Source organism: Mirounga angustirostris, unplaced genomic scaffold (genome assembly GCF_029215605.1).
Source record: "Mirounga angustirostris isolate CCGP_5_RB_7025 unplaced genomic scaffold, mMirAng1.0.hap1 SCAF_8, whole genome shotgun sequence".
Taxonomy (NCBI): domain Eukaryota; kingdom Metazoa; phylum Chordata; class Mammalia; order Carnivora; family Phocidae; genus Mirounga; species Mirounga angustirostris.
Genome location: NW_026991716.1, coordinates 43311708 through 43383796, shown reverse-complemented (window position 1 = coordinate 43383796; position 72089 = coordinate 43311708). Strand labels below are relative to the sequence as shown.

Genomic DNA, 72089 nt, shown 5'->3' with positions numbered 1-72089 from the left:
TTCTTCCCATCCCCTCATGCATATGCACACACATGCACTCTCTCTCTCTCTAAAAAAAAAGAAAGAAAGAAAAGACCAGAGACAATGAAAGATCACACTTCAGATTAAGCAAGTCATGTTTATCATACTGGTTTATTAATTATTCCTCCCCCACAGCCCTCTGGTGGGGGGGGGGGGAGGAATAAGTTAGATGTACAAGACACAATCCCAGGCTTTTGATTTTGTAGTGTTTCAAAATATTAGCTTGAATCATTTGGTAAAATGATTTATCAAACTTCTACTGCATCCAATGATAGATTGTTCTGCATAGATGGGAGCTGCTCATTAATCCCCAACTCTGTAGCTCTCACACAGACACTGACCCATCTACCACAAATTGGTAGGAAAGCAGTAGGACTGGAAAGCAAAAACACCAAGTTTGAGACCTTTAATCTAATTATTTTGACTACCCCTACTCCAGAAAATGGTAGTTTCCCCTGCAGATCAGAAAAAGTCTCTGATCCAAGAATTACATTATTAAAATTATTATAGTTTTGTATTTCAAAGCAAGCATGGAGGGTGGAATCCCTAAAGCTAGTTTTAATGTCAGCTCTGCTACCACCTACTTATTCATTCATTTGCTCTGTAAATATTTGATAAGTACCTACTATGTGTCAGGAACTGTGCTAGACACTTGGGATACAGTGAAAAGAAAGATGAAATTCCCCCCTCTTCAAGCTCAGACTCAAAGAGAGAGAGACAATAAGTGAGGAAATGTATTTAAAAAAAATTAATCATCATAATCATCATAATGGAAATTGAGTGGTGTGAGAGAGGAACTTACAAAAGAACTGGGAAATTCCCTTTTGTGAAGATGATAATTGGTCTGGCCCCTGAGGGAGCCAGTCCCACAGAATATCAGGGAAGAGGGTTGCAGCCAAAGAGTATGGCAGAGGCAAAGGCTGTGGGGGAGGAAAATGCCAGAGAAGATACAAGCATTGCTGGAACACAGTGAGGAGAAGAAAAGTGGTATCAGGAATGTTGGGGAAGAAAATACCTTAAAGAATATGGATATTATTCTAAATATGGTGGAGAGCCACCAAAGAGTTCTCTGTTGATGGTTAACATACTCTTTTTTTTTTAATATTAAATAACTGGGCCAGAAAAGGAAAAATGAAAAGGGATAGCCAGTGAGATGTGTGGAAAGCGAGAAAAGCAAGGTGCCCAAGGACAAAGCCAAGAGAAGAAAGAGGATTTCTGTTTGGGTGTAATGCAGTTTAAAAATCTTGAACGGAATGGAGACAGAACCATGTTTATTGCAGGATTTGGCAACAGGAAGTCACGGGAAAATATGAAAATAGCCCCTTGAGTGGAGTGGAGGGAAGCAGCCAGATGGCAGTGGGCTTGACCAATGACTGGGAAATAAGGAAGTGGCAACAATCAAGGGAGACAAGCCTTTCAAAATCTTCCACTGTGACAAAAAGCAGAGAAATGAGGTGGTAGCTCCAGATGGAATGGAATCTGGGAAGGAGGACATATAAACACCAAATGTTATGCTGATGGGGAATTTCCAGTAGAGAGGGAGAAGGTGATGATGCTCAAAAAGAGTGAGTACAACTCCAATGACGTATCATTAAGAAGAATATAGACACAGAGGCATTTCACACATTGTAAAATCGAGGGAACAATTAAGAATATGTGCACAGATATATGTAAGTGTAGACCTGGCTTGAAATATAAGGAAGTTTCTCTTTTGTTTTATATTTCCTCAGTGAAGATTGTGCAGAAAGAGATGGAAGGAGACATGGAAAGTTTGAGGAGAAGAAAGTATGAAGCAGTCATTTTAAAAAGTGGAAAAGTAAATAAAGCGGGTACAAATCTCATCTCACAGCATTGTTGTATAGGAAATGCAACTTCCTATAATCTTCTACAATGGAATTTAATCTCTACCCTAGGCCCCCACTCCACTAGGTGAAGGGACCTTATTATTAGTTCCAGTTCTTACTCTTTTCCTGATGCTTACATTTGATTTCTCAGATGGGCTGGGATTTAAATAGTGAGGGGACATGAGGGGTGTGACCCAGTAGTTATGGAAATCATCCTGGCATCCACCAAGATGTCTCTATTCCAATTAACATAACATAATAATAAATAAATAAATAAATAAATAAATAAATAAATAAGATGTCTCTATTCCTATTTGTTTTTAAGTGTTGAGTTCACACAAATCACTGTAACATTGTCCCAGACCTCTAGGTACAAAGCTCTTTCATGGCCAGATCATCGTTAGCTAACTTTCTCCCACTGTGAAGCATTGCATTATTCTGCTGCTGGAAGTGAGGATTTTAAGAGTGTTGATGCCAAGGATTGGGAGGTGGGATGGAGGAAATGATCATTCAGTGTGTGGACACTGCAGAACCAATAGCTCAGGATGGGACTGGCTCATTTATATAGATCTCCTGTAATCATAATTGTTGGACAAGATAAAAATGAAGAATTGAAGGTTCCATGGGAAGAGAAGTCAGCAGCAAGGATAAGAAAGGAGATAGAATATTGAATGCACTCAATTTCAAAGGAACTGGGTTTTTGGTTTGGGGTGGGGGTGTTGTTTGTTTCTTCTGAGGAAAGAAAGAAGAGAGATGGCTTGGAAGCAGCAGTCAGGGATACATCTACACCATTTTCTGGTCTTGAGGTATGATGTGAGAGAGAACTGGAGTATTTGAGAGTGCCACAGGACTTTGTCATCACAGAGAAGCCAGGTTAGAGAAAAGGCAGGGATGTAGAGGGAGCATTCAGAGAACCATTCAAAGATAAGAGAAATCAGCAAGTCACAGACCAGTGAAGAGAGGAGGCTGAAGAGAATAGCAGGAGATGAGCATCCGGTAAATAACTGATGACCAAGAAGGCATGAGGGCATGACCTCCCCAGACCACTTAAACTCCCTGAGCCTGAATTACTTCTGGAAAGTGGAAGGTATATACACACTCCATTACACATGGAGATATGAAAATTAAATGAAAGCACCATGAGGGGTAGTATGGGAGCAAATATGGGCACCCCAGTCACCCAAAGCAAAACAATATGAGACCAATGTTAAGATAGAAAGAATCAAGTTTCAAATTCAATGACAATGTCCAAGGGCTATGGACCTTCAGAGGGAAGAGCAGGCAAGAAGAGCTTTGTTGTCTCCTATGTGAAAATTCCCACATGAGGTAGAAACTGACCCGGGGCCAGAAAACAGGGAGGGATTAGTACAGAGAGAGAGAGAAGAAAGAACACTCCGTGTAAACTAATCTGCAAATTTCTTTATTCTCTTTGCAACTCACTTTTTGAAGACTAATGCTAAACTTTTGAGCCCTCTGACATGTGGTTCTTTCCTCTGAGTGCCTTGGAATGATGCTCTCTTTTAGGATTTCCACTTTTTCTCTGCATCTGATCTGCAGATCTAATTAGTTCAGCACTTCAAAGCCAAAAAGGCTTTTCTCTGTGCTCTCTTTGAACATCCGAACATCTACCAGGAAAGTTCTTTCTCATACATCTTTTTTTTTAATCCATAACCCCTTTTTTCATTTATTTCTTTTTAGATACACATTTTCTATTAATGCATTAATAGGGTTTTGTGCTGTCCTTATTACAGACAAACACTTGGTTTCAAATTCTAAAACAATCAGAGGCTATAGATGCAGAAGAAAATCTTCAAATATTTCTTTCAAAACTTGAGCATCTCTTTTTATCTCACTCTCTCTGGAGCTCATGATTAAATTAAAATAACTGGCTCCCTGTTTCTATCTCACTGCATGCCAGCCACTGGGTGAAATGCTTTCCACATCTCATCTCATTTAATCTTCACAAACATGCCACCAAGTAAATACCACTCTTACCCTCATTTTCCTGGTTGAGAAATTGAGGTTCATAGAGGTTAGGTAACTTTCCCAAGATCACACAGCTGGGAAAGGTTGGAGCTGAGTCTTGAATCCAGAGCTGATGCGCAAGCCTATTCTCTTAACCACGCTGTACTATTTGAGAATCAGTACCAGTTGTGAAAATCTGAGTCCTTGCCTGACACCTGTGAGTTAAAGTGAATATATGAACATGGTCTGGAAACTACAGGCAGCCCAGATCAATTTTCCAGATCTTCCAGGCTTTGATTAACAGGTCACAACTGGTGACTAGGATGACTGAAGGGTTGGTTGAGGAAAGTTGATGGAGGAGCCACTTGGTCTTTTGAATATATGCTGCAAGGTGTCACTCAAACAACTGCCATCAAGCTGAAGAGCACTGGCCTCTCTCAATTTTTCTAATATAATCTAAAGCCATTTGGAAAGTAACGCCTAAAAAAAATTACAAAATCCTAGGAAGAACATTTTTGCTCTGCATCTGAGATCATACTTTCCAAGGCATTACTATTCGTGCATCAGGCTCATTCTTATTAGTGGGAAAGAAAAAGAAATCTAGCTATGACGGTCCCTGAAACTTTTGGATCTCCTACCTGGCAGGCAATTTTGCTTTCTTAAGTATTTTGATAAGTTAACTTTGCTCTCCTGCCAAAATGCTTCTGCTGAGAACACCCAGTTATTAGTACAAATCTAAGGAGCTATCACCCTGTCCTATTTTTCAATTGAACTTGACCTTGAAGAAATATTAAGTATGACTTGTTTAGAGGGGAGGAGAAGAGAATCACTTCATTCTCCTGCCTCTGTCAGCTCTTCTTAATCAGAATAATTTCACACCAAGAGGAACCTGTGACATAATGAATTACTGAAGTGTAAAATCCTCCAGAGGTGCACTGCTGCTTTACTGTTATGGGGCTGAAGATGTACTACTGTAAATAGATTTTCATAAGACATCCCCTGTCACTTCACCTAGTGAGATGAAGTAATTTCCCCATCACTGAATCTTTAGATTGGACATAGGAGGAAAAAGAGAAAAGGCTCAGATCTTTTTATAAGGGAAGCTTGCTATTATATTTCACCTTCAACTGATTCTTCAAATTATATAAATCCATATTACCTACACTTTATAATAAAAAAAAAACAAGAAGGTGGCAATTTTATTGATCACAGACAGTTGTAAATTTTTTTAACTAGTATTTCCACTTGAGATTTGCGAAACTCTATCAAAACTCCCTCTGTGGAGAGCCAAATGTTTCTGATCATCTTTTAGAATCTAAGGCCCATGAGGAGAGGAAACAGGGTTGTTTTTGTTTGGTTGGTTGGTTGGTTGGTTGATTGGTTGGTTTTCCAGACTTTTATCCTTGGAGGCTGGCTCAATCCCAAATACACAGCAGGTACACAATATATATTTCCTAAATAAATAAACATGTGAATGAACTAAATAACTTCATTATCTAATACTTAACCTAAAATTCAATCCCATGCTGGTTTCTCTCCCCATCTCTTGGTATCTGTGACAGGCAGAATAATGGCCCCCAAAGATATCTGTGTCTTTATCTCTGCAACCTATGCATATGTTGTGTTATACAGCTAGGGGGAATTAACATTACAGATGGAATTAAGCTTGTGAATCAGCTGACCTTAAGGAAATTATCCTGAATTATTCATATGACCCCAATATAATAACAGAGGGATTAAATGGGGAAGAGGGAGACAAGAAGGTCAGAACTAGAGAGATGGCATCATGAGAAATACTCAACCATCCATTGCTGGCTTTGAAGATGGAGGGCAAGGTCCAAGAGCCAAGGACTGTGGTCAGCATTTGAAGCAGGAAAAGGCAAGAAAATAAGTTTTCCCCTACAGCCTATAGAAAGGAGTGCAGCCTATGTGACATCCTGGTTGTAGCCTGATGAGACCCATTTCAGACTGTCGACCTCTGGAATTATAAGATAATAACTTTGTGTTGTTTTAAGGCACTAAGTTTGTGGTAATTCGTTACAGAAGCAACAGGAACCTAATATAGACTTCTAACAAATTTTCATCTTGGCTTGAGTTTCCATCATATAGAAACGTTTAGCAACCTCCTTAGTCTGGGCCAATGCTTCAAACTGTTTTATATATAGTGTCTCTGTGTGTGTGTGTGTGTGTGTGTGTGTGTGTGTGTTGGATTGACACCTTGGAATTGAAGAATAGACATCAGATGCACCCTGGAAGCTCTTTCAAAATCTACCATGTTTAAACCAGGCAGTGTTAGAACAGCGTGTCAGAAACTGTGTTGGTGACATTGTTCAAAATACACAAATCCTCCCACAAAATTCCCCCCCTCCACCCGCCACACACACATATATACACACAATGGAGGACCTTTGCTCTAGGATCTGTGACTAATGACCATCAGTCCTGGAACTGAGACAACTTCCTCCTTTCAGAGAAGGGAGTGCACTATAGTTCCCTATCTGATAAGGATTTTTAGGAATGAAGCCCAAAATCAGGTTGGGAGAGGAAACTGCCTTGTCTCCTGGATTGGGTGCGGGGGTAGTGAAGAGTAGGGGTAGGCTTAAATGACACAAACTACTTTGGAACACAGTATGAATGCAAGAGATGATGTGCTTTTCTATTTTAACAAACAAGAGGTTTTTTAAAAAGACATAAACACTGATGAGAATTCAAACATTCCTAGAAATGGCAACTGCTAACTCACTTCAAACTGGCTGTCCGTACTGAACTGGTTGGAGCCCTCTGAAACCACTGAGTCCATTTTGGTCAATGGAAAGTGGGCAGAAATGATGCATAACATTTCCTGGCATGACCCATAACATCTCACCCCCTGAGTTTCCACTCTCACTTCCTCCTTTTGCAGTGACCTTGGAGACTGCCATTGAAGATGGAGATGTCACCAAATGGAAGGAGTCTAACTCTGAAAGACTGCATGGAGCAGGATCCCTCTGCCCATTGGCCCTGAGTTGTGCCATGAAATAAATACATATTATGTTAAATTACTGAGATAGGGGGGTGTATGAGGGTTTTTTGCTTTGTTTGGGTTTGTTTGTTCATGTGTGTCATTACTATGGCATAGCATAGCCTTTGTTGTAATAAAACTTAGCAGCAATACTTCCAAGGGTTTTTAAATGGGGCTCTCATGACATAAGATCTGATTAATGTCTGTCTGTGTTAATCCCTCTTATTTGTGCACATGTCTCTTTCTGTCCCCCAAACACTTACACACTCTTTCTTTATCTCTCTCATCCATCTGCTCTTTTATTCCTTTTCTTCAATATTCTTTCCCATGTTTTTTTGTTTCCTTCTTAAATAGCCATAACAAAGGATTGAGATGTTTGCTATAGTGTTGGGTTTACTGGATAGTATGTCTTTCTAAACTTCAGGGACCCCTGTTGCAATATGCAATCATTTCTCTACTTCTAGTCAGTAGGAGAACCAGCTTTTCTAAACTAGACAATGCTGCCTCCCAAGATGAAGGCAGAAAAGTTACAATAGTGTATTTATTCATCGTTCCAATTTTAAGAGGGTGATCTTGGGGGATTTGCTTTTGTTTAGGTGAGGAAATCACTGACATAATTCCCACAGATATTCTAAGTTGCTTAGACAACTACCAGTGCTATCAAATGTTTAGAAAAATTCTTAACCAGTGAGCATTTTTACTTAAATTTTGTAGTTTTAGAAAAGCCCACACAAGCAACCACTCTGGAAAATAGTATGGAGGTTCCTCAAAAAGATGAAAATAGAGCTACCCTACGACCCAGCAATTGCACTACTGGGTATTTACCCCAAAGATACAAATGTAGTGATCCGAAGGGGCACATGCACCCCAATGTTTATAGCAGCAATGTCCACAATAGCCAAACTATGGAAAGAGCCTAGATGTCCATCAACAGATGAATGGATAAAGAAATTGTGGTGTATATATACAGTGGAATATTATGCAGCCATCAAAAAATGAAATCTTGCCATTTGCAATAATGTGGATGGAACTAGAGGGTATTATGCTAAGTGAAATAAGTCAATCAGAGAAAGACAAGTATCATATGATCTCACTGATATGAGGAATTTGAGGAACAAGACAGAGGATCATAGGGGAAGGGAGGGGAAAATGAAACAAGATGAAACCAGAGAGGGAGACAAACAATGAGAGACTCTTAATCTCAGGAAACAAACTGAAGGTTGCTGGAGTGGAGGGGGGTGGGAGGGATGGGGTGGCTGGGTGATGGACACTTGGGAGGGTATGTGCTATGGTGAGTGCTGTGAATTATGTAAGACTGATGAATCACAGACCTGTACCCCTGAAACAAATAATACATTATAATTTAACAAAAAATTTTTTTAAAAAAAGAAAAATCCACACAAATCACAGTAATGGGCACGTAGAAATTTACTAAGTAGTGCAATTCGGCTGGTCCCTTTAATGTAAGGTACCTTTATTTCAGTTCTGTCAAAGCCTTTCATTGATTACCCACTGTGCTGCTGAATCTTTAGATTTAAAATAAACAATACCAACAAAACCAAAATAATTCAGAGTGTCAGTGCAGTATATTTTCTTTATTGAAAAACATACACTTGACTAACACAGCTGTGGCTTAAAAAGAAAAGAGAGAGACATTATATTAAGTGTGTGGATAAAGAGAAAGTGACAGAGATGAGAAGAACTAATCCATTTTTTTCCCAGTGCAGGAGCCAGATGTGCCCTTCAGTTCAACATACAACTGGGTTAGAGATAATGAATGAGAAACTAAAACATCTTCTGAATATTCTCACAGAGAGTACTTACAAATGCTTTGTACAAGTTGACTTGACAGATTATGCTTCTAGAAGTTTTCCAGATAATTTCAGAATTCTAACCATCTAAAGGGAGAAATAATTGGTGGTTTCGAGGACATTTTTACAATAATAGATGCATCAAGAAGCTCAACTGCTGTCACAAGGAATGAAAAGCTTAGGTTACCCATTGCCTTCCCATTGCTTAGAATGTCCTTTCCCTCTTGGGCATTATTTTCTTAGTCATCTCTGGATACTGAAGAATGAGCACTTAACAATATATGGTACATACTGATGATTCAACCTCAGTAACAACACTTCAAATGGCATCGGCCATGTATTATCTCAAGCTTAAAAAATAAACACAAATAACACACTAAATATTTTTTTAGAATTTCAAAAAAATATATTAGAACTTGATATTTTTTCTGAAACCCTGGTGAACAGGTGTAGAGCTACTTGGCTTCAGAACATAGCTTCCTATTTCTTGTCACAGTCACCATTATTACCACAACTCCCTCCCTCAAGATCACGAGTACCAGTAAATTTGTACCTGCTCCATAAAGAATGACAACATTTTTGAGGTGCAATGAACCCATTGATTTTATCATCTATTCAACAGATTTTCATATCTATTTACAGAGGACAGAACAATATGGATGCCATAGTCCCCAAGCCATACTTTCTGAAGCCAGATTCTCACTTATCTATTTATTTACACACATCTCAACAATGAACATTGGGGTAAAAATGGACAGTTGTTTGATATTTTACAAAGCCTCACATTTAATGCTTACCTTAGGTAACTTTAGGTAGATCCTGAGGATGAAACCCCAATAGGAGAGAGGAATCTCCAAGGGTAATTTCTAAACCCAGTTGAATTTATAGCCAGAATAGCCTATTGTATTGTGTCCCACTAAGAAATGTGTAAAAGTTCTAAGCTAAGAAATGACTGTTAAACTTTCTGTAAATAAAACCAATTGTCACAAGAGTAAGAAATATGCGATTTTCCCATTTCAAAGAAATCCAGAAATAATGCAATTATTACTCACCACAATCTCTTTACAAAAATTTTTGGATGAGAGATAGGCTTATTGGATGCAGGTGTACATATATGTATATAAAGATGTATATACATACATAGGATTATATAAATAGATGAATAGATGGATGAATAGATAGATGATGGAAAGAAGGAAGGAAGGAAGGAAGGAAGGAAGGAAGGAAGGAAGGAAGGAAGGAAGGAAGGAATAAGAAAAGAAAGAAAGAAGAAAAAGAAAGAAAGAAAGAAAGAAAGAAAGAAAGAAAGAAAGAAAGAAAGAAAGAAAGAAAGGAAGGAAGGAAGGAAGGAAGGAAGGAAGGAAGGAAGGAAGGAAGGAAGGAAGGAAAGAAGGAAGGAAGGAAGGAAGGAAAGAAAAAGAAAGAAAGAAAGAAAGAAAGAAAGAAAGAAAGAAAGAAAGAAAGAAAGAAAGAAAGAAAGAAAGAAAGAAAGAAAGGAAAGAAAGAAAGAAAAAAGGTTGTTTCCTCAAATTCTCCCATGGAGTAGACAGATACATTTTGTAGCTTTAATGGTATTTGTAATCTCACAATTTGGATAGCACACTGCAAGTCAAAAGCCCCAAATAACTCAGGCAAAATGGAATTATACTCCATTGGATTCAGATTGAAATTTATCTCTGCATGAGAAATTAGTTTTCATTCCAGCACTTCCCTATGTCAAATCACTAGGCAGAGGTAGCTGCATGTCTGGAATTGAGGCAGCCATTCCTCTCCAGGCCCATCTTGTCCAAATATGCACCTGCGTCAGATCCTCCTCCCTCACCATTCCACACACACCACTATTACTCCTTGCTTTGTTCTGCTAATTTTTTATTTGTTCATCTGCTCCTTGGTCCCTGATTTCTCTTTCGGAGCTCTGAAAGTGATGATCATGTTTCTTTAGCTTGATTTCCGAATGTTCCCACCATATAACCATGCCCACAAAAAAGGCATATTAAATACACTGTGGTAATAAGAGCCATCCTAAGAGTATATGACCATCACTGATTGCCATGTCACCATATGCCTCTTTCTGTGAAGCTTGGTTCAGAAAACTATGATTGGTTAAGAAAAAAGGATTGAGAAAAGTCTGATTGTTTAGCATCAAAAATTCTGCTCAAGGCTAATTTTCTAGAAATAAATTCCTCTAGGTCTGCTTCTCTTGGTGCCCTTTTGTGACCTCTGCCTGGTTCTAACCCCAAAGCCTTCAATCCAGATCCTTTTATATTAAGATTCAATCCAAAAAAAGGTAATTCTGGTTGTCTTTAATCTTGCTCAAAAGTCTCAACCACTTTAGGATTCCCTGGTTTTGTCTAAGATTTTGCCCATTTTTTTTCTTATATGGGTGAATAATGATGCATATCACAGTTATCACTGAGATAGCATTGGAGGACAGGTGATCAATTCTCTTTGCTTTTATACATCTTTGTGCAATAATGTTTGGATTGTTTCAATGAGATTGTATTACTATTTTAATTTCAAAATATCAAATAAAAAACTTTAAAAAATGATTCTTTGTATTTTTTATAGTCTCTTTGGGATGAACTGAAATCTGTCTACATTTTCTCTCATTTTAACATTAATAAGAGACAAACTTAATTACACAGGAAATAATCATCCTTCATGTCGCCACTCAGAATATTTGTAACTTACACACGCTTGCTCTGAAAAATAACTGGAAATCTTCCCTTTGGGGCTTCAGCATGGAGAACCTCAAATGGCAAATTTACCTGAACAGTGTAATCACAACAAATGGACAGTTACTGGCAATAGAAAGGCCTCCTACACACTGTCTTCCCTCTACCCTAACCTGAGATGAAATTCCCCCATCGTGCCAGCTGACTCACTCTTTTCTCCTCCCTACCAGATGATAAGATGTACTCTTCCAATGCTAACCCCACGTGCCCCACAAATCCCTCTGAAAGTTACCCTCAACATATCCCAGACACTTATCCACATGCTTGTGAAGTTTTAAGGTCTCTTTTCCTTAACAATATTATTTTTTGAAGTAACTGCCATGCTCAGGATATTTTACAAAACACACATTTAACTTCCAATGGGTAAAGCAGGTGGAAGAGCCCCAATTCATGAAGGCTTTTCTAGCTCTATCATGAGCTTTCTGTGCCTTTGAGGAAATTTCTGGGGCTCTCTGAGTCTCAACAGCTCCAGGAGTGAAACATGGATGGCTGGCTGACTTCGAGGGCAACTGAGTGCTTTAAACATTCATTGATTTGAAAGTTTGGTGTTAGCAGGGAACTCCCTAGGAGCACAGAATGGAGAGTTTTCATTCTGGATTATTGCAACCTAATTAAACCAACCAGAAAATAAATAAGATTTACACTCTCACATCACAATAACCACTGACTACTATTATGTATACTTGGAACCAGGAACCAGGTAGACAGGCCAGAAAAAAAAGTAGCTTTCTTCCTTCCTAGTATCACAGATCCCAAAGTCAGTACTTACTACATCTCGTAGGTTGATACTATGTGATTGGCTCTTCCGTTATTCTCTGGCTTATTGCTTTTGGACTAGCTGACCTTCCTCTCATTGATGAAATTGGAGGCATCCCAATGGACACCTGTTTCAGAAGACTGGGTCTCCGGCTTACATACCTCCAGATAATACACCTTTTACAGGGGGCTCTGTTGTCATTTTCTGCTGCCTTTCTCTTCTGGCTTTATTGCTCCATTTTTTTAACCATTATTATTATTAATAATTTGTTTTGGAATTTGTAGGTCTGGGTATCATCCCCAGAAAAACATGTTAAGAGTTTATTATTATCTCCATTTTCAAATAAGCAACCAAGGCTCAAACAAATGAAATGATTTTCCCAAAGCCATATTGTCAAAGTATAAGAACTGATTCCTTAACGCTGGTTGTCTAATCCAGTGACCAATGCTCTTTTTCTTATACCATGGTGTCTCCATACTTTAATAAGTTTTAAATTTACCCTTCCTTAGTTATGAGAGGGAATATAATAGATAATGAGATCATGGTGCTTTACTCTGTATCTCTCCCCTTTTAATCTGTCCAGAGACATGTATTTTAATCACCTGCAATGAATGATTATTTGTTATATAATTTTGTGGTCTAGGTATAAACAGGACAAAATGTACTGAATTGCCCTTGGTAATTACAGCATGGGAGAAAAACCTATCACATTTGCTCGACCTACTTTAATGAAGTGATACTATTCAATATTAGCAGCCACCCATCCAAATGTTCCCTATCTCCATGTAGGTATGTCTTAGCCAGTATCAGAGGTGTTTTAGTTTATCTCAGTAAAGCTCAAATAATGTTTGTACTTAATTCTGTGTAGCTATTACACAACCGTCTTCTCCCCATGATACATTTGAAAACAATCACATAATTTTTAAATTTCTCTGCATAATTTTGTACTCAGGGAAGAATATACCAAACATGTACTCCAGAAGGCAATACTTTGACCTTGATGAGGAACGTGAGATCAATGATAAATAGCTGCTCTTCCCAGCTATATCATGGACAGCTCTGTGAAGGAACCACTATGGTTCTAAAGAGCCTCTCCCATCACTGACAAGACATGGGCCAGAGCTTCCAAAACAGGCTGGGGTCAGGGGAGTGAGGAGCACTGACAGAGTTCTCCCTGTTCTAAAGGAGCAAAGGGATATGATAGTCATAGGTTGTCCTATGAAAATTAAATCTTTAGATTCCTCCTTTCCTACCCTAAAACATGAAAACTATGATCTAGATACTAAGGGAAGCACCAGACCTTGCCTGTAGAATATTTTGAGAAGAGCATTAACACTAGTTATCTCATCTCCTTCACATAATTCTGGATTAAGGAAGTCTCCCCAAACACCCCATTCCTTTGCCCCCACAGTTCACATCAACTAGAACAACCCAGGAGTCAGGGTCATACATATCCCCAGTGTCAATGCAATATTCATGGTGCAGTCAAAATAAAATGTCCTGGACATAATATCTAAGTTCTAATTCCAATTCTGTAATGAATCTGCAACAGACATGAACCTTCTCTGTGCTTTATTGGCTGAATAGGAATAACACTAATACTACCCTTTTTGCAAGGCATTGGGAAGTTTATATAGGACAAGAAATGTACACATAATCTAAAAGCACAAAGCACAACATCCTTAGCCTAGTGATTCTGACCAAATGTGTTTTGCTATACTTTTGTTTCCCTTGTCACTACAAGAAAACAGGGGTATATCAATACCACTAGAGGATGCTCCCATCATCAGTTGTAACTAGCACCTCCTCTCCAAATGTATATATAGCACAGGGGTTGAGAGCTCAGGTTCCAGGGGTCACACAGAACTAGGAGTAAATCCTACCCCTGTCTCTTCCCTACTGTGTAACCACTGTCAAGTTATTTCATATTTCTGAGCTTTAGTTTCTTTATCTGAAAAATGGGGTAATATATTCAGCTTAAATCTTATCTCAAAGGATTATTATAAAGATTAAATAAGGGAATGCATATAAAAAGTATTTTACAGAAAACTTGACACATAGCAAGTGCCTAGGAAATGTTATAAATATTATCTCTTAACATTCCTTCCATATGATGTAAATAGGACCTGCTGGAAATAAAGAGCTCCAGACTCAATCAAGTTTGGAAGATACTGGTTTAAATGAGTTCTAACATGCAAACTTCTTAGAACCATTAATGTGTTAATGTATAGGGTAGACTTTCAAAAAGGAGAAATGTTGTCTAGCATTTCCCCAAAGTATTTGAAGATTAGAACCCTTAATTTCTGCAGTAGCTTTGCAGGACAGAGTTTTGTGGATCATACCTTGGGAAAGTTTGTTCTCACAAATCAGATACTCATAAAATTGTGGTGAAATCCCAGGATGTTATTTGCTCCAAGCAGAGAGGAGAGGGAAGGAAGTGGATATGGGTATACATGATACAAGATGAGCTATGTACTGATCATTATCGAAACTGGGGGAGATGGATATATAGTTCATCAATACTATTCTTTCTCTTTCACCTATGTATGAAAAAGTCCATAAAATTTTTGAAAAACTCTTAATCAAACCAGAAAAAAATATGTATATACATATACAAAGTCTAAGAGGAATGGCTAATCTCCTAAGGTTCACAGATTCACTCAAGCAAATGTAAGTTATTTGCTTCTCTCACTTACTTGGAGATGAAGCTCTTCATGTACCTGATACAACCTGAAGAGGTAACCTGTGGTGACAGTAGTCAAGGAGAATCCAGCTAGCTTAATTTTTACTCTCATAGGGCTACCAGATGTGGCTATTATAGTCAAACCAAAGGTTTGGCAGGAGGAAAAACAGAATCAGCCCCCAGTTGACAGAGAATTGAATATGTCATTCAATTGAACTGGTGCAATAATTCATAGGCTTGACTTACAGACCCATAAGCATCTCTCATTTTAACAAAAGCTGTCTTTTGGGAATACCAAGGTTTCTAGCTGCCAGGGAATTCTGAGGGACTTACAGTTGGCCTAGCACCTGTTTCACTTGCCAAGGTGCTCAGTTTATTATATTAAGAGAATTATCTCTGCTGGGGTGCCTGGGTGGCTCAGTTGATTAAGCGGCTGCCTTCGGCTCAGGTCATGATCCCGGGGTCCTGGGATCGAGCCCTGCATCGGGCTCCCTGCTCTGCAGAGAGCCTGCTTCTCCCTCTCCCTCTGCCTGCCGCTCTGCGTACTTGTGTTCTCTATCTCTGTTAAGAAAATAAATCAAAATCTTGAAAAAAAAAAAAGAATTATTTCTACTGATAACAATGAAACCACCAAGCAACTATCACTTTTTTGGCTTTTTAGACAAATTTTCCCTAATTGCTCTCTTGTTTTAAATGTCATTATTTTAAACCTACCTCATTATTTTTAGTCATGCCCAATTAAAGGTACTTCATATTTGCATCATGCAGTTAATGTTTAAACTCACTTTGGGGCATTAACAAAATCCTATTATTGTTTATTTAACCTTTAGAAAGTCCACAGATAGCTGCCCCCCCTGTCACCAAGATTTGTGTTCATGCATTAGTCATTTTCGAACTAGACCATTTCACAGTCTCCCGGCAGGCCTTTTTATTCATCTCTTCTGTGTTTACAATCCACTCAAAATTTATAAGTCACCTAAATTTGTTTCCATCCTCTAAATTTTGTCTTTCCTCTGGTCAGGCTTAATGACTTTCCTCCTTACCTAAAAGTTACTTTTAACTTAAGGTTAACTGTTCTTATTTTGTTTCTATTGCATAGACCAGAGAGAGAGAGAGAGGAAGAAAAGAAAGGAAAAACAAAAGCTATCCTATTGACTTATAGGAGTAATGGGTCCTCATTGCTCTTTACAAAAAAATTGATTCAGGTTACCCTGGTTTCATTTCTTATCCTCCAAAGAGTTCTAATAAGACGCATTCCCAAGATCCTTCAGCAGGAAGAAAAAGAGGAGGAAGTAATTCAGTTGTAAGATTCAGACCATTTTTGCCTACATGGGATCCACATCTAGAAAACTGCCGCTGGGACAGGGCACTAACCTACACGGAAACTATAATGAGTGGGCACATTATGAGCATAGGAGGCCCACGCTATTCTCCTGAAAATGGAGTTGGTCCAAAACCCCAGAGAGGTGATTGGATACTGTGGTAAAGCATCAGGACCACACCCTGCCTCCCTAATCTGGTGACCCTTCCTACCAGCAGAAGACCCTCTGCATTGCTTTTTCAGTTATAAAGATGTTGTTTCATCAGTCCACACTTGCCTCTGCCTGGCACCTCATCTGCAAGAGAACACGTCAAATTACAGATGTGGAGTGAAGCTGTCCCAGATAGGGATTCAGACAGACCTCCTCTAACATGCACCATATCCAGACCAGCTTTCCCAAGCTCCAGTTCAGTAGGAAATGAGTCCCTTACAGCCTAGACTGACGTGTGCATCAGAGGATGTTGGAAGCAAAAGTTTCCAGCACTCTGTAGTTGGTAACTCTGCCGTAGAATGGGATCATTCAGCTAACATATTTGACTTTAATATTTGTAGGGTGCATCATTATTTGGGTATTCCTTGTTAATTCCTTTCTCCTGACAAGGTAAAAAGGGTGGGATTGGGAGGCCAGAGAAGTAACATTTGTAGGCTAACTTCTCTGTGTGTGCCAGACCTTTTGGGAGCACTTCAGATGCATTCTTCATATCTAAAAGAGGGTCATTCTCTTGTAGAGAAGAAAAAAATTGAGTTTCAGAGAGAAGCATACCACTGGTAAGTGGACAGATTCCAAAACTAAATTCAGACCCTAATGATACCCATCCCCCCTCTCACATACACACACCAGGACAGGGATTGGGGATTGTCATCAAGGACAGCTACTCAGTGAACTCCATTCTCCTTCTTCCCAGATGCAATTAGTACTGGAGATTTGAGCTTTCTGGGTGGATATCATCCTGTTCCCTTCCTGGGCATTCTATTTTAGTTCAGGCCCTTTTTCTTATCCATCCACCTCCATAGTCTCCCAACTCATTTCTTTGCATTCTACTCCTACACATCACCTAGAATGAAATGCAACCTCCCAAGACTAACCCAGAAGGCCCTCTAGGATGTGCTCCCTAATCATCTGCACAAACTTATTTTCTCCTACACACTCTTTGATCCAACTAATACAAACTGTTCTCTATCTTCCAGGCATGCCTCTGCAGGGACCAGCCCCTCCATCTCCTCTTGGGTCTGAACAAGTAATTTAACCTCTAAGTTTATGCTCAAACTCTACTTCCTACTTGAAGCCAAACTGTCTATCCATCCCCTGATTCTGCTTTTCCTGTTAGAAAATAAGCTCCTTGAGGGTTGAATTCATATGTTATTCAACATCACTACCCAGGCTTGTGCTGGGACAAGGTCACACAATTAACCAGAAGCAGACCCCAGTTCTGGAAACTCCCTTAGCAATGTTCTTTCTAATAAGCATGTTGCTTGGGGCCTTTGCTGGAAACATGACAGGGTTTTGTGCTATTCAGAACAACCAAAGCAAACTACATCCTGGAAAGTGTCCCCTTCACATACATAGAAGAGATTTCTCATACCACTTCTGGATTACCTATGGCAGATCAGCTTGTGGATTTGTGAAGTTTGAGAATTTCCTTTGGAGTATCTGATCAAGTGTGGGATGATAAAAACCATCAATCAAATAACATTTTCTCAGAAAAAAAAAAAAAACTAGTATGATGTTGGTTCATAAACAAGTCTTCACTAGTTCTCTCATGGCCAATCTGCCCACAGATCAGACTCCTTAACTAAACTGCTCTTCTTGCCAGCCTCCACATCCTTCACATTAGCATGACAACTTCAAAAAATAGAACATATTATGTATCGGGATCTCCATTCCGATAAATACACATTCCAACTAACTACTCTGGACAGTTTTATGTTTAGGGAAACTAAATTAGTGCTCATTTCCAGACATTCTGGCTCATTTTCAGAGAGAAAAATAGTGAAGCTACTGAGCAAGTATCTGAATTGTCTTGGGAGAGAAGGCAGAGGAGGTGCAATTTTAGGTGGGAGAAAAATATTCTCTGTCTCATTTTAATTACTTAAGCCAGAGTATTTTTAATCAGGAAAGACATTTCCTTTTCCTTTGCCACCATTATCCACATCCAATTAATTAGCAACTCTTGTCATTTTTCAATTCCAAAATACTTTTAAAATCCATCCCTTCCTCTGCAACCCAGGTCCAACTATTCAGACCCTCTTCAGCCCTCAGCTAGATTCATTTTCCTCCTACTCCTTCTTAAAACCATCCTTCAATGGTTCTCAAACTGTGGAGTATATAAAACTCACCTGGGGTGTTTAATAAACACCATTAGATTTAATATCACACAGTTTTAAATAGGTACCACTCCACAGAAAGTCTGATGTGGGAGGTATGGATTAGGGCAAGGTGATTTACATTTTAGTTTTTTGGTTTTGTTTTTTTTTTAATTTACCATTTAATTAACCATACAATACATCATTAGTTTTTGATGTAGTGATCCACGATCCATTGTTTTCGTATAACACCCAGTTCTCCACGCAGTACGTGCCCTCCTTAATACCCATCACCGGGCTAACCAACCCCCCCTTCCCTCTAAAACCCTGTTTGTTTCTCAGAGTCCATAGTCTCTCATGGTTCATCTCTCCCTCCAAATCCCACCCCCTCATTTTTCCCTTCCTTCTCCTAGTGTCCTCCATGCTATTCCTTATGTTCCACAAATAAGTGAAATCACATGATAATTTACTTTCTCTGCTTGACTTATTTCACTTAGCATAATCTCTTCCAGTCCCATCCATGTTGATGTAAAAGTTGGGTATTAATCCTTTCTGATGGCTGATAATATTCCATTGTACATATGGACCACATCTTCTTTATCCATTCATCTGTTGAAGGGCATCTCGGCTCTTTCCACAGTTTGGCTATTGTGGACATTGCTGCTATGAACATTGGGGTGCATATGGCCCTTCTTTTCACTACATCTGTGTCTTTGGGGTAAATACCCAGGAGTGCAATTGCTGGGTCATAGGGTAGCTCTATTTTTAAATTTTTGAGGAACCTCCACACTGTTTTCCAAAGTGGCTGTACCAACTTGCATTCCCACCAACAGTGTAAGAGGGTTCCCCTTTCTCCACAACCTCTCCAACATTTGTTGTTTCTTTCCCTGTCCATTTTGGCCATTCTAACTGGTGTAAGGTGGTATCTCAGCGTGGTTTTGATTTGGATTTCCCTGATGGCTAATGATGATGAACATTTTTTCATGTGTCAGTTAGCCATTTGTATGTCTTCTTCAGAGAAGTGTCTTTTCATATCTTCTGCCCACTTTTTGACTTGACTATTTGTTTTTTGGGTGTTGAGTTTGAGAAGTTCTTTATAGATCTTGGATACCAGCCCTTTATCTGTCGTGTCATTTGCAAATATCTTCTCCCATTCTGTGGGTTGCCTCTTTGTTTTGTTGACTGTTTCCTTTGCTGGGCAGAAGCTTTTTATCTTGATGAAGTCCCAAAAGTTCATTTTTGCTTTTGTTTCACTAGCTTTTGGAGATGTATCTTGAAAGAAGTTGCTGTGGGTGATGTCAAAGAGGTTACTGCCTATGTTCTCCTCTAGGATTTTGATGGATTCCTGTCTCACACTGAGGTCTTTCATCTGCTTTGAGTTTATCTTTGTGAATGGTGTTAGAGAATGGTTGAGTTTCATTCTTCTGCACGTGGCTGTCCAATTTTCCCAGCACCATTTATTGAAGAGACTGTCTTTTTTCCATTGCATGTTCTTTCCTGCTTTGTCAAAGATTATTTGACCATAGAGTTGAGGGTCCATATCTGGGTTCTCTATTCTGTTCCATTGGTCTGTATGTCTGTTTTTGTGCCAGTACCATGCTGTCTTGGTGATCACAGCTTTGTAATATAGCTTGAAATCGGGCAACGTGATGCCCCCAGCTTTGTTTTTCTTTTTCAACATTTCCTTGGTGATTCGGGGTCTTTTCTGATTCCATACAAATTTTAGGCTTGTTTGTTCCAGCACTTTGAAAAAGTTCTGATGTTCCTCCCTCTGTATGTAAGGAATCTCTTCCCCCTAACTGCCCTTAAGATGGTTTCCTTGGTTCTAAGATTTGCAAGTTTTACTATTACATGCCGGGGTGTTGGCCTGTTTTCCTTGATCTTGGGAGGGGTCCTCTCTGCCTCTAGGACTCAAATGTTTGTTTCATTCCCCAGATTAGGGAAGTTCTCAGCTACGATTTGCTCAAATACATCTTCTAGTCCCCTCTCTTTCTCCACTCCCTCCGGGATTCCAATTATTCTGACATTGGAACACTTCATGGTGTCACTTATTTCTCTGATTCTATTTTCATGGATTCTGAGTTGTTTTTCCCTGGCTTCCTCTTTTCCCTTTTTATCTACTATATTGTCTTCCAGGTCGCTTATTCACTCTTCTGCCTCAGTTACCCTAGCTGTTAGATTATCTAGATTGGATTGGATCTCACTGATAGCGTTTTTAAGTTCTGCCAATTCACCTTTTATTTCTGCCCTTAGAGACTCTATGTTGCCATTAATTGATTTCTCCATTCTAGCCATTGTCTTCACAATTGCTGGCCTGAATTCCATCTCTGACATCTTGGTTATATCTGCATCCATTTGTAAATCTGCAGCATAAGTCATAATCTCTGAGTCTTTTCTGTTTTGGGGGCTCCTCCTCCTAGTCATTCTGTTGATGGGTGTTTGAGGGAATGTATAGAGTCCAAATTATTGACCAGAACCCAAGCAAGATGCACCTGTTTTCTTGGGACCTTAGGGTTGCTGGCCTCTTGTTTTCCCAGCCTGTCTTCTGTGGGAGGGGCCTGCCACGCTGTTACTCAGGCAACCTTGTTTGGGCGGAGTTGCCCTGCCCCCCTGTGGCGGGGGATGGGCTCAGCGGGAATCAGTTTTGGGGGCTTTTGTTGTCTGGCGGCTTTCCCCGTCTCTTCCTTGAGTCAAAGCAGAAGAGACCGTTTCCAGCCCTCTGCCTCAGAGCAGAGAGACCGCAGTCTGTTCTTCAGTGAGCTCTCCAGGCCACACTATCTCCATTTCTGTCCGTGCTGCTATAAACTGCAGCGTCCTGGGTTGTGCGCCCCTCTGCAGCACTCCCAGTCCTGCCTCCAGGTTGGGGCACATCTCTGCCCTTTGTGCTTCTAAAACCGCCAGCCGCTCCCAGTTCACACGCGCTACCCTGCCGCTCAGGGTTTCCACCCCGGGGGCTGCAGTTCACAGGTGCAACCCCACCGCTCTGGGTTTCCGCCCTGGGAGCTGCCCTAGAGTCCTTTCCGCCGCTGCCGGTCTGCAAGTCTGTGCCCGTCCCCAGCGCGCGAGCCTGTCGCTCACCGGCGGTGTAGGATCCCCATGGCCAGGCTCCCTCCCGCTGCCGTTTATCCTCCGATATCTGCCTGCAGAATCACGGCTCCCCGCTTAGTACCTCGAAACCAACCGCCTGCGATATTCTGTTTGTAGAGATCCAGATCTTCTTACATCTCAGGCTGGTTTCGTGGGTGCTCAGAGTGGTCTGGTAGATATCCAGCTCAATTCCGGGGACCAGTTGAAATAGGGTCCCCTACTCCTCTGCCATCTTTCCCCCGATTTACATTTTAAACAAGCGTCCAAGGCAACTCTGAGACAGGTGCTCCAACTGCTGGGTTTTGATGAGAACGAAGACCACATTGACCTCAAAGCATATGGTCCAAAATAGAACTCTGAAAACAACCTTCATGTACTAAAAACTCAAGTTTCCCACAGTCGGCTGGAAACAAAAGAAGCTATTGACTTTGATGTCATGACTTTACAACCCCTTCCCTATCTCTAGCCAATTTCTTGGAGCCTCTGCAATATATCATGCCTTTTCATAGAGTGTACTTTTTCTCACAAAGCTCTGTCAAGTTTTGAAGATGCTTCCAGCAATTTCTTCTGACCAACTCCTGTCAAAAATCTCTTCTTCCAGGACAGGTCCCATCCTTTCCCACACTAATCTGAATTAGAAGAGCCCTCCTATGCTCATACAGCTCACTATGCTGCCACTCTCACGCACTCCCCACAGGGCAATCATCCTTCACTCATCTGTTTTTCCACCAGACCATGACCTTTTTTCATAAAAGAGCATGCATTCTTTTTTGTAGTAAGTACTCATTAAATAATGTTTACTTGAGTTTATCCTCACATGTTATCACCTTAACACACCCCCATACAACTGATTCCCTTATTACATAAACATAGTTATGACTTGCACCTGGTCTGGGACTGCCTGACTATAAAAGGAATGGAAATTGGTTCTTAATTCCCCATTACTTTTGTAAATTGAGCAAGGAAGTAAAATTATTATAAAAAACCTAGAGTGGGATTTTAAAGCAAGCAAAAGGGAAAGAGAAATTTTAAATAGAGAACAAATCTGTCAGCCTCTACAGCAGTAAGAGGCATGGGTTCTGGAGGCAGCCTGAGAGAGCTGGAAGCACAGCTCTTCCACTGAGTGCGTGATTTAGAGCAGGTTGCTGAAATTCTCTGAACCTCGGTTTCCTCATAGGGAACAAAGAATATCCCCTGGAGTTTTTAAGACATGTAGAACAGTAGAGCAGACTTGGATAGATTTTTTCTGTGAAGTATCAGAAAAAACAAATTTTGGGTTCTTCGAGACAATCTCTCTCTCAACACCTCAAAAGGGGAAGCAACTATAGACAATATGTAAACAAATGAGTGGTTGTGTTCCAATAAAACTTTATTTACAAAAATAGGCGGTGGGCCAGATTTGACCTGAGGGCTGTAGTTTGCTGACCTTTGCACCTAGAGCAATGCTTGTGACATGTTAAACTTAATAATATTGTGGCTGTTATTATGTCCTTTGGAGAAATTTACTTCCTGGTAAGTAACTTGAGTTTTAACCTTTTATACGACCTTGTGTCGTATAGTGTAGTTCCCACTATAATGAGAACACATTTCATCTATTTGTATTAATTGGAATCAATACAGAATGGTTGCCATCTGAGATTCACAAGCCTAGATGATTTCCCACCACTACTCATTCATGTTGATCAACAGGAAAAAAAACAGAAGAGTATTTTCTGGGAGAATATAGCTGCTCCTGTAATTTCAACCATTCTGAAACACAGAACTTAATTTGAAAAAACTCATAAGACACTATAATAGGAAACGTGCAGCTATAGTAGTGGGCTGACTGATGTGAATGATTTTGCTTGTCTGAAAATCATTTATATTGAGTGATATACTATTTTAATTAATAATTGTGCCAAATTAAATCAAGATGACACTGAATGAAACCAAGACACTAAACTGCTGAATATGGAACAAATAACTCCCTTTCTTCACTCCAGTATCACATTTATACTTATAGTGCCAAAAATATACACATTCCTGACCTTCAAAATTATTCAGTTGTTTCCACACAGCAAGTCATGGCATTGATACCACTACCTAGAAAATGTAGAGTACCCAAGGGGTGAGGCCAACAGCTAGATGTTCTAGTTGGGGGGCTTGTGCAACTATATTTGAGTACAATGATTTAACCACTTCTGGTATTTTCTTTAGGAGCTAAAAATAAGTAATTTTTTTTAAATGAGTTTAAAGAAGCCACACCTGCTTCTTTTCTTTATCAACTTTTGCAAGCAAATTTTTTGTAGAGTTTGCCTAGAATTTGTCGCTCTGTGCTCACATAGTCACCAGCTAATTAGATCTTCTCAGGGCCTGTGTCCACTTATAGGTCCTGAGATAGGAAATTCCCTCCTGATCCACTCTCAGTGTACCTCCAATTTCTCTCTCATTTCTGCCTTTCCAACTCAACACATCATACTCCAGGGGCATTGACTCTTGCCACAAACACCTTTGAGCCAGTTGCTTCTTACAGAGGTGCCTACCTGGTCTTCTGGCTCCCAGGCTAACTTGACTGCTGACTTCTAGAACAGTCATGCTTCCAATCCACACACTTCCATTGCAGGCCCTTCATTGGTGCCTGCCCAGCTACCTCAGCTAACAATAGCAGGAAAAGCCTCAAGAGAGGTGGCTGGGGTCTTTTCTCTTACCCTGAACCATCTTCTCCTTCTTCTGAGAGCTATCATCTTTGGAGATTGCCTGGTTTCATACCCCTCCTGAGCTAAGGGCTTCATCTATGCCCCCACGTTCAGGCTCAACTGCAGAATTGGATTATCTTTTGGTTGGATGCCCTGCCAGTTCCCCTCTGGCAGCGAGTTCCTGCAAAACACTAGTTTGGAAATGCTTGTATAATCTCCAGGCTGGTCCTATATTTAGAGAAGAGTGCCAGTTTCTCCACTCACTGTGAGTATTTAGAGTGACTTGCTGCTTTAATATATTATTCCTCATTTCCAATGCTTTAAAGCTTTTTATCCGTCTGGGCTCATACATGGCTTTGCTTCTACATGGATGGAGTGTCAAAATTTGTAGATTCAGATATAATTCTAGGCAGTTTAGATAAATCCCACATGCTTGCTGCCAAACTTGGCTCATTTTTCAAGTGGATCAGATGCTTTTCTTTTCCTCTAACAAAATTAGATTTTGTTCATTTGGGTGTGTGTGTATGCGGGAAGGATGGTTGTTACAAGTCGATGACTCCTTCAAAATAGAAAATACAAAAGTGTAACTTTTGGTATTAAGAAAAAATATCCTTCTCTGTGAACAAGTTAGCTCTGGGTAACTAATCCCTGCTAATACTGCTGTATGTGAGGAATATGCTGACTCACCCAACAGCCTCATATTCCCCTCCCCTGGTTTCCTGGGGAGGAGAATGGGAGCCTTGTACCCAGCATTCCACAGAGGGCTATTGTCTTAGATTTCTCCCTCCAACATACCTGGTGCCATACTATACCCTTGTTCTGAGGATAGAACACAGCTTAGAGTGTGTACTTCTCACAGAAGACTCCTATCCCCAGTGTCCAGGGAAGCTTTCAAGCCCCCAGTTCCCTGCTCTCACACCAGCTGCCCACTGGCTGGGTGTTATTACTCAGGCAAGTTCTGATTGTTACCATGTACAGTGGGGAAAGACTCATAACCACATTAGTCTTAACCTTAACACTGACTTAAACTTTAATGGACATACAAATCACCTTGTTAAATTGCAAATCCTGACTCCATAGATCAGGGTTTGGGCCCAAGTTCTATATATCTAACCACCTCCAAAAAAATACCCAGGCTCTGGGTCTGAAAACTACACTCCGGGCAACAAGGATTTAGACCACATTATATACAAATCATACATAAATATTGGTAGGCTAAAAATCCTAGATAAGCTTTCAAAATGGAATATTCTCTGCTTTAAATACATTCTCCAGCTAGGAACCAGGAGTCAGGTAACTATTTGACAATTTCTATAACTAGCTCAAAACCCAGAATTTCTGACTCTCCTCTTTCCCACAAAGAAACATAGTGGGAAATTATAGTGTTCTCACCTCAGTGAATTGTCCACAGAAGGCTGATCATCTTGACCCTTCCATTAGAGGTACTCTGGCTCCTTTATTCCAAGATGACTCCCACTGGAATAGAGCAAACCTCTATTCTTTTGGTCTAAACCACTACCTGCTGCCCCCAACCATGGCTCAGATGGGCCAACATCTTTTCAAGATGGCAATTGTTAATTGTCTTAATTGCCAATCTATCCCTGTAGCAGAGATACCAGTGGCCACTCCCACAGAATCTTGGTGTCATGTTTCTCACTTTCTCAAATAGCTTGAACATCTTCCAGATCTATAGTGACCAGACATCTTGAAGAACATACTTGTATTACCTTTAGAAAAGAGTTTACACAAACTGAGGGTTGCTGGAATGGTGGGGGTGGGAGGGATGGGGTGGCTGGGTGATGGACGTTGGGGAGGGTATGTACTATGGTGAGCGCTGTGAATTGTGTAAAACTGATGAATCACAGACCTGTACCCCTGAACAAATAATATATTAAATGTTAATTAAAATAATTTTTAAAATGACAGTTTAAAAATTTTTTAAAAGAAAAGAGTTTACAGCTATCACTACAGAACCCACTCCGAATACTTATATGATTCTTCTAATAGTGGTGATAATAATAGCTTCCATTTATGGAATGCTTTCAATGGGCCAAAACTATCCTAAGAATCTTACGAACTTTATTCAAATTACTCACAACAAATCCTAATTAGGGTAAGACTGTCCCTATTTCACAGCTAGGATGATTGAAGACACTGAGAGATCAAGGTATTTGCCCATGTCCATGCAGCAGGTAAATGACAGATCCTGAGTTTGAGATCAGGCCTAGCTAACTCTGTGACTGTACTGTACTTCTATATGATGCTCTCTCTCTCTGATGCTCTAGTCTTTGAGAGAAAATGTGCAATTCTCAGTGTACCAAATCAGCTGGCCAGCCCAATTGTGTGGTATCCTGGAAAGAAAACAGATTTGTGAACTTTCCCTTTGCTCAAACCAATCATTCAAAGTCCTAGAGATTATAGGAGATCATTGCCCCAGCAAAGAATGAATTTGTCTCTAGAGGATTTGGCGGAAGCCCCATATTTCTCTTCTCAACTGGGGCACAGAGGCACATGTATAAATCAGTTCCCAGGATCTGTGCTGGCATTTTGCAGTTTCTCAAATGATCCCATCAAAATAAAACCTGTTGGTGTCTCTGGATCCCCATCTATATTGGTTCCTCTTCAAATATAGTATTGGTCAAAAATATGTTGCAAGACACAACTCAAACTAGCTTAAGTAAAAACTGAAATCTAGTTGCTTTAATAAGTGAGATTTTTCATGGTAAAGCTGGACCTGGGGTTAAAATGATATAGTGAAAAAATAAAAATAAAAATTATGACTATTAAAATCATTTGCAATGTAAATAGAAGTCAGGACTTTGCCAAATCCCCAAATTCTTAAAGAACACATCCTCCTCTTCTTTGGTATCTCTCAAAATATTCAGAACTGTGTGTACTGCAGACACTTAATAAAAGCTTCCAGAATTCAAAGCTGAAGAAGTAAATTCAGTATTTAGAGCAAAAGCAATAATAATGCAAATACACAATTTAGAATAATTTCTGCCCTCAAATATGTTTCATGTAATGTATATAATGCGTGTCTGTCTTTTCTAGAGCCTGTGGTACATGTGAGAGTACTCTTCTCACACGTGTGCACATATGTGCACATGCATACATACATATACATAGTCTATGATCAAATTGGGAAGGTTTCTATATACAATTACTATAGCATCTCATCTCTCTAGCCTGCTTAAGAAAACCAGGTTCAAAGTACCCAAGAAAAGTACTTTAAAAGCCAGTGCTTATTCTGATTTAAATCTCTTGGATAAAATTATTTTAAATATATTTTCCTGAGAGTTCCACAACCTAATGAATGTTGAAAGTTATAAAATCTTGGGGCGCCTGGGTGGCTCAGTCGTTAAGCGTCTGCCTTCGGCTCAGGTCATGATCCCAGGGTCCTGGGATCGAGCCCCGCGTCGGGCTCCCTGCTCTGTGGGAGGCCTGTTTCTCCCTTTCCCACTCTCCCCGCTTGTGTTCCCGCTCTCGCTAACTCTCTGTCAAATAAATAAATAAAATCTTTAAAAAAAAAAAAAAGAAAGTTATAAAATCTTTGAAAAATCATTCAAGGTCACAGTGGTGACCGGTGGCTTTGCTATGTGGGCTCACGGCTTGACATTGGACATCCCGCCAATGTGTTTTCTTACCGAATCCCTGATAGCTCTTATATTTCTTGCCATTTGCTTATTTTCACAAAAGGAGGGCAGAAAAGTCAACTCTTTAGCTTTCTGGGCAATAGGCCTGCTTCACTTTCTACAAAATTAGTTATTGAATCAAAAGCTCATGCTACCTTCACTAGCCTTTTTTCGATAATGGTATATCCTCACTCTAGATAAATCATCCACTGATATTTCAGCAGAATTTAAGATATTTTATTCTGCAGGCATCAGCGATCCCTTCAATATCCCCCTCACTCTCCACCTCTTCCTCTCTCCCTCCCCCTTCTTGTTCCTCCCTCATTTGCACTAACTTAATGGAGAAGCACTCCCATTGGCAGATTTGGGGTTCATATTTCTAAAAACCATTAATGGTGGTACTGTGTTTTTCCAGGGCAACATAAATGAGGCAAAAATTCTAGTTACCATGTCAGTTCTAAGTAAGTATAAGGCTTGACTCTTGAAACAATTGCATTTCTGAGAGTTAAATAATTGGGTTTAACTGTATAATATATTCCTATTCCCTCACTCTACTTGGAAAAAAAATCAAAATATTTTTGGATTTTATTATGATTTTTGAAATCCAACCTTTGAAGGTAATAGGGCATTTCTATTCTTAATCCCCATTTCACGAATTCATTTATTCATTAATTTATTAATGGGACAGTCATATTTAAACAGGTACATAGAAGCAAGTGAATTTAAAATAAAACATAAATTAGGGATCTAGGATTTTACATCTAGATTCGGTACTGTATTCCATGCTTCCACATCTCTCCCGATTCAAACCTGAGAGATGTTCTTTTGATTTTGACCATTCAATTTCCCAGCGCCCTTCCCATGGCAGGCACTGGGCCAGTTACCAGAACCCAAAGGAGATGAGGCACTGTGTCTGCTCAAGGTTTCAGAGTTTATTATACACAGCCTCACCAGCACAAAATGTAATATGTCTTGTTTCTAAGCTAAAGTAAGCTTAAAGTGAATTTGTAGAAGTGTTTGGGGACTACATAGAGCTTTCTCAAATCATTGGAAGCCCCAGGGGAAGGGGCAATTATCCACCAACAGCCTGGTATATACAAGCCAACCCTCAAGGGCTCATTCTTTTTCTTCTCCGTTCTGCCCTAAGGACCAACTTTCTCCTTCCCTATAACAATTCTTCCCAGTAACAATTCTGGTGTCTCCCAGCTCCCACAGTATCACTCAAAAAAATGTGGAACCAGAGCATGTAGAATCAGCTTTTAAATCATATTTTTCAACTGGAAGCAGAAGTTAATTATCAGATCTTCCCCCAAAGCTCCTAGCATTTACACTCTCCTGCCCCCCATAACTATGCTAATCCTTTCTTATACATGCTTTCCCCAGCTGTGTAAAAGACTACACCCTAGAAATAGTCAATGAATGACCGGGTACGGTGTCTACCTTCAGGGACTTCTGTACAATGTCAGTGTCAAATTCTACCTTCTGGACACTAGTCTGAATGTTCTTTTCTACTTCCCTCCATCATTCACTTCCATAATTATTCCTTCAAAAACAAAACAAAAAATTCTTCACTTCATTTTCTTGAGGTCTTTTGAAACCAGCAATTTCTCCCTTAACGTTCGTTCTTTTCCTACCTGCTTAACTTGCAAATTCTAATACCCATACATCAGGTATGATTTGGGATTATTTTTACCTATTATTTCAAATATCTTCATCTGTCTTGTGGACAAATAGCACCAATACGATTTGGTGTCTGCCCCCGTCCTTCTCCCCTCCTGCACGGTGTCCCTTGGTAGACACCACTAGCCTCACTGTTTCCTAAGCAGATGCCTCCCTGGCATCCTTGGTTCCTCCACCTTCCACCCAATCAAGTGTCAAGATCTCCCACTTAAAATATTTTAAGCCTATATTCTCATCTCCATGTCTGTTACCAGTCCTTACTTAATTCAGGTCCACATAACTGTCATTTCTTTATAAAGCTGCCCAAATGGTCTCCCAACCTCTACTCTTAAAACCCATCCCCACGCAGAACAATCCGCCCTCCACACTGCCCTCAGACTGGTCTTTCTAAAAGTTATAAACCTCATCACTTCTTTCCCCTGCCTAAAACCCCACAGGGTTCCTCTCCCCTTTGAGGTAAGATTCACATAAGAGCATCAACAACAAGGCCCTGGCCTGATCACAATTTCGTGCCTCACTTCTGACCACCACCATGCATGTTCATAACAATTACAGCAATTGCTAATATGTAAGAGCTGCTTCCTCCATTGCAGTCATGGTGCTAAGTGATTTACGTGCATATTTTCTCACCTAAGCCTCACAAGGACCCTGTGAGCAAGATGTTGTTACTATCCCTGTTTTACAAGTTTGCTGAAGGGCCGTGAGCTGCAAACACAGGCAGTCTGATTGTGCTCTGAACCTGTGTCCCTTTCCACCTGAGATGCCACACTCTTCCTCTGTAGTTTACTCATCTGCCTATAGGTCCCTTGCTCCTCTATTCTAATGATAATCCTGCCTCTTTTGTCCCCACTTGGGTGAGCAGTCCCAAGCCCCAGGCAGAGTGGTCACTTCTTTTGCTTAAATCAGAGAGTGTTTTATACACACATCTACTGAGCCCTTATCATAAACCGCTGATACACATCAACTCCATCTTCACTCCAACTCTGGAGAAAACTAATAGAGAAAAAACCCAAGCTACCAGGTACTGAGGGGCTAAGTCTTGGAGGAAGGTCTGATCTCTATAAATCTTCAGACAGAAGGAGTGGAGAAATTATCAAGGGTATTGGAGGGGCCTCTCCCTTCCTTCTCCCTCTTCTCTCACCAACTGTTATCAGAACTGTAGGATCAGAATTGTTGAGCAGGATTTAGGGTCATAACAGAAGGAGGCGGTGAATGGAGCATGGAGCATGGGGGACACCTGCCTAGAACTGGAATGAAAAGAACTGCAAGGAAGATGGCCCTACTCCTTGGATTAGGAAAGAAGGTCAATTTGGAGCTAGTATTTACATGCCTGCCCCTTTCATTAGTTCTTAAGGGGCAAGCATCTACCTTTTGAAATCATTCCATCCCATTCTTATCTGCATTTCTTCACCTCATGCAGTATTTGTTGAAAACAACCCATGAACAAAAGAAAGAACAAAGATAACACATAACAAATTTAAAAAAAATACTTATATATAGCTATTTTCACTAAATTTGTTTCTTCAGTAATTATAGCTAGTAATGCCCTGTTATATCCACTATGTTAATATGTGCAGCTTAATGAGGAAAATCCATGTGGGTAAAATTATCATCAGTGGGAATTGTTTTTGCTCTCAAATTCTGAGATACAAGAGATTTTTCCATTTAGGGATTTAAGGCAAAATTGATTTCCCTAGAGGACTGCTTTGTGGAATCACTACCATTAGAGTGTGACCTTCTGTCAGCATGAGAGGAGAATGGCTGCAAGAATCAGAAGCAACCACCAGTCAAAGAACCACAGTCCCAACATTCACCCACCCACTTGAATGGACCCCGAAACTGCCATCCTGGCCCTACATTAAGAAATAATAATGACAGGGGCGCCTGGGTGGCTCAGTTGGTTAAGCGACTGCCTTCGGCTCAGGTCATGATCCTGGAGTCCCTGGATCGAGTCCCGCCTCGGGCTCCCTGCTCGGCAGGGAGTCTGCTTTGCCCTCTGACCCTACCCCCTCTCATGTGTTCTCTCTCATTCTCTCTCTCTCAAATAAATTTTTAAAAATAATAAAAATAATAATGACGATGTAATGAAATTAAGTAACATCCTAATAAATAAAATGATGAAACATTTTTCTTAGTATCACAGACTTAATACTTTGGGGCATGACAATTAGGTTTTAAAATATAATAAAAAGAAAATTCCATAGGAGGCTCATCCTAGTAATATTCCTTAAATAGTATCCTATAATCTAATTTCCATTTGGCCATTGGAATTTCCCAGCAAATCCTGGCTGAAGGGAAAAGAGGGAAAGTGTACAAAATATAAAAATATAATATAAAGAGAAAAGTGTAGTCACAATCAAACATCAACAGCAGTGAAGAGGCAAACATGTGAATAATTGTGTCCATAAGTGATGCTGTGTCCATCTTCATACCTCTTGATGGATTTCCAGCACAGCAGAAGACTTCCCGACTGTGGTTACAGTGTGCAGCCTAAACACAGGAGAAGGAAAACATAACTTAACATATATACACACACACATACACATATTGTGTATGTATATCATAGCAGGCATGTCTACCAAGAAGATTATATGCACAAGACTTGAATTAGAAGGGAAGGAAAATAATTCACTTTAAAACATTCAAAGTCAAGAAATCCCTTGAGTGGAGCTTTCCAAAAACAAGCCACTTGTTCATGGCACATTTCCTATGCCCCAGTGAGTTTCCCATCCTCAGAACAAAATTCATTGCCTCCCTATCGACCTACCAGTCAGTTGGCCCTGTGACTTACCTACAAAGAGTGTTCTTTGGAAAGAAGTAAAGTAGTCAGGAGAGTTTTATTAGAATGTCAATGCCAGGATTTAGGACTTTGTTTTCTGTTCTGTATCTTTACTAAAATACTAGGAGTGTAAAATGCCTCGATCCTTCAGTATGTACCCCCAGTATCATTTGATCATTTATATTGCATCTAAGATTGGCCTAGCACCAGAAGTCTGGTTCCCCTGTCACTCAGTGGTCTCTGTGTAGGTCGGGGGGAGAGGCCTCTGACTACATGAGCTGCACTCCTAATGTTTTTCTTTCCCAGGCTCTGGTTCACCGGCTTTCAACAACGGCTGGGTATAAGAACCATCTGGGAGAATGAACCAATGAAACAAACTAATGAAGCTTGGGCCCAATCCAGACCAATTGAAGCCAAATCTCTGCAAGTGGGGTCTAGGCAGGGGTTTTTCAAAGTTCCCTACTTGACTCTAATCCACAGCCAGAGTGGAGAAGCACTGGTTATGAAATACGGGAGACTACATCTGGATACCCAGATGTGATGAATAATAGCATTTCAAGATGGGCTCTTGGCCATATTTTTTGCTGTAGTTCATCAGCTTTTACCAAAATCTCAGGGGACTCAATTTGGGGGGGGGGGGAAATGAGTTAACTTTTAATGAACTGTAAAAATTACTCAAAATTTATTTCTACAATCTCATATTCAACACATTAGCTTTTTTATTTGAATTCAGAATATTTCCCAAGAGGGTCTCCCATTATAAGCAAATTCATTTCAGAGCTCAGAAGAGGAAAAAACAAGGATATCAATTAATCTAGTTTAATTTGATTGAATTGTTCTAGTAGTGCATTAACCACTCTGGACTAGCTTTAGACCACTTCAACTCATTCTATCAGCCTCAATATTACCCATTTTCTTAGCTCCTTAATTACAACAAAGATGAAAAACAGAAAAAGTGGGTTTTGCTTCTTTGGAAAGTTCTCTGAAACAGAGCCTTCCAAAAATCAGCAACTCATCACACCTCTTTAGTGTTCCAAACTTGAAAACCCAAGGACTCCTTCCTGTTTTAGCACTACTGCCTGCCTGCTTTTTCCACTGAAAGCTTCGAGACTCTGGAGTAAGGAAACAGCATTTGTCTTCCTCCAGCAAAGCAATTGTTGTATTTCATAGAAATGGCTAATGGGAGCAGGTGAACTGAACGGATTCTTGCCTGGCTGGCTTCTCCAAAGGTCTGTGGCCCCAAGTCACTGCCTTCCTCATAAATTTCTCTCTTTTCATTATTGAGCATTGAATATTTATGTGCTGCTCACACTTAAAAGCAAATGTACAGAACACAGAATCAGTCCAAGGCAAAATTACAAGGTAGGTGAAATTTGCCTTCAGCCATTCCTGTCAAATTCCCATCCTCTCTTTCAGAGGAAGAAATGCCCATTATTTTCTCCCACAACTGCTCTATTAAAAATACTCTCTCTAACCTGCATTCATAATAAAGTATTAATAGTTGATAAGGGCAAAGTGTTATTACTGCCAAAGTAGATGCATTTTAGCATTTGAATTTATTCAATTCAACAGAAAAGGCATTAACCACCAGCAATGTGAAAGAAAAAACCCACGAACACTTGTTACCTAGCCCTCTCCAAACACGCATTTGGTGTAATTCTTACAGTTTCAAAAGATGGGTGTTGCAATCAGCTCAGCCCAATTCTAGGCTCATTTTCCCGAAGATATGGAAAAATCAACCAAACACTCGTCTTTTATCTCCAAAGTGTGTATTTCTTCCCCTGTACCACAACAACAATAACAATACTACTTTTCTTAGTGCCTTTTTATTTTTTTTTTTCATTTGATCCTGTACCCTACATGGTGAGGAACCTAAAGGTCAAAAGATATGTCACTTGCTCAAGCGTAGTAAAAGAACAAGATAAAGACCCACATCTTCTCCTAGCTAGTTCTACTTTTTTTCTCCTCTGTTTCCTACTTAATCAGGAAAAATAGTACCAAAAAATAACTAGACATCCAGTGAGTAAGAAGTAATAGAAATCAGAGAACCTGGACCTTCTCAACAACCCTCACTTCAGACCATGCTCTCAGGTGCCTGATCCACATTCCACTGCTAAGACTGGCCCTGAATGGACACAAAGTCCACACATCATCCTCAACTCTTTACTCACCCTGAGCCTTTAGGAAAAATGGTGCTGGATCCCCAGACTCACTTGTTCATTTTATAGCAGAAATAGTGTAGACTGTTTGGAAACCCAATAGACCTGAATTTAAATCTCTGCTCTGCTACTTCCTGGTTGTGTAAGCACAGGCAGCTCACTTAACCTTAACCTCACTTGCACCTCCATTTCCTTATCTGACAAAGAGAAGGTACAATAGGGGCTCTTGTGAAAATAACATAAAGAACCTGTCAGAGAGTAAAAATGTCACCTCCCTTCTCTCCTTGCCTGCCCAAATCCTATACTCATAGCTAATGGTAGAAACATCCCAAACAGGAGAATCTTTTCTGTTGGGAGAACCTAATTTTGGATCAATGCCATGTGGAACCATACTCTTGGAGTAAAATGGATTTGGTCCCAGATAAGGAAGAGTGAGAAATAGTGGCCGCTCAAATGGACATAGCTTCCTATCTTAGTTGCTCTACAATCAGAAATGGGATTACTTTTCTCATTATCTACCCATGACATCCAACCCAACATATCTGATGACTCTATTTCAGGAATTCTGATGAACAGAAAATCCTCTTTAGACTACTCCTAAGTGATGAGCTCTAACCCTAAGAAGACAGAATAACAGAGTGGCTTGGACCCCAAGGGATTTTGAAACAGTAGCATTCATTTCTGGCTTCTGAAATTTTACCTGAAGTCTTCCAAAGATTTCTTCTTAGTTGCTTTCAAACGACCGGTTTGGCAACAGGCAAATTTGTAATCAATGACCTGGTAAATGATGGGGTTGTACACTGCTGCTGATTTTGCAAGTAGGGTTGGCACCACGGAGAGTTGTATGGGGATGGAATCCGGCCTTCCAAAAGCTGACCACACAGAGACCACCGCGTAAGGAATCCAGGCAACCAGGAAGCCAGCACAGATCAGCATTGCTACCTGATGAGGGAAAGCAATAGAACAGAGTCAAGACACCTGGTGGAAATTATGGGGGGGAGGAGAAGCAGTAGCTCATTTACACCCAAGAAAGTCTATTATTTGTCCATTTACCTTGCCTGTAGGAGACATTTCCTATGTGGACTTCAGAGATGTTCAGCCAGAAGAAGTTATTACAATGACTTATCCCATTTACCACATCCTATCCATTCTTCACTCCAGAATTTGAATGTACCAAAAGACCCAAAGTTTAACCCTATAAAAGCTGTCAGATTTTACGTTGGGTAGGAAATGATGCTAAGGAGACATCCATGCTCCTGAAATTTCCAGACTTCTCAACCCACATTGATGGAAAATATGTTCCATCATATTTGGAACTAGATGGAAAACACTTTCACCTTGACGAAATTTTAAATCACTTGTATTTGCCTCAGGAAACAGAAACTCTGCCCTTTTTGGAAATTTTAATATGAATCTTCCTCAGAGATTTCTGTTAAGTGTTACTTCTTTTGGCTCGTTTTCTCAAGTGTGAGGCATGGATAGTGGAAATTCACTAGAAATAAAATAAAATAGAATCACCAAGTTTTAACTAAAGTGACACAGTGGCATAAAGCAAGACTTTTCCAGAAAGCACTTTTCTCTCTCACAAAATTATAATTACCTTAGGAGCGTCTTAACTTTCAGATCAAAGAATAATTAGAAAGAGGGTTTTAAACACCCTCACTGGTTTCTTACCATCTGCAACCCAGTCCCTGTACTAACATAGCCCTAATTAATGCCCTGTAACTACATACCTGACCCTATAGATTATCTCACTTGAATTCAATAACCGCTTTTTACCAAGTGCTCGGTGCCGGACACAATGCCAAGTGCTGTTGGGGACACCAGTCCACCTTAGGGCCTGGTTGTAGGCCTCTGGAATACAAACTACAGTACAAGGAAGAATAGGATTTAAGTACCAGCAGAGGAGGACCAAATTACATGGTACGGGGCAAATTCAGAACAGTTTCATGAGGGACATGGCATATAACCTGCATGTTGGCAAGTTGAAATAAAGGAATGGTAGTAAGATCACCGTGACGAAGGCGCAGGTATGTGTGAGATTTGCATAGAAACTAGCAAGTACTTGCTTCAGCAACACATACACTAAAATTGGAATCATACAGCGAAGATTAGCATGGCCCCTGCGCAAGGATGACATGCAAATTTGTAAAGCGCTCCATATTTTTGGGGAAAAAAAAGGAAAGAAACTAGCAAGCAATTTACTTTGGCATATAGATGAGGCTAGAAAGAAAGATAATATCCATGTATTCAGGGTTTTGTATAACTTATGACCGGGCTGCCCTTAATTCCATATGCTTTGAGGCCCTAGTAGGTTTCTGAGCAGGAGACTTAATGAGAACCGTGTTTAGGAAGATTTACCTGTAAAATGAAATGGCACAGGAAGAAATTGGAGGTAGAAACATCATTGTTTATTCATTCAATCAACAAGCATTACTGAGCATCTCCTATATGTTTTGTGTCGAGGATAAAGCCATGAACAAAGCAGACACAATCCCTGGCCACATAGAATTTCCACTTTTAACAGGTTTGTTTAGGCAACAGTCTAAACAAGAAATGAAAGGGCTGTTCCTTTGAGTACTGACACTGGGAACTGAAGCCCAAGCCTTGGTGTTTATTTTAAACATGAGCTATTTCAGGTCCTAGTTAAGAGAGAGTGTACTAACTTCGAAGTATCTTTATACTATTACCTACTGTTTTTCTGTAAAATAAATAATGAAACAATATTCAAATTAGCACTCCAGGTAGTGGACACCTGCTTTTGCAAATCTACCATATGTCTTTCATTTCCTCATAAACTTTAGCATCACCAGCATCCCTTCTACCCCTAGGCTGTTGTATGGAACTGTCATCACATGACCCAAGCCTGACCAGAGGACGGCATGCCCCTAGCTACAAGAGCAAGAACAGGGATGGGCACATGACTAGAAAGAGCATCATCAGACCCATCTTTATGATTTTATAAGGGATTTGTAGGGAAAAGGGAGCTTCCTTTTATCTCTGAGTTCCCCCAAAACCCAGGAAAGATGAAGAGATGGAGCTATCTGAGGCAGGCACCACATCCTCTTTCCCCATCCTCTTATTTAAGAAGGAAAAGAACAGTGTTCCCAACATGAGAGTCATGACATGCTAGTGTTAGAGAATCAAGGATGAGGAATGAGACACAAAATGTTTTATTAGTAACAGAGCAACAATATTTATGCATGCTTTTTTGTTTTAGAAATCCAAGTGGCTAAGTTCTTTTATAACAAAGTCATTTCTATGCATGTGCATTTCAATATGCTCCCATGAGAACAGAGCTCTTGTATGCAAGGAATGGTCTATAGCCCTATTTGACCTGCAGAACAGCCTGTCAGTAGGGTGTTTATCCTGAGAACCCCACATTTGTGAGCTGTGTCAACTAAGAAGCCTGGAAAATCCACCATGTGTCTCAGGTTATAAAATTCCACCTAAGAAACTCAGGGCTCATCTCTAAATATTAACTGCAGCTGAGACACACCTCAGTTATATCTATTTCACTCCATTTTACAAATAGAGTCTAAATCTCAAAGAGATGAATGAAGTGAGCCCACACCTCCTTCGAGTCCTGATGCCCTGTGTCAGGGTCCTGCAGCCTTACTTTAAGGTCCTGAGCCAAAATTCTTACCTGTGCTTAACGGTTATCAACCAGACCCAGATCACACATGCACTCCTCCCTCTCGCTTGCTTGCTTGCTTGCTTTTTTCCCACCTCTCTGCAAAGGGTTACCCAGGAGAAATTGTATTTCATTTGGTCTATGTGACTTTTGTTTGTAAATGGAATGGATGCCTCAAGGCTCAAAGTGAGGGTCTTTTTTCTAAATCCCCAAATAAACAATAACATAAATAAAACTTGCTTTAGCAGATGTCTGGGAATGGTGACTCATCTGATGATTTCACAGTATCTCAAAAGCTGTTTTCTGTGTTGCTGTCAAAGTCATTGACAAAAAATAGATTAACAGCCCATAATATTTTCTACATTTTACATATTTTCTACTTTTATGAGAGTGTGCAATGGGGAGAGAAAGGACTTCAAACATTTGCATTATGTTATCCTTTTTAAAAAGACATCAGAGAATTAACCATGCTGTGGTTTTTAAACACAGAGCGAATGAATCGTTGTGGTTTTTCTGATTAGGATAAAACTAAGTGCCTTAAATTGAATGACTAGAAATCAAGTTTGGAGCAGAAAGAGGGATAAAAGCCTAGATCTGAAAGCACTGCAGAATATTACTTTGTATTTGAAGTGAATACAAAGTCAACATGAGACCCATTTATTTTTTACGATCTTCTCCTGTTAAAATATACTCCACAAAACATTAAAACATTAAATATTAAAGGCATTTTAAGATAAACTCCATAAAAGTTACAAAACTTGCATGTTACCCTCATTTTCCCAGTGTTTTCTACTCAAAGTGGAACATGTTTAATCTTTCATCAGTCTCTTTCCTCATTTCTGAGTGTGTCCTCATTTTCATTTTCCAAAATTTCTATTCCAAATATCCTTAAGCCAGATCTAGCACAGACAGGTACCTGTCAGCTTTTTTCTAAGTTGTTTATTTTTTAAACAATAAACAGTGACATGTGTCACTGCCTTTTGGTTTACTGGAAAAGCAGTAAAACTTCAATTCTTAAATTAGGCAATTTTTGTGGGAGGAAATTCACAGATTATGTGCTTGGCTTCTACAAAGGAATCACTCATCTGCAACCCAGTTCACTTTAAATATATCTTGCTGCAGAGGACTAAAGGATATCTGTACGTTCCAGCTATAGTTCAAGTTGGCATTAAGTGTCACATGGGCAATATTGTCCATAATTGATCAATTGATCAATTAAAGCAGTAACAGAACAATGGGATTGAAAGTAAATTCTCCAAATTAGATAAGCCTCTGTCTTTGGGCCCAATTCATCTGAACCATTCCAGCAGATACGATTTCCAAGAAGCAAAGTCCTGCACTCTCTCCGTGCTGAGGCAGTGTGCAATAGTGTAAACATCATGGATAGAGATACTCGGGTTTGGATTCCAACTGTGGTTCAACTCCAATGACCAGTGTGAGTGAGACAGAACCCCTGATTCTCTAAGAGTTGGCATTTCAGTCCCTTGCACCAGGCTCCTTTGCTCAGATATGAGTAGGGCTTCAGCCAACGTTTGAAGCTGTGTGCTATCTTGAATAATGAAATGGATGAGAAGAGGACATGGAATTGATGTAGAAGTGAAGTTTACAAGGAGAGCCAGAAAGATGGAATAAATTCCCTACCAATAACAAGACTGACCACATCACAGAACCAGCTAGACTACTGAAATCAAGGATATTGCAGTGGCTGGGGTGAGATAAGGTCACAAGAAGCAAGATCACTACATGTGTGCATTGAGTAAATGGCAGGGGAGTATACAATTGACCAGAACATACAGATAATAAGATTTGGTTTTCCTATCTTGAGTCTAGCTGGCAAGCACATGGATTTGCTCCCAACTAATCAAAAAAAAAAAAAAAAAGAGAGAGAGAGAGAGAGAGAGATGAAAAGATGGTAATGCGAGAGTAAAGGCCAGTTATGAGGCCACCTCCCGCCATATGCAGTCAGCCTGCCATTGAATGACACTACCAATGGCAAAGAGAAAAGGGGGCAACTTAGCAACCGTGACCTACCTTCATTGGCCCTCAGTCCCTGATATGTATAAAAATAAGGGTGATATTTAGCTTTCACACCATCTTTGAAGAAATAAAGTCATTCGACAACTCTAAGCATGTCTAATTTGAGTTTTTTCCTTCCATTTTATCAATAGAATGACAACTAAGGCCAACTGTCCCAGACCCTTCATCATGCACTTAGAAAGAAAAGAATTCTGAGAGCTTTGTTGTGTCTACCATTATGTGAGCCCTGGGGGTGATCCAAGTAGAAAATATTAATTTGTACTTAAAAAAAAAAAAGACCTAGAAAAAGGAGGGGTCTGCACTTCCCCACTGCAATTTTCTCAAATCTTAAAATACCACTCTTCTATAAACAAGCAAAAGCTGTGATTGAAAGGAGAGGATGTAAATTAAGTCATGTCACTCTATACATCTGTGTTGCAGGGTTTGGGTCTAAAACTGAACACAGCATTCCCCAGTGAGGCAGCGGCTGGCTTTAAGAACAGGAAATACAAATCTCTAAGTATCTGGCTCAACAAAACAAGGGAGACTTCACTGTTCATTATAGATGAACCAAGCCCTTAAGGTATGGAAAGTGCTACTCAGTGGGGAAATGCACTCAGGTGGAGAGACCAGGTGGTTTTAGCAGTAAGAGCTATTGCTGTCAATCCAACCAATCTAGCCATTTTTATACAACTGAGAGTTTTAGAAGGTAACTTAGACAGCATTTAGTTCCCCTGCCCCACCTCCTTTCACAAACGAGAAAACCAAGGCCCAGCAAGGAGAAGTGGTTTGTCCAAGGTGAATCTGTCACGATTCTGAGTCCAAGAAATGGACTTCGGCCAAGCGGGACAAGAAAAGAAATGGGTTGGTTAGGACAGAGCATCACTGGGAACGCCAAGCCGACAGAAATGACACCCAAACTGATGGCCTGAACCAGCTCTAATGCAGCCATGCCCGGGGGAGACATCTCCCTGCCTCTCTGCTGGTATCACTGGCCCCTGAGACAGACTGGCTGGAGCCTAGGGTCATAGCCGTACTCCACCTGCAGGGGAACCTTGGAAAGTCAATGACTGGTCCTTCCACATCTTTTTTTTTTTTTTTTAATGTTATGTTAACCTTCCGTATCTTTTAAATTAGGAGTCAGCCTTTGCTTAGACATGTGGCTCCTCCCCTCCAAGGCCCAAGACTCAAAATGTTGGAAATTCCTCAACACAGAAATTCCAAACACAGACAGGGGTTCAGCCACTGGCAGCAGAAATAAATAACAAATGTCAGCTACGTGAGACTCCCAGTGGGCTCGTGGCAAAACTGGGATTGATCCCAACTTGAAATTCTTTCCTTCAACAAATACATATTTTATATGTATTTATTTATATACATGTATTTATATTTAACTTGTATTAATATAATTAATTGTATATTATATTATTTATATCACATTATGTTATAATGTTTAATGTATCATGTTTGAGACATTGTGCTATGTCCTAGGGACACAAAATGAATGAAATGATATGGTTGTCACTCCACAGGCCTTACTGACTAATGCTAAAGCCAGACATTGGGCAAATAATCACAAAAATAAGTATGTAATTATAAATTAATTATAAATTATGACCTGTTCTAAGAAGAAAATGTAAAGACAGCATTGCCCCATGGTAATAGGAAGATCTGAATTCAATTTGGGGAATGCTTTTCTGGGAAGTGACATTTAAGCTAAGAACACTTATGAGGAACCAGAGGAAATGAATTAATTAGTTTAAAAAATAAAAAAGCAATGCAGTTCAGCTTTCCCACAAACTGCCCTTAGAGTCCTCCCAGGGGGTTCTCTGAATATGAACCTTCAATGATAAATAAACTGGATGAGCAATCAAAGAGAGGAATCATGTGACGAAAGCAGAGATTTACATTTATAATTTTTAAAAAGACTTCACGATCAATGTGAAATAACAAAGCAAAACAAAATGCCTGTCAGTTATAAAAGGGACAGAGGAACTCAAGCCAGGGATCAAGGGACCACTTAACACTCATCAAGGTTATTAGATTAACTTAATTTATTCAATTATGTATTCATTATAGCAATCTTGATTAAGCATCTAGTAGGCACCAGACAGCGAGGCTCAGTAGCCAACGGGATGTGTAACACTTGAGTTCACCTACCTACTACTTGCAAAGAAGGACAAGCATGTGGCTCAATAAAGTGAATGTGTCAAGTGCTCTGATGGCCTATTGCAGAGGGACTTAAACTAGCCAGGGGTGATCAAGAAGCCTTTCTGGTGGAAATAAAGGAAATTAAGAGAAATCCAGATGCCCAGAGGATCTAGACACTACTTATAGACCTGGAACTCATAGATAATCTATCTGTGCTAAATTAATAAGTATTAAGTACTAGTCCATACAGCATAATAATATTTGGGAAAATTAGTCTATGCCTCTGGTATTTTCTTCCTGGGACTCCACTGCCCCCCTCATTAAAGCAGAAGCAAGAGTGTTCACTGCATTGTGTGAAGATTTTTTCAAGCCAAAATACCCGAAGAAGTAAACCATTCATTTCTCAGCTTGTGAGTTTTAAAATAGAAATTTACATCTTATAGACACTGGAGAGGGTATGTGCTCTGGTAAGCGCTGTGAATTGTGCAAGACTGTTGAATCTCAGATCTGTACCTCTGAAACAAATAATGCAATATATGTTAAGAAAAAAAAAAGAAGAAGAAGAAGGTAGCGGGAGGGGAAGAATGAAGCGGGGGAAATCGGAGGGGGAGACGAACCATGAGAGACGATGGACTCTGAAAAACAAACAGGGTTCTAGAGGGGAGGGGGGTGGGAGGATGGGTTAGCCTGGTGATGGGTATTGAGGAGGGCACATTCTGCATGGAGCACTGGGTGTTATGCACAAACAATGAATCATGGAACACTTCATCTAAAACTAATGATGTAATGTATGGGGATTAACATAAGAATAAAAAAAAATAAAAAATAAAATGAAAATATTCAGAAAATCCAAAAAAAAAAAAAAAGAAATTTACATCTTACAGGAGAGAAAATACTTGAGAGACAGGGGTTTTGAGTATACAAAAAATGACATTGAGTACCCACAGTCAGAAACTTGAAGGACCAGAGGCATTAATCTTACTAAATGGGGACAATTTTAGAGGGATGCACATGATTACAGGTTTCCCACCCAAGAGTGGGTAAGGGTCTACAGCTCAAAGGTGAGGGAGGACCTCAGAGGAGCCAATAACTGACCTTGAGAAACTGTCCTGATGCTACTTCACAGAGCTGAGCACAAGGGGCCAAGGATGGTGTTGGGGAGCAAGAGACCCTTAATGCATCTGGGGATCTCAGGGCCAAAAACTTGTGCCTTGCTTCCCAGGGTCCCAGCCAAGCTCCCAACATGCACATGATGAATTGCAGTCAAAGGACAGGGAAGTAGCTGGAATTGCTGATGAACTTGAAGAGGGCTTCCAGTTGGAACAAAAAGGATGTAAAGTGACCCATGACAACTGATGTTTGAGACCAGAAAGAAACTTAAATATCTCAGGAATACCAGGGGCAATAAATGACAATTAGACCAGGAGCCCCCACCCCCTGACACCATGGAATTATAAAAGCCTCCCTAAAATTTATAGATAGCCCTGGGAAGACAAGGAAGACCCCCCAGTTCAACTGAATTTATCTTGATTGTTTAATATTAAGTTTGTTTTACAAAGTCATATACAGGCAAATGAAAATGAGATGATACTGAGTCATAGAAATATAAAGAGACGGGCGCCTGGGTGGCTCAGTTGGTTAAGCGACTGCCTTCGGCTCAGGTCGTGATCCTGGAGTTCCGGGATCAAGTCCCGCATCGGGCTCCCTGCTCGGCAGGGGGTCTGCTTCTCCCTCTGACCCTCTTCCCTCTCGTGCTCTCTGTCTCTCATTCTCTCTCTCTCAAATAAATAAATAAAATCTTTAAAAAAAAAAAAAGAAATATAAAGAGAGTTTTTGTTTGCTTGTTTGTTTTTATTTCTTGGTCTTTTTTTTGCATACCTCTGTTGGCAATCTGTGAAGTTTCAGCCTGGTACAAAAGTCTAGCAAAACCATCATTCTTAAAAAATTAATTCAAGAGAAACTACAAAGCAGAGAGAGATTTGTAGGTGGGATGTCAATTTTCAGGTGGATAAGAACAGACTAGCAAAATGCAGGCCCAGATAATAACCCAGCTGGAAATCATTACAGTACCCAGAAAAGTAAATTATTTTAATCCCAGAATCCAAGAAGGTGGCCTTTAAGTAGTAAGCTCTTAGACAAGGCTATTCTAAAAGATCAGAAGCACCAAGTGAATAAGCAAACTGCCAATCCTGAGAGGTAGTTGAATGGAGAAAAAGCTTCCTAAAACTATGAAAAGGTCCAGTGTGAGGTTGTTTTTACTTACTTTTACTCAGTAGAAAAAAAATCAAGATCAAAATTAAATGGTAATTTAAAGCATTTTAAATTTAGCAGAGAAGACGCCAAAATAGAAAGTTGTGTTTATCAATGTGCGCTGAATTTTGATTTATGTTTTTTGCATAAGTGTTAATAATTAGAAGCATTTTATATTCAGGTTGTTTTATATAAGTTTTACATATACAAAAGAGGTACAGATATATTGTATAATATATAACATATATTATGCCATATAGACATTATATATAATATAATGTCATTTAGTATATGTCAGAAGAAGATATGTTTAAAATAAAATCATACATATAGATGCCTACACTTTTCATTTAACATCTCTTCGGGCTGGGTGAGCCTGGTTATTTGATCTATACAGTCCAGTCCAGGCCGAGGAGACAGATAACCACAAACCAAATTAAATGGTGCGTGCCAAGTTTCACCTTGCATGCATAATGAGCTTCAGAATCACTCACTAAACAAATTGCCCATCGTCCAGAATACACAAAAAACCAGATGCTAGGGTATTTATAAAAGCTAGCTGTGGGTTGAGTTAGGCAATTCAACTAAAAGGAGAGCATATGATTAATAACACACTAAGAGAAACTGGAGAAGGACCTCACAGGAATGAGGATCTGGACTCGCTAATCAAGACCATCAAAATGTCTTGAGGCCAACTCCATTGGAGGGTAGCAAGAAGAGAGAGGAGGTCATATGACATCTCAGCAGCTTTCTGGTATGCCAAACTGCAGGACTACAAGGTAAACTCGAAATGACCTACCAGTGTGATGGACATCACATCATTTCCTTGAACATACTTCCATAAAGTATTGAGAAGGAAAATTTTTATTATTGCTGCATTCACCCGTTCTTAGAACAGTACTTGGTTCTGAGTAGGGTTTGGATTAAACGTAATCCAAATTTAACTTGGATTCATTTATTCAGATTAATACTTTTTTTAAAAGTCACAGATAAGAGCTAAAAGGAGAGCTGGAAATGAACTTAAATCATGACCTTGGATTTTATGGAAATATTTTTTTCTATTTTACAGCCAGTGATAAGATAAAAAGCATATTATGATTCCTGATCTTGTATTTTTGTCCAGGTAGAACTGCTCTATTATTAGATTATGAGTATAGATTTAGAGTAATGAAAACTTCCTTGGAGCTTTCTTTTACTCCGCATATGGAGTTTAGGAAGTAAAGGTCAACTGGAACCATTAAGAATCTCTAGCTCACACTGTACGACCAAGAGATCCTTGTACCATCTCAAAACATCTGTAAGTGAAAAGAGGAATATTACCAGAACAAAGGCCCTGACTTACTACAAGAGAGCACAGGCCTGAAGGGAAATGTTACTATGGGTCCTGAGACAAAGTGGTCTCCAAATTAGGCTGTGAGGACACGTGAAGTTGGGATACCAATAATATGATTGATTGATACCAGAAGGAATGGTTAGAACTTCAATCTACATTTATTTTTTTATCTTTAAAAGTAAAATAGAAATTAGGGCATACTAATGTTAATATACAGTTTGATGGTATTAGCTGCATGTCATTTGTATTGAGTGTGTGCTAGAAAAATATTTCGTTCAATATAAAGGTAAGACAGGACAAAAGTGGGAAGACCACTGCCTTATACTTACTCAGAATTCCTAAAAGTTACAAAAGAATGAAGGAACCACTGTTCTAACACCTTCTATGCACCAAATGACAGAATAACATGTGTTGTCTCATCAAATCTCCACCACAATCCGAGGAGATGTTACTATTCCTGTTGCACAAGTGAGAAAATAGAGATTCAAAGAAGTTCAGTATCTAGCTCTGGATCACAAACTTGGCAAGTATTGGTAATGGAATGAGAACCCTAGTCTATTCTCAAATTGTGTGTTCCTTTCCTCACATTACAGTATCTAAGGAGCTGTCAGCTCTGAAACTAGCATTTACCAAGGGACATGACCCTGCAGAAACTGCTCTTGTATTAAGATAAATTTCCTATAGGATAGTAGATGCGGTAAGCTCTTACTCTGTAAATAATGTGAGGTGGCAGAATGTCCCTAATCATGCCCACCAAAGTCAATACAAAACAGTATAAATACTGTGAGGTATTTTATGATGCATAAAAGTTATTATTATGACTTAAATAATTTTTGAGAACCAAGAATATCTTATTCAATAGAGAGAATAAGCTCCAAGTAGAGCCACCATACAAATTTAGTAAATATTAGAAGTGTGTGTGTGTGTGTGTGTGTGTGTAAATGAGAGAGACAGAGACAGAAACAGGGAAAAGAAATACTACAAAGGTTTAGATAAATAATAGCACATTTCAGAAGTACATAAAGAATAGAGATTCTAAAATTCTCCCAGCCCCCAACATTCCCTATCCTCTTTGCCCTATGACATTTTAATTGATTAGAAAACCCCTCTGTAAATTATTACTGTAGTTACCTTGGTCAGTTTCATCTCCAGCACATGGCTGCTATGTATCCGACTGTCGAAATGAGCTACTTCTTTAGAGGAGGACTTAACCTTGGCAATGATCTTCACATAGGAGAACACAATCACAGCCGTTGGGAGTAAGAGGCAGAAGAAGAGGATGTTCAGGATGAAAATCTGGCCACCCACGGAGGCCTGGGCCAGCCACCAGTCCAGCGTGCACGAGGTTCCGAAGGGCTCAGGAGCGTAGTCCCCCAGACCGACCAAGGGCATGGTGGTCCAGAAGGAAGCATAGGCCCAGATGACTGCCAGGCAGATGTAGGCATGCTTTCTTTTCAGCCAAACCCCTGGAGGTAGAAGAAAAGCATTACCGGGATGTAATCTGCCCTACACCCGAATACCTCCCCTCGATATGTCAAATTCCACATCCAAAGAGTTATTCCATTGGATTCTGGGAGAAGTGGTCAGATAACTGAATTCTGAGGGAGAGTGGAGTGAAGGGAGAAAAGTTCCAGAGCGTGGGCCTTTTTCCAAGCGAATAAAATCAGAAGTGCTTTCACAGGGAAGGTTTCCATAGGCACGCAGGAGCCTCAGGAGGGGTAAGTGATAAAAGCTGAGGAAAGGGGACAGTAGAAAGATGAGAGGATGCCAAAGACAATGAAGGAAGGATCTTAAGAAAGCACCCAGAATGACCTTTGAGATCCTATCCAATACGGGGCCAACTGGTAGAATAGAAGGACCAAGCCCGCAAAAGCATGTATTAATGGTTCATCCAAGGTAGACTCCTTTGGGGAAAGTGAGAACTGATAACACATTGCTTGTGCCTTTCAATACCCTTCTCTGTAAAAGCTTTCACGTCTCTTATCTCATTCATCTTCCTAAGCACTTGTCAGTGGGGGTCGGTGGGCCACAACCATGACTGCGTGCTGAGACGGTAAAGTAGCTGACCCTGCTTCATGGGAGCAGGTTTTGAATCTTCAAACGTGACAAACACAGCAGTCATGCTCACACAGCCATAGCAAGAAGGGTAGAGAATCTAGGTAGGTTGCATCATGTTCTGCAAAAGTAATTCTGTGAAAATACTTTCAGGAAAACAAAAAATGAGCTCTAGGTTTTTCAGAACTAGTTTCCATTGACCAAAAGAGATCTCCAAGAAGAACTGGTGTAGTCATCTAAGAAAAGCCATAGAGCACTAGTTATCCCTTTCCACAGTTCACCATAACCACCAAAGACAGGGCAGCCTGAGCTGGTGCTGCAGCCTCCTCGTGAAATTACCTCCACACCCCATTTATCACCTCAAAGAGAAAGGGCCAGAGAAGTAAATCCTTACTGCCTTGGTTTTGGAGTAGCAGAGAAGAAATATCAGAACACAGTCAACAAAAGCCAAATGATCTCTTTATCACAGACTCAGGCCTGCTTCTGCTCAGAGCCGTATGCAGTTTGGGAAGTCAGTAGGGCCTAATTCTTCTCGTTCTAGTGTTTGACCCTCTTCGTGTGCCCTTTCTAGATGCCCATGTTCTTAGCAGTAAAATGGAGGAAGTAAGAATACATTGCTTATAGGTTTTGATAAGGGTTCGATGAAATAATGCAAGGCCTGATTTGCAAACTACAAAGGACTGCTACATTAACACAGATTTTTACTCCTGTGTTTGTCTCAGCACTAACAAGAAATATAGATTGTATCTATACTCTGTTGTCTCTTTTTTTTCCTCAAATACATGGCATTTTGTATCATAAAATCCAAATTTCTCAAGCCCAACCAGAGTGAGGTAACAATCATGTAGCCACAATATATGTCAGCTCCTGATTATCCATTATAATGGATAAAACATTGGCACGGATAATCACATATATTTAGGGGAATGTGCATATGCATACGTATAAGCATTTATGGTTAGGGTTACTTGGCGAGGTGTTGTATACTTACATTCGAGTATGGTGAAAGGCTGTCAAGTACAGGAGGGAGTAGATTAGTAGATTGGTTCTGTGTTGCTCCAGAAGTCAGAACTAGGACCAATGGGTGGAGGTTACTGGGAGGCAGTTTTGTCTCAATATAAGGAATAACATTGTAACAATGAGAGCAGACCAATCAGAGAATGGGCTGCCTTGTGCAGTAGTAAGCTCCCCGTCACTGGTCCCTGGAATTATTCAAGAAGAGGCCAAGTGGCTGTCTGTCAGGGATGCCTTAAAACAGTTTATCACATTAATGGGAGAAAGGTCTCCATGTTCCCAAGCGGTCTTCTAATTCCAACATTTTAAGACACTGTGTAGAGGGGCTTAATCATGAGTCACATCAAATGGTGAAACCATTCTATTGAGGTTCAATCTTAAAAGAAGCTGGAAAAATATATACAGTTCCCATATGGAGTGATGCCCTGCAGTGATGCTGGGGGTGGGCGGTATCATCTCTTTAAAGGACACCAAGCCTAAATTCAAGGAAATATTTAAAAAGCAGAGAAATCAAGGTATTCCTCATATATCCCCAGGAAGTTGAAATTCTGCCTTCTCATCTATAAAATCTGTAAGTATACTTACAATCTACTTGATACAACCCAAAATAAGTTTCTAGAAAGTATAGGACTCTGAAGTCATCCAGAATATACATAATTGAATATTTTTTATGTTATTGGAAATTCTGATTTAAGTTATTTCTATTGGAAGGGTTAAGCTGTTTAGAAAAAGAGATGCAAATTAAAAAAAAAAAAATGATTGCTAGTTTGTGAAGATGTTGGTCCATGACCTTAACCTCCCCTGCATGGTTTCCTTGGAGTCTGGGACTATAAACTTTTAAAATATAAAGGAAAAGGGGCGCCTGGGTGGCTCAGTCAATCAGTTAAACTTCGACCTTTGGCTCAGGTCATGATAGAGTCCCGAGTTGGGCTTCCTGCTCGATGGAGGGTCTGCTTCTCTCTCTCCCTCTGCCCCTCCCCCTGCTCATACTCTGTCTCTCGCTTTCTCTCTCTCAAATAAATAAATGGAATCTTTTTTTTTTTAAAAAGTGCTTTAAAATGTAAAGGAAAATTCTACCACATTGAAAGTATCAAGTCAGCTTGATCCTTCCCACCTCAGGTTCCAGACCATCCTCCGTCTCCATGGTCACAACTGTTCTGATTGACAGATTAATAAACAGAGCAGCTTTTTCCAGAGGAAGCCAATACTACTCCCTGGTTGCACCTGGTTCTCAGTATTAAACGGAAGGGCCCAAATTCTTCTCTTTGGGATTCAGTAAGTTCCCAGAACCCCAAGAAGCAAAAGTAATAAAAATTTATTCTCAGCATGTTGAATGGTCTCATTATTAAAAAAAAAAATCTTGAGCCTCTGAAAACTTTTTCATAGCTGGTTCTACCCTCATCAATGCTTCTAGCCACTCGTCTTTCTACCTACAATACCACAAAAAGAGTGTTGAGTGATATTTCTGCGTGTGTCCTTTCTTGCCAGCACAGCTGCATGGCTTTCTAACTTGGATCTGGACTTTTTGGAATTCCTCATCTCTGAAATCACAGGGACCCTGAGGCCTAAAGGAGGATCAGAAACATCTTTCTTATAATTACATTTACCATGTGGGGAACCAGCTAAAACATCTCGGACCTAACATCCTTTCAATGCATTTTATTTCTTTGTTTGCATGGCAAAACACAGTAGAAGCTTACACAGATTATACAAGGAAATGATGTTTGCCAAAAGCACTGTAGCCAAACACCAGACGTTCCTATAAAAGTAGTATTCAAAGAAATCCACATTGACACAGTTTCAAATCTTTAAACTTATGTTAGAACGAAATGGGCTCTAAGCAGAGATACTCTTAGTCTCTTAGGTTATTAGTAATCTTTGTTCATTACCTATCGGTACAATATTTACAGTCTGACAATCCACTAGTTTTGACTATCAGGGAATGAGAAGCCTTCATACTTACCGTACGATAAATAGCAGATTTTCAGATATCGATCCAGGCTGACAGCAGTCATGGTGATGAGACTTCCACAGCCAAAGAAAAATCCAGCCCATCCATACCAACGGCAGCCAATCCAGCCAAACACCCAGCGGTGACAGAAGCAAGAGATGATCGTGAACGGTTTGCCTACAACTAGAGCGTCAAGCAATTTGTCAAGGGAAATTCCCTCCAGTTAAAGTTACCCACCTGCCTCAACTCACCCTTGAGTTATATTCTATTCAGACAAGAGATAGCTATTTTAGTTACTGTTAGGTTCAATCTGTTTGCAACCAGACCCAGATTTCTGGGATTTAAACCATTCCTCAAAACAATAAAATAAGACAAAATCAGACAGGGAGACAAACCATAGAGACTCTTAACCATAGGAGACGAACTGAGGGTTGCTGGAGGGAAGGGTGGTCGGGGGATGTGGTAACGGGGTGATGGACATTAAAGAAGGCATGTGATATGTTAAGCACTGAGTGTTATAAAAGACTGATGAATCAATCACTGGCCTCTACCTCTGAAACCAATAATACATTATGTTAATTAATTGAATTTAAATTTAAAAATATTAAATTACAAAAAAATAAAAATAAGTAATAAATAATAAAAAATAAACTATTCCTCAGCCTCTATTAGTGTTTTTGTGTTTTTTACTTTCTAGAAAGCATTGTTCCACTTTAATTTACACCCTGCACCCTTCGTAATCAGCTATTGTATTCAATCTTCGCCTTCCCAGACGGGAACAGGCTGAAGAAGCTCTCCACGACCTCTATGTGATCTATCATCTATCTATCTATCTATCTATCTATCTATCTATCTATCTATCTATCTATCTATCATCTATCTATCTATCTATCTATCTACCTATCTATCTATCATAAGGCTCCCTAAACTTATCGCATTAGGAAAACCGAGTAACTGATACTCACAGGTGCCAGCCCTGACCCCAGGTGTGTCCCTTCTTCAGTAAACAACGGTACACCCAAGTTCCTGTTAGTGTAGTCAGTTAACACATATTTCTTAAATGCCATCTGTAAGTCAGACACACATCTCCTCTAGTTTGTCTAGTTGTCCAGGTAGCTAATTTCACACTCCATCTTGCTGGACTGTGCACCCCCCTATTAGGGCTTCCTAATCCCAGTGGTGTAGCCTGGCTGTCAGTGAGGAAACTGAGTGTAAAAGAACTGTTTCTTATTCAGCAACTAACTACTCAGTGCCTCTTATGTAACAATTACAGAGCAAGGTGATAGGGGACAAAGTGCAGGTCAAGACTGACAAATGTATTTAATAGTAGAGAGAGCAGATAAGAGAAATACATAATTTGTAATATAAGATATGATACGATGGAATGATAGTCATTAGTGCTGAGAAGAAAAATGAAGCAGAAGGAGATAGATAGAAATTGTTGTTTTATATAAGGGGATCAGGAAAGACCTCTCTGAGAATGTGACATTTAGGGAGATGTCTAAATCACTGGTAGAGATCACAGGTAAATGTCTAGAGGGGAAATATTCTAAGCAGAGGAGACATGAACTCAAAGCTTGAGCTAAGTGTCAGCTGGGTGGGTGCGAAAAGCATCAAGAGACAAGTGAAAGTGACTCGGATGGAGTGAAATTAGTGTCTGTTGTGGCTGGGACTATTTTCAGCTTCCTTCTGGAGTGGAGCCTTTGGTAAACCTTTGGAACATCATCTAGAATGCGTCTCTCTTCTTCACTTCATAGAATAGTTCTGAACCCGGCTGCACACTAAATCACTGGAGGAGTTGTTTTGTCCTGCTTTGTTTTGCTTGGTTTTGTTTTACTTTAAATATCAATTTCCAGGACTCTAACCTCCAGAAAGTCTGATTTAATTTATCTGGAGCAAGCTCAGGCATCAATATATTTCCATATACTTTTTTTTAGCTCCCCAGGTGATTCTAATACATATATACAATTGAGAGCCACCGGTATAACCACAAATATTAGTTATATAGATGAAATACACCTGGTCTCTACTATGCACTTCGAGGTGCTTATAATGGGATATAGTTGACCAAGGAAAAAAATAAAACAGACAAAAATGTTTAAGGTTTATTGGAGTGGAAAATGTATTAGAGATACTCAAAGTTGAAAAATGATCTGGGTTCATCTGCAAAAACTATCACATGGAAGAAAATGCTTTCTTGCTGAATTACTCTGAAGACACAGGCAGAGTAATGAGGTGGCTTGTGCAATTCTAGAGCAGATTTGCTTGGTGGAAAGCATTTTCAGTGTATTAGACCACTTAAGGACATTTTTATTCGAGCTTAGCCTAATTCAGCCTTAAACATGAACCTGGTATTATTCGCTGGTGAAGGATGTGGATGAAATGGTAGGTTTCATTCGAGCATTTTACGTTCAGTACCAGGGAGAGAGCCGTCTGGGCTCAGGAGAGGTGACCGGGAAAGCTATCATTCATGTTGCGACACCGCCATCGTGTGGCTATTATTAAAATTGCAGCCATTGTGCAGCCTTGCAAATTGCCCGGGGTTCCTTTCAGCTGTTTTCATCCCAGGAGGCCTGACACAATATGCTTCTCTTAATGTGCATGTGCATGTCCGATAAGAGCTCATGATATTTAAGCCTGTCCATACTGAGTAAAGCCTTCCCAAGTAACGAACACCACACAGACTCTCAAGGGCAACACATCTGCTAGTGATAAACAGTGACTCAATAGGTAGAGGCTTATTTATTGAGCCTTGTTTTGGGAGATTGGCAGCGGCAGAAAAATCCACTTATGAAGGGAGAAACAAATATCAGAAAACATTTTAAAAAGGACGTTTAGATGGGGAACTGCTAAAAGGTTTCCAGTGGAAAGAGGAGTTGCTGTGTGCTGTCCACACTCAATTTCCCCAATTCTAGTAACTTAAGACCATACTCCAAACAGCAGAATTTGGGATCCAAAGGCACCTTTGAGCATATCTAGGCAACCCTGGGACTTTATAGATGAAAGCAAAGGGAGGCTACTTATCCAAAATCATTTATAATTATAAAATTAATTACAGTTAAAGAGAAATTTTATTCCAGTTCCTCCTTGGTTGGGTTATCAGAGAAGCCAAAGAAGCAAGAAATAATCCAGTGGTTTCCAATTTTGACCTCATATTAACTTACCTGATAATACCAACTTTAAATATCCTCATGCCCAGGTAACATTCTCAACCAATTCAATAGAAATTTCTGGGTATAAAACCCAGCTGTGAAGTTTTTTGCTTTTCTGTTGTTGTTTTGTTTTGTGTTTTTTAAGTTTCCCAAGTGGCTTTTTTGTGCATCCAGTTCTGAGAACAACTGACCTGGAGGCTTCCTATGCTTGCAATCAGTCCCGAAGCCATACTTCAATGTACCAGCATGTCAGCTCTCCCGTCTTCCTATACTCACCTCTCACACTGTCTTCGCCCATCATTTAAGCTTCAAGACCTAGCCCCTTGGTGTTTATTTTAACAGAGTCCCGTGTGGGTGGCAGGGGTGTAAAGGAGCTCAACACAGTGATCTGTAAGTTTCTGTCTTCTCAATCATTTAGCCAGTACACTTTGAGGTGTAGCATTACAAGGTATCATGCATCATTCCAAATTGTCTCCTTAGCATCTAACATGCTCAGCACACAGAAAGGACTCAACAAATGTTAAATGGATGAGCTCTTTAGCCTGACGACACTCCGTTGACTTACCACAACCTCTGTAAAGATGATTGGTGAAAGGAGGAGCGAAAGGAGGTGGGGGAGGGGTGATCTCTGAGCCAGTGAGGACTTTAGAATGGGGCACAGCTCAAACCCCCAAAGAAGAAATGGTTGTGTTACCTGAAATGCCCAGATCACAGATCGCTAAATTGATAGTCATTATTTCCGCAGGTCTCAGCTTCTTCTTTCGTCTAGAAGACATATAAAGGACATACCCGTTTCCAAATGTGGACAGAATCCCTACAAGGAAAAATATAAATTCCCATTGTCAGCACTAGGATTTGGAGTTCACTCAGATATGAAACACTTCTCAATTTCAAAAATGGACACCATAGATTTAGAGGGTAGTGAGAGGACTCTAAATAAAAATCTAAATTAAGAAGATGAAGTAAAAAGCATGAGTTGCAAGTGACAGGTGAGGGATGGGTTACCTCCAAAGGGATAGGAGTCAGGGATTGTAAGACTGAACTTACCCAGAAAAAGGAACTGCTAACTTCCCAGTGAAGTTCAGGAGAGGGTGGGAATCCCCATGGTCAGTTCTTGTACTGGCCCCCAGGATGGAGTATTTCCTCCGCCATTTTTACCGAGTATTGGCTCTATAGAACTCCCTCCCTCTAAGAAGTAGGGTTAACCCCTTGGCTCTTGGTAAATTCTGATGCTGAAGTGACCCCAACCAGACAAGGTGCTTTCACTATCACTGTGGACTGCTGAGGGAGCACCAGCATTCAGGAGAGGCAGAGGCCAGAGTGGGCTGGCATAACCCCCTGCAAGGAAAGGGTCATCTCCTGGAGACACATCCCAGGACTTTTTGCCTCCTGAGGACACATGGACGCTGGGTGTCTGCAGCTACTTCTGGACTAGGTATTAAGGGGAAGTAGGTGACAGTGGATAATATGAGCTCTCCCCTCCCACCAAAGGGAGAGAATGTGACCCTCAACCCACCAACCTGCAAAAAATGGTATAACTGTGTTCCCACTTTTTCATATCCTTTTATTAATGACTAGTTGGCTTTGGCATTACAATGATACTGTTCAAAAGTTCTTACAAACCCAGTTTAAATCCAAAAAGACCCAATCCCTACTGACTTTATTTAAGAAAAGAATACACCTACTTCCATAGCTTAACATGTAGAGTAGATTTCTTCAGGAATTCTTGCTTCATAGTGTAGCTGTGTATAAATGAGAATCTGGTACAGCTGCCTTTAGTAGTAAGGAATAAGGAGAGTATTAACAGGAGAAACCCAGATTTTTCTATTTTAATTTCTACTTCTCCACCACAATTCATTTTGGGGGCAAGGAAAGAAATGTGTGTTTCAGCTGATGGTATGAAACCACCAGGGACGAACTGCATTGTGCTCTTAGGAAATTATGAATCCCTGGAATCCTAGCTGCCTAATGGTCTGTTAAAACCTCTTTAGCTTTCTTAAGACAGAAGAGGAAAAAATAGACGAGATTACGGAGTTCTAGAGCAAACCAACTAAAATGAAACCTACATCTCATTAAAGGAAACCAGCTAGCAAGGCACACTGGGAAATTAATATGCAAACATGTCTTGAAGAATTTTAAACAAATGCTTTCTACTTTGTATCCAAGAAGATCAAAAACAATAAGCATACATATGCAGTTGATACACAAAGCTCCTTTAAACACCCTTTGTCTTCCTACTTCTCTTTTAAGAATATTGGTTTTCTTATTTTCCCTTTCTTAAATTATCTTTACTAGTGTTTCATAAGGCTTTACCCAGTGCCCAAAGCAGTATCAAAAAATAGTCAACTCTCTATGAGCTGCATGTAGATGATTCCTATAGGCAATCTTATCCGTAGGGGATTATCAAGAGAATGCAAACATTTTTGATGATAGTTAAGGAAAACAAGATTAAGAAGCTAAAAGCTAAAGGCAGGGGTGGGGGTGGGGAGGGACATTTTTTGATTATCAAAATCCTGAATCTTTCTAGGAATACAAAATGATGAAATCTCATATATAGACTGCTAATAAACCAAGTATCTATAATAAAAGAGTTGAAGGGTGGAAATGGGTCTCTAATTTATCTCTCCTCTATTCCAAACTCAGATTTATCTTTTCATCTTCCAGTTTTCCCTAAGACTTCCAGGATTTAACAAAACTCACTGAGAATGTCATTTCACTCTGGTCCCTTAAAAAGATATCTGGGCATATCCCCATACCTATCCTAGGAGGGGTAAAAACCAGACATAGCACCAAGTCCAAGACTGGGTCTAGATGAGTCCAAATCCCTCCAAATGACCCTGGCCTCATCCTGAATGACTGTTCTGGAACATGTCTTTGGCTCCACCCCCAGCTCCCTGAGTCACCTGATGTTCCCTTTGTTTGGGGACTCCTTTTGGACCTATTTTTCTAGCTTCACCTCAGCATGCCCATTTGAATCTGACTGTGAATTTTCCTTCCATCCCCCCATACAACAAGGGAGAAATTTTCCTGATTCCCCCACCCACCCAGCCTCATTGCCTCTCTTCCTGATATCTTCCATACCAGGGTGGGGAATGGACTGTGATCCCTCTCCCTCTTTTGTTTATCTGGAGTGCTATTTTTTAACTCAATTCTTGCAATTGGTTGAGACAAATTCAATTTTTAAGATGTCAATTTTTCCGCCTTTTCTGATAATTGAAAGTACTTATGTTAAATGAAAATGCATTGTGGGTTTTACTACCAGATAGTCCCTGTGCAGAAAGAGACTTTGCCCATTTTGTTCACTGTTGTATTCCCAGAAACTTAAACAGTGGCATAGAATGAGCACTCACTATATACTTGTGTTTGAAAGGACACGAGGGTCCATTTATAAGAAATAGAATTTAAATCAGTGTGATAATTGCTAATCATAAAGCCAAGGACCCAGGGAATCCCTTTACAGTGGAATTTCTGATTCAATCTCACCGATTCCTTTTGCCTCAAGCACTGACCATAGAGGTGTCGCCAGACTTTTCTAATGATTTTTGCTAATTTCAGGGGGGTTAAATGAAATTCTTAGCCCGTAATAAATAGATGAGAGAGAGGGAAGGAAGGAGAGAGAAAAGGAGAAAGAAAGAGAGGGAGAGAGGGAGAGAGAGAAAGCTTGACCCAAATCTGAAAAGATTAAAGGCAGACACACCTAAAGACGTAACCCACCTGTGTACTGGTGACCCAAATTTAAAACAACAGTCTTAAATTTAAGAAGTTTTGTGGTCAAATTCTAATCGCCTAGACTAATGCTGTCCAACAGAAATACAATGTAAACCAGAAATGTGAGCCATATGTATTTCAATTTTGTTCTGGTAGCCACATTAAACAAAGTATCTAACCTAATATAGGCAAAATGGTATGGGTTTGACGTGTAGTCAAATTGTTTTAATTAGCCATGAACTGTTTCACATTATTTTCGCTAGTGCTAAGTCTTCAGGGTCTCGCGTATATTCACACTACAGCACATCTTTTGGACAAGTCACTGTTCAGGTGCTCAGCAGCCACACGTGGCCACGGCATTGGATAGCATAGTCTGGAAGCAGGTGCACCATGTTTTGGATGATACACAAACTTTTTGACCCTGGGCTGACTCCCATTTTATTACCAATACATTTTTTCAACTCTCACCAAACTCACTTAGTGATGCCATCATAGAGCAACTCTACTTTAGGTGCAGCAAACTTAGTGTGTCCATTGTGACCACAGCCCGGGGACTGTTTCCTCAGTTGTGACAAGAGGAGGCTGAACTAGGTGATTTCTAAGGTCCATTCTGAGCCTATCATCTGATGATTGTACCAAAAGCATTTTTTTTAAGTAAAAGCACTCTATTTAAATAAGATATCATTATCATTAATTTTGTTATTCAGAAGACAAACCTAGTCCTAAAGCAACCAAAATAGTCTCAAGATAAATGATTTCGTTGTAAAACTTCTTTAATTATTGAGGGAATAATAAAGATAACCGAGTCATTTCTATGAAACACTCACTGAACCCCGCAATGTGGCCCCCATCTTCTACCTTCCTCCCACTCTCCACCTCCGGTCAAAATATCTGTGTAAGTTTGTGAATCCTTGGGCAAGGTCAATATATTAGCCTGTGCATTTTCTAGATGCAGTCTTTGCACAGAAAAATTAAGGAAGCTTACCAATTATTGTTAAGTAAAAGCCAGCCACTAGATCCGCTTCCCAGGAAAGTTTGGAAGCAAAGGGGTCCCCTTCTCGAAGGTAGTGTGGCAGGTGCTCATCCTGGGGCGGGGCTGTGTGGTTTAGTGCCATGCTGTGCTCAAGGGACAGGAGTCTGGAAAGCAAATCAGTAGAGATGGCAACAGACCCGAATAAGCCAACTTGAACCAGCTCATAACCATGCCCCCCTCTTTTAAAATGAAAATGCGGGGCGCCTGCATGGCTCAGTCGTTACGCGTCTGCTTCGGCTCAGGGCATGATCCCAGGGTCCTGGGATCGAGCCCCACATTGGGCTCCCTGCTCCGCAGGAAGCCTGCTTCTCCCTCTCCCACTCCCCCTGCTTGTGTTCCCTCTCTCGCTGTGTCTCTCTCTGTCAAATAAATAAAATCTTTAAAAAAAATAAAAATAAAAAAATAAAATAAAATAAAATGAAAATGCAAGTTTCTGGGGTCATGCTTGATTCCCTAATTAATAACTGGTGAGTATTTTAACACTTTTCTTCGAAGAACCAAATATGTCAGTATCCAACTATTCAGTGTGCACATTGAGTATCCAAGCCTACATTATGTCATTTCTTTATCATGCTACTCTCTTGTGTCACTTCACCCCTCCCTTGGGTGAATAAGACATTGAAGGCCAAACCCCATCCATTTTACTGTTGCTTAGCAAGTTTTATAAAGGGCTAAGCTAAGAGAAGATATTTATAGGGAGTGTACATTATATCTGTATGTCTATATAGATCTCTACATCTATACATCTATATGTAAAGGGGGAGAGAGGGAAAGCGTTCCATCAATATTTAAAATATATTATACATATATAAATGTTTTTTAATTTGCCAGAGTATGATATATTTTTAATTATCCAAATTGCCCAGAAGAGCACCTCTATTGGTTATATGTTCAGTGAGTGTTAGAGGTTTTCCAAAAGAAGAAATAGAGTCATTAGTTACTAGAGCATTGAATACAAAGGAACATAGATCTTCACTAAGTGAAATTAAGAACTAGGAGATTTTAAAGGATATATTGAAATTTTTAGAAATGAATTCAATCTTGGCTGTAACTCACAAGGTTCATGCACAGGAAGATTTGGGTTGCAAGTTTCCTAAAACAGAAAGCAATTTCATTATTTCCCACCACCACTCCTTCAAATCCATTTCCTAAATTTGCTCAGCCCTGCTCCAGGATGAAATCTTTAGCAATGAGGAACTCCCAAAACACACAGGCCTTTGTAGTGTTTCTATTGAATTTGGGTTTTAAAAGCCTTACAGAAGTCTTTGATGGGCCCTGTAAAAAAAAAAAAAAATATGTCACACCCTATCCCCAATACTGAAAGTTGACTGGTGTGTTATTCCCGAGATAAAGCACACTGCTGATGTCATAACTTCTTCTGGAATGATTGTTATTGTTTGTTTTGCAAGGGGGAGAAATACTAATCATGGATGTTTCTGCCTCTTTTGAACTTGTTATTTCAAATTGAACCAATAGATGTCACTGTTCAGTCCTCTAGGAAGCCATGTGGGACAGAACCCATCAGACTTCAGGTGGAACTTGGAGTCCTATGCCCCATAATTGGTGACAGACTGATGAGCCGACACCTAAGGATGCCTCAACCTCTCCGAAAGACACAGATTTAACCTCTTCCTAACTTCCAACTTACAGCAAACATAGGACTTCTCAACCCACCCATGACCCTCCCCGTGCCCAGTGGCCGGGGCTCCTGTCACCTTCCACACACAGTTTGAGGACAGTCACGTGGTTAATGTTTGTTCAAAATCCTTCTTCCTAGGAGCTCTAAGAAGTGGAGCTGTCAGAAAGAGAAGCCTCTGGCTGCCAACCTCCCTTCCCCCACCACCACGCCCCATCCTCACCATCTCAAGTGTTGCCCCAAGTCCAAATTTATCTTTAGAACTCCTAATTCCCTTTTGATTGTGCTTCCTTCTGGCTAATTCTCTCCTCACCACAGATACCCCATTCCTACTGCCTGACCTGTCCTGTCCTCCACGTTAGATGCAAAATCATAAGATAAGGGTTTGGGTCCTGCTGCGACACCCACCCTCTGATCTGGAGCAGATTATTTGAACTCTCTGGACCCCGGTCATTTCATCTATAAAGTGAGTAATATCATTCTTACCCACCACTCATGCTTCTTGTAGAAACAGTAGGACATTGGATGTGAAAGCACATTGCAAGTGGGGAGTACTGTTTACTTATTATGTGCTGGGACACCTGCTTTTCCCAAACGTGCCCATCCATGAGTATACAACTATTGAATGACAAATTTCCTCTGGGGGTCCTATGCCAAATAAACGTATGCTTGGGTAACAATTGAAGTAATTATCGAACATCTACTGTTAACCCAGGGTAAGGCAGGATAAGAGATACGTATCGCAGACGTACCTAGACTTAAGGAGTATAACTCTCATTTTGGACAGAGAAAAAAGACACAATTAATGATCAGAAAATAATAATTCAAGAATATAAAACAATAGAATGCTGACATATTTGGTTTTAAAACAAGGAAATAATGATGTGATCTGAGAAATTAACTAGATGGGGAGTTCTAATGGGCAGTGAGAACCACGGAGGGTGTTTTCAGCGGGGAAATGACATAAGCAAGGGTCTGGAGGCAAAACTGAGCCTAAAGCATGTAAAGAACAGAAGCTATCTGCTTCAGGGAATAGAGTCCATGCTGGTGAGAAGTGAGATCCACCTTGGCTTGGTGAAATGGGATCTTGTTCTGGAGGACCTAACATGCCTGGCAGAGAAGTTACTTTTGCGTTATCATATGTGGGCTTATTCTTTTCTGGATCCACTGATCAGAATTTGTATTATTCAAGTTTGGCAATAAAACATTTGAGGGTAGGTGTTTTCAATTCTTTTCAAAAGTACAACTTAGGTAGTTTCCTGAGGCAGAGTGAGACAATTCAGAAGTGAAAAATCCTAAACATACTGGTTATTCTGGGACTCTTCCTCATACACTGCAAGCTCATTTTCAACTCCACACTTTGCACATGGGGTGCCCCCAACATCTAGCATCTGTGCCCTTTCTCCCTAGACTTATTCAAATTCCACTTGACCCTCAGGTCCCCGTCCACAGTCCACATCCTTCGGAAGGTGAATCTGGCTCCTTCAATACCTACTTGAGGAAAGAGCCTCTCTTCTCTTCACTCTTTAAAGTTCCCTGAGAGGTACTTCATCATGCTTAAATTACTTAATTCTTCTTCTTGTTTACCCACCCGTGTGTAAAGGGAAAAGGTGGAGGTACCAATGCATAGAAACAGAACATCACCGGCAAGAACTCATTCTCATTATTCTGTGGGGGTGTTGTTTCATCACTGGAGTAGGATGAAAGCGTGATGAAGCAATGGGACCATCACAAGGGTTTCTGCAGAACGACACTAACCGTACTACTTAAAATATGAGTGAAACCCATAGTCATGATTCTACTTGTTCAAGATCCGTCTAAGGGAATTCCTTTTTCAGTATTGAGTGGGCCTGAGTTACTTCACTGTGTAAATACCATAAGACTGGTTATGTGCTGGGCGCCTGGGTGGCTCAGTTGGTTAAGCGACTGCCTCCGGCTCAGGTCATGATCCCAGGGTCCTGGGATCGAGTCCCACATCGGGCTTCCGGCTCAGCAGGAAGCCTGCTTCTCCCTCTCCCACTCCCCCTGCTTGTGTTCCTGTTCTCACTGTCTCTGTCTCTGTCAAATAAATAAATAAAATCTTTAAAAAATTAAAAAAAAAAAAAGACTGGTTATGTGCTTTCCCATTTTACCTCCTGTATTGGAAGACTGCCTATGGCACATGGCTTCCTGTCTTCCCACATGCTCAGAACCTTCACCATCATATCTGCCGATCCCTGGGAGAACATCCGCAGTCAAAACCAACCCTTCTCCACCAGCTGCACATCTGAACCACCTGCACACTTATTTTCGCTTTTTTTGTATGTTAGCTATTGGTTGTGTTCTAGTTGTTCTTTAAACACTGTGGTCTAAGGACAACTTCCAGAGACTATGATAGCTATGGAAAGATCATTTCCAAGAGAGTCCAATAGTAGTCAGAGCCTACCAAATTCTGTAGCCATGGAAACTTTCTTTTCTGTCACAGTATCTCCTGGTACTAGTGCTCGGAGAGACAGCATACCCAGAGAAATGCTGCTTTAGTAAGCTGCATTAAAGAATCAAGAATTAAAACAACGCATTTGTGACTGGAGATTCTACAAGTATATGGCACGTAGTGAAAGTTAGCTTTCAGTGGAAATACAGAAGCTTTTGGCTGCTATGGAAATATTGCATAACACTGGAAGAACTTATTTGAAGAGTCTAATATTTCAGGGAACGTGTGAGAAGGTTGCAAGAGAAGCACCCTGTCTAACGGTGGAGAAAAAACAAATAAATGACCTCTCAAGATCGCCACTGAATTTATGATTCTCTGCAAAGATACAAAGTAACCTCTTGGAGTAAATTATATGTGATTATTCACATTATTCACATCAGCATAAGCCTTTAAGCAATAAAATATACCCTATTGCCTTCACATTTGCTAATTAATGGTCCTTTTGACCATGAATTATACTGTTAAGGCTGTTCTCATAATAGCTTATTACAGAAAAATCTGAAAACATCCTCATTCCTCATCACTCATGAAAATTTTAAATATTTTGTGTTACTAAAATTAACCTGAAAAAAATCCTTTATGATTCCACAATAAAAACTGAAAGGTAACTTGAGGCATAGCCAGACCCAAATCCTCAGGTCTAAACTGGACACACTTACAAAACAGCTATTTAGCAACTATGGAAAAAAGAATGGCAAAGAAGCACCTCTGAAGAGGAAATAAACACAATAAATGAGTATTGAGGAGGTCAGTACAATTCTGTTCACTTTATTCGGTCTTAGAATTATCTTCAAAAAATGTTAGGCACTAAATTTTCCCTTTGATGGGCTAAGTTGTCTCTGGTGTTGGGCAGGAGTTAGCAAAAGGTTTGGGCATGTGAATGGCTACTTATGCAAAATGTTTGAGAGCGTTCTGCCCAAAATGAGCTTCCCCACCTGCTTTTGGCCTCCTCTGGCCTCTGAGACATTTGTCATTTTTTGCCTTAAGGGATTATCACCCCAAAATACATTGCTAGGTATATATTATCTGAGAATAAAAGATTTTAGTCTATCAACCCCCATGAAAACTTTAACATGAGGGAGTTTATGAAATTAATTACTTGATACCTCGCAGCAGCCAATGGAGATGAAATTAGGTGTGATAGAGCTTTTATCAATTATGGCACAGAGGAAGGAGGTGGAAACTGTGTAATCCTTGGGTATATTTGAAAGAGCATGAGGATCATGAACTGTCTAAAAAGTTAACAAAGAAGCAACCAGGAGCTAGGGAAAGGATGTCAAAGAAAGATGAGCAACAGTAATTGAAATATTCAAATATTAGGGGTAAATTTCTTAGTGTTTATCTTACGTTGTTAAGATAAAACATAAGCTGGGACGCCTGGGTGGCTCAGTTGTTTAAGCAACTGCCTTCGGCTCAGGTCATGATCCTGGAGTCCCGGGATCGAGTCCCGCATCGGGCTCCCTGCTCGGCAGGGAGTCTGCTTCTCCCTCTGACCCTCCCCCCTCTTGTGCTCTCTCTCTCTCATTCTCTCTCTCTCAAATAAATAAAAAAAAACTTAAGAAAAAAAAAAGAATGAGTTTATAAAGATAAAACGTAAGCAAGGCAACATATATTTTTAAAAATTTGAAAGTCCTATGGATGGCTTCTATAGGTCTTTGTGAAGTGGGTGTTTGCCCATTTTTACTACTGTCTTCAAGGATTACCCACAATAAGTCCAAAAGAAAGATCTGTGGTTAGGTTCATTTTGACATCAACTCCAGAAATTTGTGCCACTCATTAGACTAGTGTTTTATGGTGAGGGGCTCACAACACAGAACCAGACATCTTTGCTCCGTAAGCCCGGTGGCCAGCCAGCACAAGTCCATCACTGTGCAGGAAGGAGATTATTACAGACCAGGAAGTGGAGTTTTCCTTGGCTCCTTTATTCTACTCTGTCCTCCTCACCCTCACGCTCTGCCTCCCGGTTGAGCACAGGTGTCTCCTGCCATGGCCCCTTTCCTTTCCTGTCGAATTCTTCTCTTTAAAAAATGGAGTTGAGGGGCGCCTGGGTGGCTCAGTCGGTTAAGCGACTGACTTTGGCTCAGGTCATGATCCTGGAGTCCCGGAATCAAGTCCCGCATCGGGCTCCCTGCTCGGCGGGGAGTCTGCTTCTCCCTCTGACCCTCCTGCCTCTCATGCTCTCTGTCTCTCATTTGCTCTCTCTCAAATAAATAAATAAAATCTTAAAAAAAAATAAAAATAAAAAATAATGGAGTTGATACATTTTGTTGACGTGGTAGGATGTTCACAATATATTTGGGGGAAAAAAACCTAATTATTGAAGAGCTATGAAACTTTTTTAAGAGAAAGAAAAGTATAGAAAGAAATATTTAGAAAAATATGTGCCAAGGGATTAATTAATTAATTAATTAATTATTATTTAATGTTTACTTTTTATTGGGGGGGTACTTGATGATACAGCCATTTCCTAATTATGCAACATTGCTGTTACTTTCATATCTATCGTCCATATTTTTAATAAAGGATTTGTTAAGATTATTTATAACATTAATGAAAAGTCTACTCTCATCCATGTGTTCATTTGTATAAATATTTAATGACCACAGATTATGTACCAGGCCCCTTCTGAGTCCACAAGTTACTTCCCCTGGGGCTTTGCCGTTTAATGGGGCACAGGAGCCCCATTAGACCTCACAGGAGCTGAGATAGAAGATTTTTCTGCAAAGGACTCTACTCAGAGCTCCGAAATCCCACCACACAAGCAGCAGCTCAAATCCGTGCTCCTGATCATGAGCCAGCACTGCGTTGCATGTATGTCGGCCACAGGTCAGAGCCCCAGGTGACACCTTGGGGATTCTCTCCCCAGTAGTTTTGTCTCTTCTTGCTCACTGAGTGTTCTGTAAATTCAATAAGCACAAGCCGGGCTCTTCATAATGATTTCTTTTTTCTGTGTGAGCAGCTGCAAGTGCTTCCTGTGCATCGAGCAGTAACAATACCCATACTAATAGGTTGTCGATCAAATCTATCACCCAAAGATTTGGATTCTTGGCAAATAAAAGGATATTGTATTTTTCTTTTATATGTTAAAAGGAAAGTTACAGCAGTTCAACAGGCAAAGTAGCAGTCAAGAAATAAAAGTAATAATGTGGGGGCTCAGAAACCCCCAATCCAGGTCACCAGAGAGGGAACCTTTATCTATTAGTTGGTGCTAATGAGATCCCTGCCTTCTCTACAGGGGAACTGTTCACAACCACAAAGAAAATTTTTGATCAGCAGAGGTTGGCTGTCACACAAAAATGCATATACACTCTTCAGGTTTTTCCACCATGGTTAAATATGATGTTAGTGAAGAAAAAAAATAGTTTGAATTTTTTTCAACCCGCTTCACTAGAAATATGGCGGGAAACATGGGAAGGGAGGGAGGGAGGGAGGGAGGCAAAAAGGAAGGAAAGAAGAATATTTTCCTCTACAGAACCAAGCCAGCAAGAGAGCAATCAATTCAATTCAATAACTTCTAAGTCATGTAAAAATGGGCAGAGTTGTCTGTTCAGAATAATAACCACCGGGTCAATTTATTCCTAAGCAGATTCAGCTTGAAGCAAATTGGCAAGTCCCGGGTAATAGAATTGTGAGCCATGGGAAGGCCTGCTTTAATATTATCTCAAATTTTTCCTATTAATTCTTTGAAGTATCCACTGTCATGTAACTCCTATTTCAACCATCTCTCCTCTCCTGAATTTCTGAGTAATAAGTTTTACGTTAATTTATCCCCACATTCTTTCCAACCCATTCACTTCCCCCAGGTAAAAGGGGTGAGGCCCAAATTTCATATAATAATTACCATTTGAATTGCCAGCCCTGGATACTTTTCACTCACAGAACAAGGGATCCCTCCAACTCAAGTTCCAGATGACATTGCTGGGCTCTGGCCTGGGGCCCATTCTTCTCTTCCTCTCCCCAGCACCCAATATACCCAAGAGCCCTTCCTTGGGAAGCAATGCCACAGCCCAAAAGTCTGCAGATAATCAAGGTGGCACCTGGCCTCGAGCCTACAGGAAACTGTCAACCCCAGAGATGAAACTGGACCCTCAGGATTCCCGTCAGCATCGTTACAAAACACCAGACCTGCCCATCCTGCTCGAATTGGGAACACTTTTGTCTGCACCTTCATTGGGAACATTTTCTTTCCCCCTCCAGCCCTCAAATTTTAGTGTAAAAAGACACTTGGACAAAGTAAAACAACATTTAAGAAAGGGTCAGAAATTCCCTTTTTACTTCTCAAATTCAAATACTCCAACCCTGAGCTCAGACATCTCTACAGATCAGGTTAGCAGTGATTTATAGCAATGAAGTTGCCCTCGGTAATTATAACGGCCAACACAAAGCACATGCAGAATTTTGAGCAATTGAATCTATTCATTCCTTCTCAAAAAGAAAACCACACCACACAAGGTTTAAAAAAAAACAGGAGGAACAAATAGAGAAGACACACAGTTTTTGGCACGAAACCCAGATACTTCAGATGGATCAGAAACTGCAGTTTTACAGTTTCCCATTGTTCTACTGCTCAGCGCCTGCCTTGTTTTATTCCTGCTCTGAAATTCTGTTTCTGAGATGTCTTTGAAGCATAAAGTTGATAAGCCTTAGTTGATAGATTCCGGCCTAAACTCAACAGGAGAAAAAAAGTCCAATTAACTTCATCAATGTACAGTGGTATTCAGAATAAAGATTCAGACGGAAGGACTCTAACTTGCTCCTAGCTCTCACTGCCACAAAGACAAAGGGGAGGGCAGGGGATCCCATTGTCTGTGTGCCTGGTGAATCATGACTCGCCCATCCTCATAATTCCCCTCCGACTGACCTTTCCATGCAAAGTCCTATTTTCAAACAGTAAATCTTAAGAATCTGTTGTTTCTTAGTTATTTCATCCCCTGGTTAAAACTCACCAATTTAAAGGACTGCCAGAAAGAAGTTTCTCTCCCTGGGCTTCTCGGACTGGGTTTACTCAGATCTTGCGATGTCTTCTTATTGGTTCTTCCCAAAGCAAACGCTATTACTGTGCACTTGAACTGCTTTTAAACATTATGAAGTGAAAGGTGTTCATTTTCTAGACTTTCCTGCTCTCTCCACCCCTCTGCTGAAAAGACCAATCATATCTTTGGAAAAAATAGTCTCATCTTATTGAATTATGAGGAGAGATGCAATTTTTGGAAGCTTAACTTTTTGGTGATTAAAAAACCAGCAGCAGCTACTTGGCCCCTATATTGATCGGAAACTAGAATAACACCGTTTGCTGACTGTGCTTTAAAACACCGTATCCTCGCTTTTTTTCTTTGCAGTTTTCAACATCTCAGATCAATCTTTAAATAATGAAGAATTAAATCCGAAAGCTTTTATTAATTGTTTGTCTTCTTAGGCCATTTTTTTTTTATCAAAACATACCCTGTTCAATTACCTAATATAATTGCTTGAGAAAGACCACGAAAATAGAAAAAGAGGCTCACACATCATATTTAAATCCTAAAAATTAACACTTTTTCCTCACCTGGATTACAGCCCTAAAAGGTGTGTCAGCAAGGAAAATGAGGCTTTTCTGCTGCGGCATGAAGCAGCCTCAGGCTCGAATGTCCAGCCCGGAACAGGTTCGCTCCCCATTACCCGCAGGGTGCTTAGCGTTTCCCACGCCTTGTTCCGTACAAGACCACAGCAAGTGGGGCGCCTGGGTGGCTCAGTTGGTTAAGCGACTGCCTTCGGCTCAGGTCATGATCCTGGAGTCCCGGGATCGAGTCCCGCATCGGGCTCCCTGCTCGGCGGGGAGTCTGCTTCTCCCTCTGACCCTCCCCCCTCTCATGTGCTCTCTGTCTCTCTCATTCTCTCTGTCTCAAATAAATAAATAAAATCTTAAAAAAAAAAAAAAAAGACCACAGCAAGGCTGTGAGGAAGGTTTGGTTGTTACCCCTTTTTTCTGTCGATGGGAATAGTGGGATACAGAGAAATTCAGCACCTGCATAAAGTCTATACTGCTCAGCTCCTGATGCTCTTGTTAAACTTTGGGACTAGGTCAGGGAAGCCCTTAACCCACACCTAACAATGCTTCAAATAAGTTTTCATGGGGAAAACTGGGTAATTCTATTCATTTTAAAGAAAAAAAAAAATGTTAACGTCTCAATAAACACAGTCATTTTAGGCAAGCCTTCTAAAAAACAAGATGATTTCAGACCAGGCCCCAAAGAGAAATTTTCCCAGATTTTCCAATATAATCTGTTTTAAATATCCTATCCCACCAGCACTGTGATTGTGCTTTTCCAATCATATGATCCATTTACTTTTTTATTCGTTTATTTGAAAGAGAGAGAGTGAGTGAGCACGAGCAGGAGGGAGAGGGAGAAGCAGGATCCCTGCCAAGCCAGGAGCCTGATGTGGGTCTCGATCCCAGGACCCTGAGATTACAACCTGAGCTGAAGGCAGATGCTTAACCGACTGAGCCATCCAGGCGCACCAAGATCTCATTTTTTTTAATTTCAGTTTTATTGAGATATAACTGACATACGAAATCCTCAGATATTTAAAGTGGACATCATATACATAGTGAAAAAATTCCCCTCCACTAATACTTCCATCACCTCACATATTTTATTTATGTATTAATGTATGTATGTATATATTTATTTATTTTTATTTTTTGGTGAGACCACTGAAGTTCTATTCTCTTAGCAAATTTCAATTGTCTAGTACAGTGCCATCAACTCTAGTCGCCAGACCTTATCCATCTTATAGCTGAAAGTTTGTACCCTTTGCCAACCTCTTCCTATTTCTCCCAACACCCAGGCCTGCCAACCGCTTTTTTACTGTTTCTCTGAGTTTGATTTTTTTTTTTCGATTCCACATATAAGTGATACCATCAGTATTTGTCTTTGCCTGGTTTATTTCACTTAGCATAATGCCCTCAAGGTCCATCCATGTTTTCACAAAAGGATTTCTTTCTTTCTCATGGCTGAATAATATTCTATTCTATATATGTATACGAATATCTATATGGAGATTAGATAGATAGATAGATAGATAGATAGATAGATAGATAGATAGATATCATCTTCTTTGTTCATCCTTTGATGGACTCTTAAGTTGTTTCCAGATTTTGCTATCCATATGATTCCATTTTTTAAAAGATTCTCATCGTAAGTCATGCCTCAATTCATCTCCCACGCACCCACTTACTCTTCACCTGGAGATAAGATACCTAGTTTTTTTTTGTTTTTTTTTTTAAAGATTTTATTTATTTATTTGACAGAGAGAGACACAGCGAGAGAGGGAACACAAGCAGGGGGAGGGGGATTGGGAGAGGGAGAAGCAGGCTTCCCACGGAGCAAGGAGCCTGAGGCAGGGCTCAATCCCAGGACCCTGGGATCATGACCTGAACCAAAGGCAGACGCTTAATGACTGAGCCACCCAGACGCCCCTAAGATACCCAGTTTTTAAAAGCCTGGACTTAGAGGACAAATTTGTCTTTCTTGGAGGTGTATGATTTTTTTTTTTAACTTAAATGTCATTATATATCTCTCCAAAGAATGATGCTGGAATGAGAATAATAAAAAGATGCTTAAATGGGTTGTGGGGAGAGGTACAGAATAGTACAAAGAACACTGATTTCCTTGATGTGCCTGCAGATTCTCTACTAAGATCAAACTACCCCTTGTGTATAAATTCAGGCTTGCCACAAAATGAAATCTCTGACTGTAGATTCAGCAGACCCAAGTTCCAGGGTTAGTTACCCTTACAGTCTGTATGAAAAGATAACTAGCAGTTAGAGAAAGTCAGAGTTAAGTTCCAAGAAGAAGCCCAAACACTGGAATTTCAAGGAGGAAGACACCAATGGTTTGGAAGATGTTGACATCATCCATGTGATATAATAGTGTCCATATGACAAAAAGGATAATATTCTCTATTTAAAAGAAAAGAATATCAGTTTGTCCACTATAAGTCAGGAAATCTACTAGGTGCTGAGGATACAACAGTAAAAAGACAAAGTTTGTTCCTGCCTTCATAGAGTTTCCATTTTAATGGGGGTTCAAGGTCACTACACAAAAAATTTTTTTCTCCAAGTTTTTATTTAAATTCCAGTTAGTTAACATACAGTATAATATTAGTTTCAAGTGTAGAATTCAATGATTCATCACTTACATACAACACCCAGTGCTTATCACAAGTGCCCTCCTTAATCCCCATTACCTATTTAACCTATTCCCTCCACCTCCCCTCCAGTCACCCTTTTTTCTCTATAGTTAAGAGTCTGTTTCCTGGTTTGCCCCTCTTTGTTTTTTAGTCCCCATGTTCATCTGTTTTGTTTCTTAAATTCCACAAATAAATGAAATCATATGACATTTGTCTTTCTCTGACTGACTTATTTTGCTCAGCATGATACTCTCTAGTTCCAGCCATGTCATTGCAAATGGCAAGATTTCATTCTTTTTTGATGGTTGTGTAATATTCCATTGTATACATATATACTGCATCTTCATTATCCATTCATCTGTCGATGAACATTTGTGCTCTTTCCATAATTTGACTATTGTTGATAATGCTGTTATAAACATTAGGGTGCATGTATCTCTTCAAATCAGTATTTTTGTATCCTACAACACAAAAATTTTTAATTAGAGTTGGGATAAATACCTATCCAATGAGCATTAATAGGAATTTAAAATGTCTCCAAAATCTTGTGGCAGTAAATCACTATTTTAGAAATAAACAAATGGGCCAATGGAAGTGAGAGGATATACTTCCTAAGGATACTGAAGTAGGTAAAAACATCAAACCCAGGACAAGAGTCCCTTTATCAGATCCAGCACCTAACCGCTGTTGGGACCCCTGGTATCCACCCAAGACAAGAAACTGTGAAGTGCACATCTCACACACCTCAGGAGCTCAGCCAAAAGTATCTCAACGCCACCACCAGGACAAGAGTTTCTAGCATCTAGTCCACTGAACTGTGATCCCCAAATGTTACATAGTCCCAAATAATCTTGAACCTCTCCTTTGTAAAACTGGCAACTACCTTTTTTACATGCTTGACAGAAAAATTCATGAGAACAGAGATTATGTCTCTTGGTCATTGACAGTGTTCTCAGGGCCAAGCACAATATCAGAAACATACTCAGTAGGCACTCAGGAAATATTTGTTGAGTGAATCAATTGGTGAAAAGGAGGAAGGAAAAGAGTTCCGTGT

The 72089-nt window shown here is 40.1% G+C and overlaps 1 protein-coding gene and 1 non-coding gene across 2 annotated transcripts; one reads left to right on the top strand and one right to left on the bottom strand.

The window, feature by feature from the left end:
* Nucleotides 1-31815: 31815 nt before the first annotated feature.
* Nucleotides 31816-58836, bottom strand: OPN5 (opsin 5). Its single transcript, XM_045866004.2, has 6 exons — nucleotides 58707-58836; nucleotides 54708-54827; nucleotides 50874-51044; nucleotides 46973-47307; nucleotides 35158-35399; nucleotides 31816-32009 (listed from the first exon to the last, which is right to left on the bottom strand). The coding sequence occupies exons 1-6, from the start codon at nucleotides 58834-58836 to the stop codon at nucleotides 31946-31948; spliced, it is 1062 nt and encodes a 353-aa protein (XP_045721960.1). The 3' UTR covers nucleotides 31816-31945.
* On the top strand, nucleotides 36519-36625 carry LOC123838013 (U6 spliceosomal RNA). The gene has a single exon (XR_006789357.1). It is a non-coding gene; the product is annotated as a U6 spliceosomal RNA (small nuclear RNA).
* Nucleotides 58837-72089: the final 13253 nt, after the last annotated feature.

What these genes read in the sequence shown, in the direction of transcription:
- OPN5 (XM_045866004.2), bottom strand. Translation starts at nt 58,836, where the DNA reads ATGGCACTAAACCACACAGCCCCGCCCCAGGATGAGCACCTGCCACAC. An exon ending in TGGAGATGAAACTGACCAAG is followed by an intron (nt 35,400 to 46,972) that starts GTAACTACAGTA and finishes TTCCCTCATCAG; the next exon opens with GTAGCAATGCTGATCTGTGC. An exon ending in AAATCTTTGGAAGACTTCAG is followed by an intron (nt 32,010 to 35,157) that starts GTAAAATTTCAG and finishes TCCTGTGTTTAG; the next exon opens with GCTGCACACTGTAACCACAG.